Source organism: Aegilops tauschii, chromosome 2 (genome assembly GCF_002575655.3).
Source record: "Aegilops tauschii subsp. strangulata cultivar AL8/78 chromosome 2, Aet v6.0, whole genome shotgun sequence".
Lineage (NCBI taxonomy): Eukaryota > Viridiplantae > Streptophyta > Magnoliopsida > Poales > Poaceae > Aegilops > Aegilops tauschii.
In genome coordinates, this window is record NC_053036.3 from 30,385,783 (window position 1) to 30,457,871 (window position 72,089).

General features: G+C 45.5%; 5 protein-coding genes across 5 annotated transcripts; 3 read left to right on the top strand and 2 right to left on the bottom strand.

Moving 5' to 3' along the window:
• Positions 1-5,527: 5,527 nt before the first annotated feature.
• On the top strand, positions 5,528-7,432 carry LOC141040671 (uncharacterized). Its single transcript, XM_073506788.1, has 3 exons — positions 5,528-5,708; positions 5,850-6,589; positions 7,073-7,432. The coding sequence occupies exons 1-3, from the start codon at positions 5,528-5,530 to the stop codon at positions 7,430-7,432; spliced, it is 1,281 nt and encodes a 426-aa protein (XP_073362889.1).
• A 10,064-nt stretch (positions 7,433-17,496) lies between these two features.
• LOC109745027 (protein FAR1-RELATED SEQUENCE 5-like) lies at positions 17,497-18,699 on the bottom strand. The gene has a single exon (XM_020304165.1). It carries the CDS (start codon positions 18,697-18,699, stop codon positions 17,497-17,499), a length of 1,203 nt encoding a protein of 400 aa, XP_020159754.1.
• Positions 18,700-32,594: 13,895 nt separating this feature from the next.
• LOC141040672 (uncharacterized) lies at positions 32,595-33,372 on the bottom strand. Its single transcript, XM_073506789.1, has 2 exons — positions 32,865-33,372; positions 32,595-32,686 (listed from the first exon to the last, which is right to left on the bottom strand). The coding sequence occupies exons 1-2, from the start codon at positions 33,370-33,372 to the stop codon at positions 32,595-32,597; spliced, it is 600 nt and encodes a 199-aa protein (XP_073362890.1).
• Positions 33,373-50,893: 17,521 nt separating this feature from the next.
• Positions 50,894-51,822, top strand: LOC109745032 (uncharacterized). Its single transcript, XM_020304170.2, has 2 exons — positions 50,894-51,072; positions 51,161-51,822. Exons 1-2 carry the CDS (start codon positions 50,928-50,930, stop codon positions 51,649-51,651), a joined length of 636 nt encoding a protein of 211 aa, XP_020159759.1. The 5' UTR covers positions 50,894-50,927; the 3' UTR covers positions 51,652-51,822.
• Positions 51,823-68,443: 16,621 nt separating this feature from the next.
• LOC109745019 (proline-rich protein 4) lies at positions 68,444-69,482 on the top strand. Its single transcript, XM_020304159.3, has 2 exons — positions 68,444-68,664; positions 68,737-69,482. The coding sequence occupies exons 1-2, from the start codon at positions 68,520-68,522 to the stop codon at positions 69,210-69,212; spliced, it is 621 nt and encodes a 206-aa protein (XP_020159748.1). The 5' UTR covers positions 68,444-68,519; the 3' UTR covers positions 69,213-69,482.
• The last annotated feature ends 2,607 nt before the right edge of the window (positions 69,483-72,089 follow it).

Here is a 72,089-nt window from a genome sequence, read left to right on the forward strand (position 1 = left end):
TTTCGTAGGACATTACGTAGGTGTAGCATTTTTGTATCTTTGGCTACGGAAATTAGTTTTTTCTATGCAGAAAAAAAGGAAATTAGTTTCTTTAGGCTAGGATACGGAAATTAGTACGAGCACGTCGGGTTAGTCGGATGTGGCTCGACCACAAAAAAAAAAGATCGGGCTCTTTTTGCTTTGAGGAAAAAAAAAGATCTGGCTCGACCACGGCCGAATCCTGGGAGCAACTAGTTAACGAGCGCTCCGAAAGCGCTCGTAACGAGCGGTTCGGGAGCACTCCGCGCGTGACAAGTGTCGCGCGCGGAGCGCTCCCGCAAGGGAGAACCAGTTGCGTGGTTGGTTCCCGGTTTTCCCTTTTCGGTTTGTGGTTTGGTGCGTTTTGCAGTTTGACCCTCGAACTATCAGAATTTTTCGTTTTCCCTTTCCGCGCGAAAACACAAAGAAAATACCAGTTCGCGTGGTTGGTTCCCTGTTTCCCTTTCTGGTTTCCCTTTTTGTTCCCATTATATTTCCGTGTAATGGAGATTTATGGGGTACTTACGCGCGGGGACTACCAACACTATCAAATGTGACCTTTCAAGTAAGAAAAAGAGCAACTTTTTAATGTAAAACGGCAGTCTCCAGAATCGTTCAATCGTGTGACTTCTTTATAGGCACAGGTGAACACTAGGAGAGGCACGGGTGTATAACTTTACTAAATGAAGAAAAGCGCCTCCTGCTCGCCTTCAGCTCGTTTAATTTTCATAAACATCTTGAAGGGGGGGGGCATAGGTCGAAGTGTGTGTTGGTCGTGCATCGTGCTGGTTCGTGCGGCGCGTTGTCCCTCGTGGTGTGACACGGCGCCTCCAGCACGAGGGAACCTCCTGCTCGCCTTCGGCTCGTTTAATTTTCATAAACATCTTGAAGGGGGGGCATAGGTCGAAGTGTGTGTTGGTCGTGCAGCGTGGTGGTTCGTGCGGCGCGTTGTCCCTCGTGGTGTGACACGGCGCCTCCGGCGCGAGGGAACCTCCTGCTCGCCTTCGGCTCGTTTAATTTTCATAAACATCTTGAAAGGGGGCATATGTCGAAGTGTGTGTTGGTCGTGCAGCGTGGTGGTTCGTGCGGCGCGTTGTCCCTCGTGGTGTGACACGGCGCCTCCGGCGCGAGGGAACCTCCTGCTCGCCTTCGGCTCATTTAATTTTCATAAACATCTTAAAGGGGGGGCATAGGTCGAAGTGTGTGTTGGTCGTGCAGCGCGTTGTTCCTCGTGGTGTGACACGGCGCCTCCGGCACGAGGGAACCTCCTGCTCGCCTTCGGCTCGTTTAATTTTCATATAGCAGGTCGTGCAAAAGGCAAACTGCTTTGTTTCAAAAGGCACGGGTTTGAAGCATGTGCAGTCACGTCTGCTTAAGAGCTAGGCTTTGTTGAGGATATATAGGTTTGTGCATGCATGCACATGTGTGCATACTACGAAGGCATTGGTATGTTGCCTCCGGAGGCACGGGTTTGAAGCATGTGAAGTCACGTGTGCGTAGGAGCTAGCCGCGGTTGAGGCGCTCTTAGTATGTGTGTGTGTGGATATTGCCCGGAGGCATGGTGACCCAGGTTTTGGTGGCACAAGGCCATGTCGCCTCTGGAGGCACGGGAGGGTGGTTTCCAGAGTCACGCGTAAGGGTATGTGTGTGTGTGTGGATATTGCCCGGAGGCATGGTGACCCTGGCTTTAGTGGCACAAGGCCATGTCGCCTCTGGAGGCACAGGAGGGTGGTGTCCAGAGTCACGCGTAAGGGTACGTGTTTGTGTGGATATTGCCCGGAGGCATGGTGACCCAGGCTTTGGTGGCACAAGGCCATGTTGCCTCTGGAGGCACAGGAGGGTGGTCTCCAGAGTCATGCGTAAGGGTTCGTTTTGGGAGTCACTGCTGTCGTACAAATAAAAAGAGGCATTGTTGTTTATAGTTTACTGGCACTCTCTGATGATGTAAGAGGCACTGTTGTCGAAATAGTTCTCTTTTCAACATGAACACGCAATTTCTAACTACATTACATAGAAACTTGAGTTATTGATAAACTGTTTTAGTCTTCATTTTTGCTGAAGATCTTACTAATCTCGTCACCCATTTCACTAGCTTTGACTTGATTCATCTCGCTACTTAAGAGAATGTACATTGCCTCTGCCCTCCAGTCTTCGACCTCATCCTGTGAAATTTTGCCGAGAAGAGAAGTATATTATTAGGGTTTGTGCATATAAGTTGTTTATAAGTAAATATATATAAACTTACTGTCAAATCTTCCAGGTCTTCGACAAACTTTTCACCATTGTAGAGGAATGCAAGCTTTAAAACAACAAATGTTGATTCTCCCTTTTCTACCACTGGAACATCTTGCACGGTATGAATCTACCATCTTGTACCCTTGGCATTCATTGTTTGTCCTAGTATGATGTTTAAGACTTCTTTAAACCTAGGTACCTGGGAATATTGCATTTTGTAATTAATTGTTTTAATATTGCAACTTGTAAAACTGAAAAAATTGTTATGTATAAATGCTTACAATTGCCGACTTATGAACATGATATTCCTGAAACTGTCTTTCTCTTTCTTTTTTAGCATCTTCATGTTCCTGAAGAACTCGACATGCTTCTTTTGGATCCAATTTATCCATGTCTATCTTTTCTTTCTCAAATTCCTCTGGAGTCGTTTCTCAAGGATCAATAATGTGAACTTTGTGTTTGTATTTGTCCAACACATATAGTACATAGCGGTCATGCTTCTCCATTGGAATGAATATCTGCGTACAAAATACTTGTTGCTTAGATGACAATTTAATATAAAGTAATTTAATAGAACACATATTTTGTGATTTTGTCATGGAGGAAAAGGTTGTTACCATGTTTGCCGTTGAGAGCTTTTTCCGTTGATTTTCCTTGAGATACATGGGAACCAGCTGATTCTTTGTTTTTTGCAATTCATTTTTAAATTTTGTAATACTAGTTTTGTGTTCCTTTAAATCCAATATATGCTACAAACAATAATTACGATGAAAATAACTGTTAGAAAAAAGAGATGTGTAACAATATAAAAAGAGTAGGTGTTGCAATATAGACAATATTTTGCTTCTTAAAAGTTTACCTCTGCAAAGTTTGGGCCCAATATTACTCTGTCGCTCTCTTTTGAATCTTGTCTGCTTTCCCAGGTTTCTGGGATGTCATCGAGCACCCTCTTTTCCATATGATGTGGTATGTTCGTCTGTGCTGGTCTTGGACCAAATACTGCCTTCAGTTGGGCTCCAGTAAGTTGCGTGCTTTCACTATCCCTCCGGATGCGCCTAAATATAGTTTTGCTGCGACAGGGAGATAAAATAATTTTGGAGGTCACGGTCAGTGAGAAACAGATTTTTACATTATTTTTGGCCTCTGTCCAACTATTTTGAGGTGCAATAGAAAACGGCTCACTTTTTGTATTCCTCCTGCCAGCTGTCGCTCATGACTAGATGGAAGAGGTCGGGCGCCTCCTTTGTGTGTTGGAAGCAATGAGAATGTTTTGGTGGACTGGTGCTTCGTCTTTTTTTCCTTTTTGTTTCATCTGTTTCTGTCAGCGGAAGCAGATATGTAATATGTAAGCTCTCGTGATACGAAAGACATTGGTGAACCGTGGGATGGGTAGGTTATTACAAAAAAAGATAAGTATAGATGATTTTCTTACCTTTGTTGGTGGAAAAGAACTTTGAAGTTTCTGTTTTCAATTCTTTGATTCTTCTTTACTTGGTTTGTTTCACCAAATATGGCTGTAAAAAGGAACTCTGGTTTCCACTCGGCATCTACGTTGCTTTGCTGCATGGAGGTCATTGGATATTCTTTTATTTTTCTTTCATGAGATAATTGAAGTATTCAAGTAGTGTTGCTTGTAAAAATTAAAATTGTTGCTCTTGTACTATTCACTTACATCGAAATCCTCATCATCTTTTATGAGATCAATGCCATTCCAGTATTTTGCAAATTGAACCATGAAGTGTCCGCATTGGGTACCCAGCTGTTTTGGCACGCAAACTCTGTTAGGTGTTTCTGCTATCCTCGACCAGTTCGGTTCGCTGTTGGCTCGTAGCTCCGCTTCGCTGTAATGCTTCTTCATGAATGCTTTAATTATTTACGGCACACATTCACTAGAAGAATCTGTTCGATGCCGGAAGCACGGTGGACTCGGTAGGAAAGAGAGGCACACACGTGATGCCCACGAAGGCATGGGCTAGCACTCTCTGCAGCCACGGTTATGTACGTTTGTGACTCTCTGTGTTTCAGTCATTAGGGTCACAGGCACGGGCGTCAAATCCACAAAGGCATCGTTTGGTATTATATAGAGTCATGTTCGGTTGTGTTTGTGTTCCTAATGATTCAGACGACTCGTTCAGACGGAGAGGCACGGACGAGAAGCTCATGGAGGCATACTTTAGTATTAGGCAGGGTCACAATCATGCGTTTATTGCACATGGTCGATTGATTTACATAGAGTCATGCTCGCCTGTGAGACTCGACCAGACAAAGATGCACGGGCGTCTAGCCCACGGAACTGAACCTTTGTCTTACGCACAGCCACGGGCGTTTACTCTGTGAGGCACGGAATTGCCTATATGAGAGACGCTGATTTTAAAAGCTTATTTTCTTGTATCTAAAAGCACAGACGTGAAGTCCATACAGACACGGTTCAGTACCGAGTTGCGTCACGCTTCTTTTTTGATAAAGGCATCGACGTTCGTGGCTATGTGTGTTTCAGTGTCAAGGGTCACAAGCATGGGCATACAGCCCTCAAAGGCATGGCGTGCTATTATATAGAGTCACACACAAATGTTTTCTGATTGTGTTCCGAATGAGTCGGTGGACTCGGTCAAAAGGAGAGGCACGGACGTCCAGCCCACGGAGGCATGGTTTGTTCCTACCCGGAGTCACGTTTGTGCGTTTATTACGGAAAACTAATAGAATCAGGCGACTGTCCTTGTTACAATTGTTTTCGTTGTAAGATTTTTAACTCAAATGCACGAAAGGCGACTTTATATGTTTAGTAGCGTCACGATCCTTTACGCACGAAGACGACTTTTTGTGTGTTAGTGTTTCAGGTCACAGGCACGGTTGTCAAAGTCACAAACGCATGACGTGTAATTATCCAGAGTCACCTTGGTGTCTCTTTGTGTTCCAAATGCATCCGTTGACTATATTACCAGGACAGGCACTGTCGGGATGCCGATGGAGGCATGCTTGTGTTTTACGCGGAGCCACGTTCGTGCGTTGATTGCGGAAACCCAGCGTTCTGACGGGCGTCTCCACGTATTCGGATGTGAACGCCACGTGGCGCCGCTACGGAAACCCAATGGTCCGACGGATGTCTCCTCCGGTGATGCCGGTCTGGCTCGTCGCCCGAGGCCAGGCTCCGGCTATTTAAGGCGGACGGACGGCGTCTCAAAACCCTAGCCACACCCTCTTTCTTGGTTTGTCCAGATCCACGCCACATAAAGCGGCGCTCGCAGGCCGCGTGATCCCAGCACTGGAGACGGAGATGGAGGTCAACTTCGGTGCCCCGAGCACCAAGAGGGCGAGGCTCGCGCCACCCGCGACGCCTTCCTCTGGTGGTTTGGCGGTAGCGACCGGAAGCGGCGAGGGTGCGCCTACTGGATCCGAGGATCAAGAAAAGCAGTCTGGTCCGGACCGCATCAGCGACCTCCCGGACGGTGTCCTCGGTGAGATCATATCCCGTCTGTCCACTAAGGAAGGCGTTCGCACTCAAATCCTCGCACGTCGGTGGCGCCCTGTTTGGCGCGCCGCTCCTCTGAATCTGGACTGCTGTGAGATCCCTGTCCCACGTCTTTTTAACCCTCTAGATCAAGTACATTTCGAGTTGGTCACCGCGAACTCCGCCACACCGGAGGAACTCGTCCGTGAAGATAATTCCTATGATGATTCGTACCTTCCAGAGGCCATCCTCTCCGGGCGTCAGAGTGCAGTTCGCCGCCTCTGCATTCCGGCGTCCTACCTCCACTGCAGGCACTCCACAGTCGACGACTGGCTTCGATCCCCAAGACTGAAAAATCTCCAGGTGCTCGAGTTTTACTACCTGTTCCCACCATGCTTGAGACAACATGACATAGGGCCATTCTCATGCCCTTCGCTCATGCCATCACCACCAGAATTAAACCCTCAAATTTCCTCCTCTCTCCAAACCATCGCCTTTGCTCTTTGCAAGTTACCAGACAACTATGCACGGGTGCTTAAACTACCACTGCTCAGGAAACTCTCGCTCGTAGATGTTGATGTATCAGATGTCTCATTACAAAGCATCATCAGCTCTACTTCTCCTACACTCGAGTCTCTGCTTCTTGTTTGGACAGTAAGGCACCATCGCATCAGAATAAACTCACCTAACCTTATAAGCATCGGCATATCTGGTTACTATGGGAAAATTGTTATAGAAGATGCCTCGTCACTTCAATGGTTGCTTTGTGATGGTGATTGCAAGAAGTTGCGGATAGTTATCACCTCTGCACCTAAACTGCAGGTCATGGGCAAATTATCTAATATTTTTTGTGAATCCGGCGTCACAAATGACCGTATAATTATTCAGGTGCTAACTTTCAACAATACTTTCACCTCCATTCATTGGTACAAACAAGTTCCATGCAATTCAACCTTTACTCTACTAATATTATGTTTTATTCTACATGAAGTGTTTGCCGACAGTCAGCACATCCACAGCGGTTCATTCTATCAAGATGTTGTCTATCAGCATGGATTATGACCTGCACGCAGTCTTTTCCTTGGTGGAACACTTCCGAAGCTTGGAGAACTTGTATATCGAGGTGATGCTTCTCACACAAATTGTAAAACACATACCATGCATGGTGTAGAACTCCATTCAACAAAAAAAAACGTCACTTACATTTGTATGTAATGGACAAAGGTGTATATAGTCATGGACCAGTATTACGACAAAACTAAAAAAGAGCTTTTATCACAACAGAGGTTATAAAATTATTCCTTCACTTGCTCTCCCAGCAGAATCACTCTTTATGGAGCTTAACCATTTTAAATCTTCATGTTTATTCAGGAAATAGCCTCTAATGAAGAAAGTCTTGCGAACGACTGTTCTTGCAAGCACCATCATGACGTTCGTTTGAAGTCACTGACGCTGGAAAGCTATGTTCAATGCGAGAAAAGCATTCGATTTGCGACATTCTCTATTCTCAACGCAGCACGGCTGCAGACTATGAGGATCAAGTTTCTTCTTCAGGAAGACTTCACGGAAGAATTCTACAAACAGCAACAAGACGTGCTTCAGTGGGACAAAAAGGCTTCTAAACATGCTTGCCTTAGGTTGCCGCCAAGTTGCAACCACGGGAACTTGGATCTAAGGCACGCATGCATTGAGCACCTGGATTTAAAGGATCCATTCACTTGTAAGTGCTGAAAACAGTGCTGGAGTGAGATGTTGCCGCCACTTTCCGGTTTGGAATTTACGTAGGTGTGGTGAAACAATGCCTGTACCTTTTTGCTCAATCTGTTACCTTGCCAACAGCGAACTTGGTATTTCGGTCTATGGCTAAACGGTCTTTTGCTCATGCCATACATTTCATTAGCTAAACGGGCTTCAAGTCTCTGCAGCCACGGCTATGTACATTTGTGACTTTCTGTGTTTCAGTGATAAGGGTCACAGGCACGGGCGTCAAATCCGCAAAGGCATCGTGTGGTAATATATAGAGTCATGTTCGCTTGTGCTTGTGTTTGTGTTCCGAATGATTCAGTGAACCACGGTTTGTCAGCAAACACACAGACGATCATGCCTTCGTAGAAAAGTAATTCAGGACGCACTGTTCTACCTGTCACACAGGCACGACAATGGCAAACGCACGGTTTGCCACGAACCACACAACGGCCGTGAAGTGATACGACACGCACTGTTCTACATGCCACACAGGCATGCTCGTGATTCCACGTGCTTCAGTAGCACGTAAAAACGCAATTCTTTCACAGGAAACGCCGTGAACCTACTGCCAGGCACTATATCTATTTGTGAAACAGAAACGCAAACACAACCGTGACCCATTGTGTTTGAAATCTTTGCATCACAGAAGCACTGCGTGAAGGCACATGAAGTACGGTTGGACACGCATCGCAAGCACGGTTATGCACATGAGGTACGGTTAGGCACAGTGCAGGGACATAATTGCAGATGTCACCGCTGTTGCGCGTTTTTTAAAAGCACGGGCTTGCACTCTCTGTGTTTCAGTGTTTCAGTCATTAGGGTCACAGCCACGGGCGTCAAATCCACAAAGGCATCGTGTGGTCTTAAATAGAGTCATGTTCACTTGTGTTTGTGTTCCGAATGATTCAGTCGACTCGTTCAGACGGAGAGGCACGGACGAGCAGCCCATGGAGGCATAGGTTAGTATTATGCAGAGTCACGTTCATTCGTTTATTGTGCAAACCGTACATTTAATTAGCTAAACAGGCTTGAAGTCTCTGCAGCCACGGTTATGTGCGTTTGTGACTTTCTGTATTTCAGTGATAAGGGTCGTAGACACGGGTGTCAAATCCACAAAGGCATCATGTGGTATTATATAGAGTCATGTTCCCTTGTGTCTGTTTTCCGAATGATTCCGTCGATTCGTTTAGACGGAGAGGCACGGATGAGAAGCCCATGGAGGCATACTTGAGTATTAGGCAGAGTCATGTTCGTGCGTTTACTGCAGAAACATAACAGAATTGGATGCAGATGTGAACCCTCACTGTTTACTTTGTGAGGCAATGAATGACCGATCCGAGAGACACAATCCTTAAAAGCACGGGCAAGAACTCTCTACAACCACGGTTCTGTACCAAAGAGCCACTGTCAAACGCATGGAAGTCATGCAACGAGGGCCACACTTTTAGTAGTAGAAAAAGCACTTTATCAACTGGCGTTGCTCCTTTGCTACCTGCACAGTAGGGTGGCTGTGGAAGGCACGTTATTCAAGCAGAGAACGAACATCACGATGCCAGGACAAGGTCAAAAGCATGGTTGTGAGTCTGCAGTGTCACGGCTAGAATCCTCGAGACGCATTTCGGTGTGGCCTGTTGAGTAGAAACTCGGTTGTGCGGTCACCGGAGGCACTACGTAACGTCCCGCAAAACAGGTTTGGTTGACCGTTGTGGTGGCTGTCTATGCTTTCAGCTCTTTTCATCTCTCCTGTGTCGCAGCAGAGAGGCATGGTTGTATTGTTACACCATCCAACTTCATAAAGAAAGGGCTGCAAACATTTACAAACAAACCTATCGCCCTTATAATATTTTCCCAGCTGAGTAATAAAAATACCTAAACAAGCAAAATCTGTTCTGCTTACATTTGCTTTGTTTCTACAACTGCACCAAATAAACTTACAAGCCGTTTTTTATAACCACAGTACGAGGAACAGAAACAGTGCATCGGCTCAAATGCAGCTCCATCAGTGCAAGGCTCAACTGCAGCTCCTCAGTGTGTTTGGCAGGTACATCCGAGAATCACCGCTCTACCTGCAACACAGGCACGGTTGTGCATGCATTGTGTGCATGACAGGTACATATATAAGACAGGCACCGTCGTACATACAACACAGCACGGTTACACATACATCGCACATCTCTCCACTGAAAAATTAAATCTACTTTATGTCTCTTAACCTTGGTGCCACAACATTTTATGGTCCTTCGGCCCGTACAAAGCCGCAAAACCACACATTTCCTTCATGACTGCACGCAACACAAAAACAGACAACCTACACACGGTGCAAAGACTACAACGGTTGTCTGATAAAGTTTACATAAAACCCTAGCTCAAAAGAACGCAACAACAAATAACTCCATACACCTGGACAACTAACACAAGGCCTGATTTCAGCATCCACATGTGAACGGAACCGTCAAATCCAGGTACTCAACACTCCTCTTCCTTAAAAGCGGACGCGCGTGGCTGCAACTTGACGATAATCTAAGACGTGCACGTTTAGAAGCCCTTCTATGCCACTCCAGAACCCTTTGTTGCTTTTCGTAAAATACTCCCGTGAACTCTAAGGGAGGGGAGGTAAACTTAATGGTGATGGTCTCCAGATCCTTTGCACTAAGAACAAAGAACGTCGCAAATTCAGTGTAACTCCCGGAGCGAATATAATCTCCCAGCGATACTGTCCTCAGACAAACGTCGTGATGTTTGAGGAACTGCCGGTGCTTAAGACGCCATTTGTTTTTTTTTTCACCGTGGCAAATCAACGATCCCTAAAATATAAATGATAGGTTGAAAATACTTAGCGTCTATAAAAAAAGATACAGACCATAAAAAACAAAATGAAACAATCAGTTCTACAACCTCTGTAACAAGAAGTTAGACATAGACTTGTCTATATATGGATGTATCCAAACATTAATCATGTGTAGATATGGGTGCATCAATTCCAGTCAAAATTAAGACAAGAATTTTGAAATGGAACGAGTACTACAGTATGCACATTTCTGAAGATCATCACCTCGACAAACAAGTTCTCCAGTTTTGGAAAGCACTGCAGCAATTGAACGACGGTGTCCACCTTATAATCATGTAGATAAGCAAGGTCTTGACAGATTGACGCATTGTTGTTAGACTGACTGCCTTCAAACCCTTGATGAAAATTAACAAAAGATTGATCACAAAACTAATAGCATAAAGGTTGGATGAAATAAAACTTGTTTCCTCACAAATAAAGTTAAGCTGGAAGTATCGTAAAAACTCAATACCTCAAGACACGTCAGACGACATGGATACGGTTCAGACGCAGAGACATCGGTTACCTCCAAGTCCTGACTCTGCATGAAGAATAGAGCATAGACCATCAAATTAATAGAACAAACATCGGAACAAGTACAGCTCTGTTCCAGTATGAACGAAAGTCAGTACCTCAAGACACGTCGAGGGAGACACAAACACGAATTCACCCAACATCTCCAGTTTAGGTGCAGAGACAACGATTATCGAACAGTCATCAACCAGACAATCAACAATCAACCGTCGAACCGAAGGGGCATCCTCAATAATGAGTTCTTCGTGTGGACAACAAATGCCAAGGCTTACAAGGTTAGACGAGTTTATTGTGACGCGACGACCTCCTCTATTGCAAACAAGCAGGAGAGACTCAAGTGCAGGGCAACTAGAGTGGATTATGCTTTGCAGCGAGGCGTCTGATATATCAACCTCCACAAGCGAGAGTCTTTTCACCAGTGGTAGCTTAAGCGTCCCTATGTAATTGTCTGATATTTGGCAAAGAGCAAAGCCGAGGGTGTGGAGAGAGGAGGAAAACCGAAACACGGACTCCGGTGCCGAGGGCGTAGTTGAAGTGCATAGATCTAATAGAGTTACCTCTTGCGTCAGAAATTCTGGGAAGAGGTAGTAGAACTCAAGAACCTGGATATTGTTCAACTTCCAGGATCGGAGCCAGGCATCAACGATGGAGGGCCTGCACTGTAGATAGCACGCCGGAATAGAGATGTGGCTAACCGAGCCAGCATGGCCGGACAGAATGGATTCTGGAAGACTGACAACAGGATTTCGACAGAGCCGCGTTCCGGAATAGCATTTGCGAACGCGCTCCTTGGTGAAGGCGGACAGATGAGATATGGTCTCGATATGAACTTTTTCTCCATCGTTAAAAAGACAAGAGACAGAGATCTCGCGGCAGTCGAGATTCAAAGGAGCGATGGGCCACAAAGGACGCCAGCGACATGCGAGGATTCGAGTATGGATGCCATCCTTGATGGGAAGACGAGAGATGATCTCACCTAGGACGCCGTCGGCGAGATCGCTGATGCGGTCCGCACAACATCCCTTTGCTTCCTCCTCGGATCGAGAGGGAGCATGGTCGCCGCTTCCATCCCCTCCGACGACCAGCACACCTCCAGAAGGCGGCGTCGCGGGTGGCGCCACTCTCGACCTCTTGATGCTACGAGCAGCGCTTTCCATCTCCACCTCCGTTGCTCGGGTGGCGCCGCCCACGACCAGTGCTCACTGAGGTGGATCTGGAGAAATGGATTGCAGCATGTCAATCCACGAAACGACTTAAATACCCACGACGGGGAGCGGAGGGGTCCAGATTAATTACTTCTTCTTTTTTTCTTTTTGACAGGAGGGCCCGGGTTAAGTACTACTCGTAGCAAGTCAATGGTAGATGGGTGCTTGAAACATTAAATAGAACCACGGCTTTCAAGGTACGAAATGCACTATTGCACACGCAGACCAGGCACAGGCGTGCCCCTGAGTGCTTTAATTATTTACGGCACTGAGGCACGGACTCGGTAGGAAAGAGAGGCACGCACGTGACAACCACGAAGGCATGGGCTAGCACTCCTGCAGCCACAGTTATGTACGTTTGTGACTCTCTGTGTTTCAGTCATTAGGGTCACAGGCACAGGCGTCAAATCCACAAAGGCATCGTGTGGTATTATATAGAGTCATGTTCGCTTGTGTTTGTGTTCCGAATGATTCAGACGACTCGTTCAGACGGAGAGGCACGGACGAGAAGCCCATGGACGCATACTTTAGTATTAGGCAGGGTCACAATCATGCTTTATTGCGCATGGTCGATGGTATTACATAGAGTCATGCTCGCCTGTGAGACTCGACCAGACGGAGATGCACTGCCGTCTAGCCCACGGAACTGAACCTTTGTCTTACGCACAGCCACGGGCGTTTACTATGTGAGGCACGGAATTGTCTATATGAAGCTGATTTTAAAAGCTCATTTCCTTGTATTTAAAAGCATAGACGTGAAGTCCATACAGACACGGTTCAGTACCGAGTTGCGTCACGCTTCTTTCTTGATAAAGACGTCGACGTTCGTGGTTATCTGTGTTTCAGTGTCAAGGGTCACAAGCACGGGCATAACCCTCAAAGGTTTTCTAATTACATAGAGTCACGCACAGAGGTTTTCTAATTGTATTCAGAATGAGTCGGTGGAGAGGCATGGTTTATTCTTACCCGGAGTCACGATTGTGCGATTATTACGAAAACCTAATAGAATCGGGCGACTGTCCGTATTACAATTGTTTTCGTTGTGAGATTTTAACTCAAATGCACGAACCGTCAAGTGTGTCAGTGTTTCAGGTCAGAGGTCACCTTCGTGTCTCTTTGTGCTCCAAATGCATCCGTTGATCTATCACCAGGAGTGGCATGGTCAAGATGCTCAGGGAGGCATGCTTGTGTTTTACGTGGAGTCACGTTCGTGCATTAATTGTGGAAACCCAATGTTTCGACGGGTGTCTCCTCGCATCCGGGTGTGAACGCCACGTGGCACCGCTCCAGAAACCCAAGGGTCCGACGGGCGTCTCCTCCAGTGACGCCGCTCTGGCTCGTAGACCGAGGCCAGGCTCCGGCTATTTAAGCAGGACGGTGTCTCGAAACCCTAGCCACACCCTCTTCCCCCCTCTGCCCGCCGCCAGGCTATCCATTCCTCTTGCTGCTCTCCATCCTGACCCTCTCCGCCATGGCTGCGCAGGAGGACACTACTGCAGAACCCCGTGCCCAGACACTGGAGGGGATCAAGGATGGCGAGGGTTCCTCATCTGTAAGTTCACTCTGCTCCCGCTTCTTTCCTTTTTTCTTTCTTTCGGCTACTTGATTTAGTTGTGAAACGTGAATAAGCCAGACGGAATCTCGAAACCCTAGCCACATCCCCTTCATCCTTTTATCCGCCTCCAGGCCATCCACTCCTCTTGCTGTTCTCTACCCTGACACTCTCTACCATGGCTGTGCAGGTTGACACTACTCCAGAGAGCCGTGTCCTGACGCAGGAGGAAATCTCGTCTGGCCAGGCTTCCTCATCTGTAAGTTCACTCTGCTTCCGTTTCATTCGTTTTTTCTTTCTTTCGGCTACCCGGATTAGTTGTGAAACGTGGATCATTGTGGTGAACTTCATCCTAAGTTGATGATAGTGCGTCCTGCCATCAATCTGACACCTTCTCTTTTGTCCAGGTGAAGAACCGGTGGGAGGCTACGGAAGCTCACCTCTTGAAGATCGTGGAGATATCCACGAGGTTGTATGATCTTCTGGATGAGAAGACGAAGGCGAAGCTCAAACTTGAGTACGACAATCTCACACTAGAGACATACGTTATGATAAAAGAGGTCAAGGAACTTCGCGCCCAGCGACCCTGATCGCTGTATCTGAAGCAATTAAGCAGTGGACTAAAAAGTTTCTTATTTTGTCTTGCGTCACCTCGTAGTCAGTAACTTTGATAACAAACGTGTTTTGGTTTCCTGGGTCACGTTTATAGGTACAGATGTGAACATTAACGTAATGGCCAATTCGAGAGGCGCTGTTTTGAAAAGCACGGGCGTGAAGTCTCTGCAGCCAAGGTTGTTTGTACCAACTAGAGTCATGTCTTGTGCACACATGAAGGCGTGGACATTCCTGCCTTTCTTTGTTTAAGTGTTTCGGGTCACAGGCACGAGCATGAAGCGCTCAAAGGCATGGTCGGTGGTATTACATAGTCATGCTAGCCTGTGACTCTATCAGACGGAGACGCACGGGCGTTTAGCCCACAGAGGCACGCAATGGCCTATGTGAGGGACGCTGTTTTTAAAATCTTATTTCCTTGTATTTAAAAGCACGGACGTGAACTCCCTACGGACACGGTTCCCTATTGAGTTGTGCCACACATCTTTCTTGATGTTACGTATATTATTTCGATATAAAAGGCGTGGACGTTCGTGGCTATCTGTATTTCATTGTTTCACAATGAAGCACGGGCACACTTTTAAACAAAGCACAAGCACGTCTCGATTTGCAGAAACAGCACTGTCGTGGTTCTATAGGACGCTATGTTCTAGGCTATGTGCAGCATGTTTCCACCCAAACGTTCACCACAGGGTAACAGACATACACAGAGGAAGTGCCGTGCAGTGATAACAAACGCACAGTCTTACAGATACAAGAGGCACGAGGAGGCATATTAATTAACATCATCAGAAATGAATCAGATTATACATGCGCACACATATAGAGAGATGCATAAAAAGTGGTATTAACTAATAATAGAACTTAACAACATGCATACAACATTAGACTCAAACTTATAGTAGAACACACACAGTAACTAGAAGTCCTGATCATGACAGATCGACTGGGTCACGGAAAACTCAAAAGTAGTAACAAGTCAATGCTAGGTGGTTGCTTGAAGCACCAAATAGAGCCACGGCTTTGATGGTACGAGATGCACTGTTGTACTTGCAGACCAGGCACGGGCGTGCCCCTCCATGATTTAATTATTTACCGCACACATTCACAAAGCGTGCCTGTCTTTGTGAATCTGTTCGACGCAGGAAGCACGGTTGTACAGTCATCTTCCCTCTGCAAGCGGAAATTTTTTCCACGGGCACGTTGACAATTAAGTCAGTAGAAGATTCAAGGCCCTGCCTCTGCTTTGCAGATGATTCTGCTAAAACGCGGACAAAACCAAGTAAGTGAAGTGATGGCAGAAGCACAGCTTTTCAGGAACGAGACACACTGTTCTACATGCCACACATGCACGACCGTGATTCCACGTGCTTTAGTAGCATGTAAAGACGTGATTCTCTCACAGCAAACACCGTGAACCTACTGCCAGGCCCTATATCCATTTGTGAAACAGAAAAACAAACACAACCGTGACCCGTTCTGTTTGAAATCTTTGCATGACAGAAGCACAGCGTGAAGGCACATGAGGCACGGTTGGACACGCATCGCAAGCACGGTTATTTAAATTACTTACAGACATGCATTCATAATAGAAGAACATGCGTAAGAACAGGCGAGGCACCGTTACCACGAAAGCCACGGTTATGCAGCCCCAGAAGCACGACCCAGATTCTGTGCTTAAAAATGTTTTCGTTCCATAACGGCGGGCGTGACCATGCAACCGTGAGAGTCACGGTTGAACACTCACCGGTGGCATGGCCGTGGCTGCCTGTGCCCTTAGGTTATTTTTATCTCTCTGTCACGCAGCAGAGAAGCATGCTTGTATGCTTACAACATCCACGTTCAGAAACCGACGCGGCTGCGGAAAATAACAAGGAAACCTGTGCCTCTGATATTTTTCTCCGCCGAGTAAAAAATACATAAAGAAGCAAAAGGCGTTCTTATTTAAATTTGTTTTGTTTCTGCAGCAAATTAACTTACAAGCCGTTCTTATAACCACAGCACAAGAAAATAAACAATCGACACCCGCCCGCCCTCCCCACCAATTGCTTGCTATTTCATCGCTCCACGTGCGGCCTTGTTTTTGAATGTTCAGCGATCCATTCTTCCTTCTCGACCCTTCTGCAACCCCACCTTTCTGCGTACCTATTCAACCTATTTACCTGTAAAATTAATATTCATACATAAAAACAAAGCGAAAGATTGTGGTCGTCACTGTTTTTTGCTTAAGTCCTGTTTAAGCTGCATTATTGCCTTTTAATTTTTCTATTCGTACTGTTCTCCGGTACCAAAAAGTCTCCACTCAGACCTTTCCTTTCTGAAAATGGACTGCGCAGATTCCGTGCCTTGTCCCGGGCTGCCCTGCACGCATTCTGTGTGCCTAGCTTGTGTGATGTTCGATTTTGGCGTAGATGCAAGACTTTGGTAAATGCTCCCTGCTGTCAGTGGGGTCGTTGGAGTTGCTGGCGTATGACGTCTTCCTCCTGGGCTTGGAGTGCATTGTCCTGAGCCGTTTGATGTCCTCGATGGTGTTGTCGGTGTTGTCGGCCATTTCATTGACCTTGCCCTCTTCTCCTCCTGCGATTTCTTCTTCTCCTCTTCAATCCTCATCCTCTCCTGGACTTCTGGGTTATCCGGGCAGTTTGTTTTCCTATGACCCTTTACTCTACAACGGCCGCACTTGGATGCAGCTTTGTTGCCTTTTCCTTTCTTCTCAGAACCAGCTTTGATTCGATCTCCTTTTTTCGTGCCCTTTGAGCCACTCATGGGAGGGTTCTTGAGAGTTTTGGCAAGAATGCATGTGTCTGGTTCCTCGGCAAGTGCCGCCATGACTTTTATTTTCATATCTACCATACACTCACGAAGCACACTGTATGCCTTCTCTTTTCTACAAGCATTTGAACAGATATCTGACAACTCAGCGTAAGCGAGGCCGAATCTCATAGTTTCATCGTCTTGTGCGGTCATGCTATCACCTTGACTTGTAGACAGAACTTTCAGACTCTCTGATAGATTCCTGGTCCATCTGGGGATGACAAAGGATTTTGGAAGTTGATTGATCATGCCTGTTTGGTCCATCACCTTAAGCACATGGCAGCACTGAATGCCATCCCTACTCATTTTCTTGCAGCTGCAACTGTATATTTCTTTTTGCTCATCCACATCTACCCTGAACTCAGACTTGTCAAATTCCTCGCCCGGATATGGTGTCCTTGTGGTCGACGTAATTCTTCCACATTGAATTCATGCTCTCACCGCGAGTGGTTGTTGACGAGAAAGGATAGAAGCAGTCCTTGAAGTAGGCCGGCACCCAAAAATTTCAGAGTTCCCATAGCGTGTTCAGGTGTTTGTTGCCTTCCGCCTTGTGCATAGAAATGGCTTCTTTCCAGGCATGCTCAAACTCGTCTTGATCTAGTGAGTTTTTGATGATTCGAAATAAATCATCAGACATCCTTGGGTGCTGCGCAAACACTGCTGCATTATTTTCCTTCAGGTTCTTCCTAATATGCCACCAGCAGAACCTGTGCCTCGTTCTCGGAAGAGCTTCCTCTATTGCAGTCTTCATCGCCTGGTCCTGGTCTGTTATTATGTATTTCGGCTCTTTACCTCCCATTGCCTCGACAAACGTGCTTAGGAGCCACTTGAATGACCCTATTTTCTCATCCTTCAAAAGACCTACTCCAAACAAGACGGTCGACCCATGGTTGTCGACACCTATAATTGGTGCAAATGGCAAGCCGTATATATTCGTAGAGAATGTCGTGTCAAAAGACACGAAATCTCCATATAGATCATAATTCATCTTACACAAGGAGTCTGTCCAGAACAGGCTGCGCACTACATTGTTCTCTGTCTCTTCCACATGGTTCATGGTGTATGCGATATCAGTGCCGCGCTCTCCAGCCCTGTCCCGGCATGCAATGTTGCTTATGTCAATCGTGTCGAACATAATTTCTCGCCTCGGTTTCCCCATGGCAGTAAAAATCTGCATAACCTTCCTTGGTTCTAACCTCGCCTTCTGCAACACTTGTATAAAGAATTTCTCCTGAGGTGTAATCTTCTTATAGCATCTCATGAACTTCAACATCCAATCAGATGGGTGAAGCTGGTGGTTGTGCTCTAGACGCACGTTCTTCAGATACCATTTCCTCCTATCTGTATCCCTCTTGGCTGTTATTTGGACTGGGCAGCTTGTCCGGATCAAGCAGTTGCTCCTTCTCTCCTTAACATGTCTCTCAGTTGTTTCATTCTGCCCTTCCTTGGTGCACTGAAACACCTGCTTGTCAAGCTGCTGATCATATGTCGATCTTCTGCTCGTTGATCGCTTGGCAGCAAAGCCAACCTTTCTAGCATATCTGCAGAAATAGAAAATGCACTCATCCAAAGATCCGAATACCATACCACCTTCTGGTTCGACCGCTTCGGTGACCTCCTGAATCGTTGGGTATATGCCTTCTTTAAACATGTCGTCCATTTCTTTCTCTACAATGGTCGGCGGCGCCATGATGATTCTGTCTACCATGTCTTCGTTCGTCTGATCGCATTCACTTCTGACGACATCAGTTTCATCGCCAACCACAGGTCCACTTATAGCTGAGCTGCTGCTGCTCTATTGTTTGTCACACGCAGCAGCGTCGTTTCTGCATGGCACGGTCAAATCCATAAATGAGTCTGCCTCTCCACTGTTGCATTGTGCAATGCTGCTCCCTGTTTCTCCGGCACTCGTGCAACCAAGGGACTGTGCTGCTTCTACCATGCAATCCGTGCTGGCGCTGTACGATACTTGCTGCTGTGAACGTTGCGTTTCCTTCGAAATGGATGGAGAACTATGATATTTCTTTGCCTCATCTGTTATCCCCTCCGCCAAATCCTGAACACATGGCACGAAACAGAATTAGATGTCCAGAGCAGCATATGCATTTTTTTTAATTTCTAAACAAAAGATTTATATGACTCATCAGGGCTCATCTGGTATACCAAAACCAGACCCGTGCCTCTTCACCGAGTATAAGCGGTACACCAGAGGCACTGTTCACATTACACCCAGCAGCACGAATGTGACCGTGCTACACACACATCTGCACAAAGAGGCACGGATGTGCTTTTGTTTACACCATACAACCGGAGAGGCACAACAACATCGTATACAAAAGAACAACTGCACATACAGCCGTCCTCCTGTTTTGCACTTTACCCTGTTCTTCCATAAAACGGTTTGTGTGTTGAATTGAAAAAGCATAGTTCCGACGTCACCTTTGTTTTCCCATGCCTCTCTTGTCCAGCAAATCTTGGCGACAACCTCCGTGCATTGGTGATTTCGCTGACGATTCTGAATGCCATCGGAGATCCTTTGGAAGGACCCCTCGTGTTGAACGCCACAGGTGATCCTTTCAAAGGACCTTGCCTTATGTTTTCATCGATACATGGACTACCATGATACTTGCTTCCTTGTTCGTACACCTGTGTGTGGAAGATACTACAATTTAAATATACCAGAGGAAAACAAAGAAAAAATTGCTCACAAAAAATATACATTTGCTTTAAATGTTGTTGCACGTTCGTATATGCTGTCACCTGTATTGCTTTCTGGTGCTGCTGTATGGTAGAGTTTATTGCTCCTATGTTTGATTTTGTCGTTGGGCTCTTCTTGCTTGTGCAAACCGTACCGAATCCTTGAACACCAATGCTTTTGTTGCCAATGATCCTTCTGCTTGCATCAAAGGAAATTCTGTTACCCTGTACCTCTTCATTATGACCGCCTACAAACGCTGGGCCGTCACAACGCCCACTCTGCGCCTTTGTGGGCATCTGTGTCTTCAAACCAAAAAATAATTAGAGGCACGTGCGAGTAAAACTTCCACGTATGTTAAAACCAGCGTTTCAAGTTTTCGTCGTTACCTGCACAATCTGCTTAGTGGAGTCTCTGCTGCTTAGAATGCTCCTCTTCGCAGGTGTCTGTTGCACACCATGCTCCTGGTTGGGACGTTTGCCAAGAACTTGTATCTCACTCTTGACTCCAATTATTCCAGCCCGCATGGCATGTGCGTGTTTGACATCATCTGCATCCTTGATCTTCTACTCGTTTTGTAGTAATTTTTTTTCTTCCACCTTTTGATACTCAACTGCAGAGTAGATGCGCAGGATAAACAGATATTATAGCAATCATCCAGGATATATAAATCATTTTTGTTGTTGTTAATGATCTACTATTTGGTGTTCTCAGTGGTGGCACCTTGACAGCAAACGTCCTAGAAATAAAAGACCAAACACTAATGTTCAACTGCCTTACTATTACTTGCCTCCCATAATCCTTGCCGATGTCGTTCAAAGACCGACCGTCCCTGTTGTCCTGACCAGATGACGCACTCCTGAACATCTGCCCGAAAAAGAGACGAAATAAATATAAAGGTTATAAACCTGCAGTATTAGTGTTGAAACTTTTCGAAGTCGATCTCAATCTTTCTTACTAACCTTTTACACTTACAACGCAACAGAGATATATTTTTAGTTCTATATAATTGACATATATAAATATATACATATATTGATTTTTAATTAAACTACAACCTCAACCAAAGTGAGATCCTCTGATGCTAATTTGCTTGTGCAACACTTAACACAAAGATAACCATGAAACCTAACAAAAGTCACTTGACCGTCGACGACACTGACAAGTGGGCTCTCAGTTACTAATTCCTCTAAGTCTCTCACTAACTTGTGGGGTCAGCCTTATATGAGTCCTACGAGGAGTACCTCCATTTGGGGTGAGAAAATGTGGTAGGTGGACTTCAAACTCATACTGACATGCGGGCTCTCAAATAGTTCCTCCAAGTATTTGACTAACTTGTGGGGCCGTCCACAGATGAGTTCCAGATCTCTCTCCATCTAGCATCGGTGGCGACAGGCGAGGTATATTCTGGCTCTCCAAAGGAAAGCCAATCCTGATCCCTACGCAGAGTTCGCTCGTTACCGAAAAATTATCGGTCTCCTTCATCTCACTCGCCGTGGATCTCCTGTTCAGGTAATCCATTGCATCCTCACCATGATTATGCCACCGATTCAGCGTTTGAACAAAAAAATTACTGGTGCTAGCAATTCCGCGGGCTGCGTACACACCGCATGTGCGCAACATAGCAGGTGGTGCGCGATTTGAATATCGGTTCCGGATCCAATTATCTTTAGCTGGTCCGTGCTCAAACTGTTGCGCCGTCTTAACAGCAGAAGGGTTATGGATTTAAAATTAGGACTCAGCTGACCTCACTTTAATCATGCCAACTGCATGCTTGCGCCGTGGTTTTGCTAAGTTGAGTTATATCTCCAGACATGCAAAACTTAAGCACTCTCGTGACCACAGATTATATTAGTTGCAGAGCTCAATGAAACTGCAGTCAAAATTCACTATCCTGATCCCTAACATGAGGACACAGGTAAAATTATTTTTATAGATCCGCAATCTATAGCAGAGATCCAAAGGACTTACGTCCGTTTTTGCACAGCAGTTACTAACTCAGAGTTAGAATCCGTCTTAGCTAACCACCCTATTGATGATGGTCTCACATGGACTGCTAACAACTGTCTTACATAGCTGACCTAGTAATGATGACGTCTCATGACCTCTTATGTAGAGTTCGATGAGATGGACTCCACCCCACAGCTGTCGGAGACTCAGTCTCAGTCTATCGATGACATAGAGATTGTCACCCAAGATTTCATGGTTCATGACCAACTAGAGACAGAGAGACTAAGGATCGAGTTAAAACGTGCAGCACACAAAAAGCTTGTTGAGGAGTACAAGACAAAGAAGCAGCTTGCTGCCTAGGTGTTTTTTATCATGCATCTCGCATGTGTCGTTGAAATTTCTTGGGAAATCAATGCCTCTCATTCTAGCTGCATTTTTAATCACGGCTTAAATATTTGTCTCTGTTTTGCTGACTCGGCGTTTATATGTAAGCTTCTGCCAGAAAAGCATGTGGTTCAACAATACATTTGCTAAAGGTCATTTCTTATCTTTGTCCACAGAGCTGTTGCAATGGGTGAATACGAAGAAGAGTTTAGCACAAAACTTAGCTTCCAGAAATTCATTACTGTCTGTGAAAAGCTAACAGAACCACAAAAGCAGCTTGTCAGAGATATTGGTTTTGGATACCTTCTAGATCTGTGCTGTCGCGAGCTTCCAAGGTGTTTCGTTCGCTGGCTTGTCCGCTATTTTGATTGCCCTTCCAGGTGTTTCATACTGCCTAGTGGATACAGATTCCTTATCAACTCATACACCATGCACCGGATCTTAGGAATTCCACTGGGCGGGCAGATTATCCCTAGAAAATGCTCAGAAGCTTTCAAATGTCAGGTTAAGTCTGAAACTCGGTGTGCTGGGCACGCTCCAAACATCAGAGAGTTAACTGATCTCATAACTCCAGAGCTGACAGGAGAAGTGTTTCAAAAGGTTTTCGTGATGTTTGCAACGGCGGTATTTCTATGCCCAACGACATATGATTGCGTTAGCCCTGACTACTTAGCCGCTCTAGAAGGACCAGCAAGTAACATATCATCATATGATTGGTCCAATGCTGTCACAGAGAAACTGGTGACATCGCTCCAGACCTTCAAGGACAAAGGATTCGCACACGCCCTGTGTGGCTGCCTCCTGATTCCAGTGGTTCGTTCACTAAATTGTACACTTCTTTATACCCACAAGCAGCTACAAGAACATGATTAATTTTTACCTCTTCCCCACTTGCAGATAACCTATTTTGAGTACCTGGATACAAAGATTATGGACCGGGAACCTGACACTCCTGCAAGACTTGTCATGTGGGACACAGAGGCCATTAATAATTATGCTAACATAGACAGCCTGTCAACAGAGGACGGAATTTTTGGGAAACACACGGTGAGTCAACTTTTCATCATTTTCCTTTGGCGAAGTTTTCGACTCAATATAATGACTTAGCTGCCATGTATTAATTTGACTTGACTGTAATTGTTTCCTTCCACATGGCAGCTGAAAGACATTAGGCGCATGCCTTTCCAACCATCGCCTGGCTTTCAGGCGCCATTTTTCCAAATGAGTCCCATACTAGAAGCCTACATAGAAGAATTTTTGCCTCAAGAAAAACTTTGTTTCGTAAGTGATTTCCAGCTTCTGCACCTGATTTTATGTTTGAAATGATGTTCCCTAAGTTTTTACGAAACAGATACATGTCCTATTGTGTTCATCCAGACAGTTTCCTATAGTACTCTAGCTGTGCTTTTGTGTTAAACTAGAAGTGCTTCATATAGGACGTTAGCTGTCCTTTCATGGTCATCCAGACAGTCTCCTATAGTACCTTAGCTGTGCTTTTGTGTTAAAACCAGAAGTGCTTCCTATAGGACGTTAGCTGTGCTTTTGTGTTAAAATCATAAGTGCTTCCTATAGTACGTTAGCTGTGCTTCTGTGTTAAAACTAGAAGTGCTTCCTATAGGACGTTATCTGTGCTTTTGTGTTAAAACCAGAAGTGCTTCCTACAGGACGTTAGTTGTGCCTTTGTGTTAAATATAGAAGTGCTTCGAATAGGACGTTAGCTGTGCTTTTGTGTTAAACATGGAAGTGCTTCGTATAGTACGTTAGCTGTGCTTTTGTGTTAAATATAAAAGTGCTTCCTATAGTACGTTAACTGTGCCTTTGTGTTAAATATACAAGTGCCTCCTATAGTACGTTAGATGTGCTTTTGTGTTAAAACTAGAAGTGCTTCATATAATACGTTAGCTGTGCCTTTGCGTTAAAACTAGCAGTGCTTCCTATAGTACGTTAGCTGTGCCTTTGCGTTAAATATAGAAGTGCTTCCTATAGTACGTTAGCTGTGCTTTTGTGTTAAATATAGCACTGCTTCCCTACGGCGGTAGATCAACCATGCTTCGTAAGGTACGTCGGGTGTGCTCTTTCAAGGAATGTGTTCACCATGATTCATGGACTTTGTTAGCCGTGCTTCCCGCAGCACATCATGTGTCCTTCTGCGCACATTATTCCATGCCCTTTCTGCAATTATTGACAGAACGTACAGTAGTTCACAAGATATTTTTCATTTTCGGTATTAATAACTTCTTTTCATTCTCGGTATTAATAATTTCTGATGGTTTTTGTTTCAATTCCAGGCCAAGCAGAAATTCACTTGGTAGGGATCTTAGTGCAAAAGAAACCAAGACCAGAGACCGGGGCATTTATTGTAACTTGCAACATGACAACTCAAATGAAAAAGAAACTTTTTCATCACTCCCTTCAACATGTTCTACGCTTCCAAGTTCTAGCACAACAAGCAGTCAAAGTTCTTCCAGTAGTGGCTCGACCAGTGTCCTTCACGCCACATCATACTCCCTGGAAAATTTAAAGGGTTGCTGCGATACCCCTGACCCAGAATCCCAGAATCCGTACGACAAAGAACAGTCCCAAATTCATCTATCTTCACGCCTAAAATCATCAACCCAGATTAAGTTGCTACTGGAGGTGAACATGATCGACCACAACAAAGAGGACATTGATGAACAAGCCAAGATTCATCTGGACAAAGTGCATAACCATCTGCACAACTGCCTTGATGGCTTGCCGGTTCATGAGCCCTTTGTGTCAACAACTGAGATGCTGGAGAGCGGGGCAATTATAATGACAGGTGAAAATTCATATGAGTGTTCTGTACCGATTGAAACCCAAAATTCTGCTGGAGGATCTGCAGACCACAACTCTTTGACAAGCCCACTGGAAAAACTCTTGGAGGAAACAACAAAACCTACTGCAACGGAAACATCAGCCTCGCACTCTGCGGTTGACAAACAATTACTGACTGATCCAATCTCAACAGATACACTTGGAGCACCTGTTTATCACATCGGGAAAACGTCACCAGCTACTGCATGGTCCAGCCGTTCTGACAGCGCTCACAACAACTCTTCAACCAACACAAAGAGCCTCTGTATCCCAACCTGCACAAAAATCAAACAATGTCACTGGACAACGTTCTTCTTCGCTGCCGGAAGATAAGGTCCATCTTGTTTCAACTTTGAGTGACGAGAAGAACATTGCTGAAACAGAACGCACAAGAGCTACTTCCTCCTTTGCTCCTACAGTGGAAGTCCCCAGTGATTCTGCCAGCGGTTCTGGCTCAGTACTGGACACGGGAAAAGCAATTCCATCCACTAGTGATGCTCCACTGGTTGCTGCAGCATCTGTCGATGCAGAAGACAATAACATTGCAGAAGAACATGAACAATGTACGAAGCAACCACCTATTGATCCCACAGACAGCGTCCCTATTACCACAAGCGCACATCAGCCAGAACTGGAACCACAAATGGCAGCTCACAAGAGGTCCTTACAGCAGTTAGAAGATCCAGGTAACAAGAGTACAACGCCTCCTAAGAAAAGAGTTAGGATACTGGAGACTCCGCATAATTTAACAGAAACTGCAAACAACCATTCTCTACATGCTGACAACCATAGAGGCCTCCTTGATTGTGGATTCGTTGATGATGATCAAATATGGTCTGACCCATCTATCTATGAACAACTTGACAGAGTCATTGAAGAAAAAAAGAAACAACCCTTTCATAACCAAGTAGCATCACAACAATGCCAACCTGATATTGTCTCACACTTGGCCAAGAATTCAAGCTCGTCAGCTAGATCTTCCCTTTCTAACTATCCAGAGCCACCTATACCCAACAGATCAGGATCAATGTCAGGCGGTAGCCACCTCACACAGGCCTTTGATACGTCATACTCTACAGGTTTAACTCAAACTGTCTTGTCCCAAAGTTTACCAGCAACTGCTTTGTCCCAACACTACAACCAACAAGCTCCTAGTATCAAAAACCACTTCTACCGACATCCTGGTGCTCAGAATAACGGCGGTTCAAACAACAGCCAGCGCTCACCATATGCGATGAATGACAAAAGTCACAAGCAGTACCAGCAACAAACCACTGTTCGTGATGCCCACTACCCCCAACACAATGATGCTCAGAATAACAGCACTACACGGTGCCAACAACGCCAGCCTCAAGAGCAGAACAATGAGAAACCACACAGAGGCGAGTCTAATGGGCAAAGTTACAGTGCCTTGCAACAACAGTTCAACAGCATGCAGTATTCCAGCCATCCTCTCCAACATTTTCCAACAGATATTCCTTCAAGCTCAACCGATGATCCAACTGTCAGAACATTAGAACTGCGCATGCAGCACCAACCACAACGCCTAATGTTCCAAAGAAACAACAATTATAATGAGGGTTGTCTGCAACTTAGTAATGGTCAATTGAACTCCGGTGGTCATGTCTTCCAGCCTCATCAACATCATTTTGAGCTAGAACAGACTCGATTCACTGACCAAGGGAATGACCATCAAGATCACTGCCAACTTTTAGAAATAAGAGACTCTACAATGGAGGAGAAAGAAGTGTATGAAACAATCGTCAACAATACGCCAGGTGTCAAGCAAAATGATAGGTAATGAATTTTTTGTTCCTATTACAGTAAAGTTTTGGTCCCTTCGTTTACTAATGCAATATATTCTGCCTGAGGCTATCATATTCAAGTGTTTCGGCTCGATTCTTGTACTATTGTAATTGAATACTAATCATTTCCTCTTATGTTAAAAAAAGAAAATCTTATGATTTAAAATTCATTTGTTTTTTTGACAGCAAGAGGATATTCTTCATCGATCGACGTTGGGCCGATCATCAAACTTTAGGTTTGTCAATGAAGGTATACAGATATATCAACTCATTCGTGGTCGATGCTTACTCAGCGTTGCTGATGAAAGAACAATTCTACGCAACGCCAACGTTTGTGCACAAGCATATAATGTACATTGACGCTTCTGTAAGTTCTTGCTTCTCATAAATAATAATAACAAACCACATTTACTACTACTACCACACTGAGTGACAAAGCTTCAATTTTCTGCAGGATAAATTTAAAGTTCTAGGAGCAGGCACAGAACTACTCAAGGAACACATTGTGGAAAAAACTATTGGGTACAGGCTGCCCAACAAATGTAACATCGTGAGTTCACCCTACTCACTCTATCTGCCCAGTGTTCGTCTTTGATTGTACAAGTTTTTCTTGTTACAATGATATTATTCCCTGTTAATTGTTTTAGATCTTAATACCTGTGAGAAAGGATCCACATTTTATCTACCTCATCATCGCGAATCTTGCAATGCGTCGCTTCGAAATTATATGTCCTTATATCAATTGCGACGGTATAAAGGAACACTCAGAAATTGTCATCGAAAACTTCAAGAGAGCTTACCATTCTGCTTACAGCAACTATCCTCACACCATAGCCTCCTTTCATGTCAAACCTGTGCAGAGTGTATGTAACTCAGACAGAGAGTAAGTTTCTTTTGACTGTAGCTCTGCCTCATTTAAACCATGCATCTTTTTGTTCAACTACACATCCCATATCTACTGTTCACCTTCTATTCACAGACATTAATGCTCTCAATTTTCAGGGATGACAATGCTATTTACACCATGCATTTGATGCCGCTCATTAATTTGAATAATAATTCATTTTTTATCAATAATGTAAGTTCACTCTCATTGACAACACATCAACATATGTTCATCCAAGCCAGCTGAACATTAAGTTTTACAATAAATTTTATTAGTTTGCACAGTTATGTGTTTGCAGATCCATGTGATACCGATGAGAGAACAACTAACTTTCAAAATGATAACATCCAACTACAACACATGCCATGTATTTGAGGCACTGAGCATCGTCCTCGTCAAACACAATATCCGGCGCGAAAGAAGAAGAGTTGGAAGAAGATGACTACTGCTTAAATGTGCCTTCATTTAGCTGGAGCCATCCGAACATTGTTTCAGCCATATCGACTCATATGTAATCACAACAATGTTTCAGCTATTTTTGTGTCCGTCCAAGATATCTGCTATGGATCCCGTTAAACGCAGCTGTGTGTTCAAATGGTCAAGTCTTAAATTCCTGAACAGCAAACATTTACAAATAAGAATCGTATTTTTTCCAAAAGTTCTAAACATGATATTCAAGACATCACTTCCTTGCACTAGAACACCACTCACTTCGAGTAGACATAATAAAAGAAACAATTGGAACATAGAGGAAAAACACTATCGATTCGTAAGCATCTGACGAAGGAGCTAAATGACTCACCTCCAGTAATCTGGGTCACAGAGGCACTGTCGTGCCTCTTATCCACGTAGAACGTGCCTCTCTTACCACGGACAACTAAGCTGGCACACACAAGTGCGCCACCAGTTAACACAGGACCGTCCCCTCTCGATAGTTGGTGCCTCTCCAAGCCAAATGAGTCATGGAAGCACGGCCGTGGCTCAAGTTAACGAAAGAAGAACCATCCTCTGTGATAGACGACTAAACTGAAAAAATACCAAAACAGAAGAATGACCGTGACTTCAACTATAAAAGGTCCGTGACCTCACAAGTTTCAACGACGAGTCTCTCTCAGCAAATAAGTGAAAGCAAACGTTTCGAAAGAAAGGCACGCCCGTGCCTTTGAATAACATCGTAGACGTGCCTCTCCGAGCGAACGTGTAAGAGAAAGCATTTGCGAACAACAGACAGAACTCTGACTCAACATAACATAGGACATGCCTCCACTAACTAGACAGACGTGACTTCACTAGCAGACTAACTAGAAATATTACAGAACATACAACCATGACAGTAACTCATACTGACATAACGCAGTCCCTCTCCGAATTTAATACCCAAAGGAAGGATAACGCCTCTACCAAACATACGACAATGCATGCAATGCCTTCACGGCCATGCCTTTCAAAATCAAAGTACCACCACAATAATTGAAACACAGAAACGCAACCGTCGCTAACACAATACTCCCACAACAAGTATCACACTGGATTACCGAGCCTAAAACAGACAACATATATTGAAACAGACAACACAATGAGAAAATCTGAAGAATCTTAAACACACTCAAGCTCTACATAAAAACATTTCAAACACACAACCACAACCGTATATTCAATATAAAAACAACCGTGCCAACCACAGTACAAACACAAAGCGAAAAATCATAGAGGAAAATATTCTTGAAGGCACCCAATCAAGAAAAACATAATGGAACGAAAATAAACTTAAATTTCCAAACTAGTTAACTCCATCCGGTTCAAAATAAAACCACCACAATTACAAATTCATCAGTCTATGTAATATTACCCCATAAAATAACTATCAAATAACTAATTCATCACACAATCCATCTTGCCAGCACTTCCACCTGGACTACTCCTCAGAAACGTCCTCGCCATCTGAGATCAGGAAGACAGCGACGATGCAGGATGTCCCTCATCGACAGAAACCGGCGGTATAGCTCATAGCTCACATACCCTTCCTAAAGGAAAAGCAAATGAAAACATGAATATACAAAAAAATAAGTATTGTTCTACCAACAAAGGCAGAAACTAATGAAAATGAAATATTCACTTACAGTAGCTCCATATTTCAGGTGATCAAATTAAAGTAAGTGGCTTCCAATCCCAGTAGTGACGAAGAAGTTCTGGAAAAGATGACTCCAGCTTCGAATAAGATTCGTCAATGATGGCTCCTGCTAAGTCCTCCATGGAGTCCCTTTCTTCGCGGCCTTTGATCATAAACTTCTCTTGGATGTCGATGTGGTACCCTTCTGGAATTCTGATGAAATCTTGAAAAAGAGCATCTCTAATATTCCTGACGCCCACATTAGAGAAAGTTATACCTCTATTCTCAAGGAAATCCTTCAGGGCAGGGCACTCCGTCCTGGCCCTGCAGAAGTGATAGACCAAAACAAGATTCCGCATAGCCAGTTCCATGACGGTGACTTTTCTACGCCCGTAACAATCCTTTCGCGTGAACTCCATGCCAAGACCAACAAACTTGTGCTTCTCCTCGCGCAACTAGTCCTCGTACAAGGCAATGATCTCCTCCACCTTGCCAGGCTCGTTCGTGTACCACACGTCGAGCTTCGTGTTACCATCGGCAACTATAGGATGGTACTCGGTGGTGTTCAAAAAGTCATCCATGGCAGCAAGCAGCAAGGTGCCAATGGAGATTCCTGAGACCCTGCGACAAGGTTTGGGAGTGGTGAGGAGGGTGGGAACTGACTGATGTTCTGTGGCTACAATACGACGTGAAGACCTCACAAACACGGCCGGTATTTAACCTTGGCGAGGGACGTTTGAGTTACAATGCGCATTAACGTGTGAACTAGGAACAGCGAATAGACGGTTGTGCTTCTGAAGCTCATGAAACCATGCACTTCGTAAAGTCACGGCTGTGCACATATATTTGATGCCGTGGAGAAATCGAGGAGCCTCTAACTTTATTTTACGGTAACTGACACATGGAATAGTCACATCGAACAGCCGGCACATCGGTCATCAATTCCTCCTTTGAACAAAGACCACCGACGGAAGAATCCAATGAAGCAAACGAACAGCCAGCCGTACACCTTAGATCCGAAGGCCAAAACTCATCTGTGCCTCATCTAGCTAGATTCACAACATCTGTCCCTCTATAGTCAAGGCTGGTTTCACGTGAGGCCCGGGTATGCAGGCACAAGACGCACATACATGTCTATCCCACAGGCACGGGTATGCACGCACATGATGCACATACGTGCCTATTCCACAGGCACGGGTATCACCACAGGCACGTAGAGATACAGGCAGCAACTCGCCGGAAACACGTGAATGCAGGCAACGAAGGCACGGAAACGTAGCCTCTACAGGCACGTGCTTCGGCTTGGCAAGGCACGAATACGGCCTTGCAATTGACGTTCTCGAGCCACGGCTACACACCCTCTACGTACAGACACGGAATTGCAGCTTCTCCGACGCACAAGCACGGTTTTCGAATTGGCATTCTCGAGGCACATGTACAAATCCTCTGGATGCAAAAAACAGAGGTGGCAGAGGCATCGGTAAGAACACTCTGTTCGAGAGGCGCGGTTGCAAACTCTCAAGAGGGACAGCCATGTGACACTGCAGACACATAGAGTCGTGACGTGTATCACGTCAGATACATCAAATACAAACAGCGAATCAACGGGAGAAGGGAAAGAGCCATAGTTTTAAAGTGTCCAGAGGCACGGGCGTGTACAAGCACAGGCACGACGAATCACAGCCACCGCATCCCCTCACGGACGGGCGTCTGGCACCACAGGCACGTAGAGTCACAGCCAGCGTGGTTCCTGAGACAAGCGAATGCAGGTACAGGACGCACAGAACTTAAGCGTATACAGGCACGGAATTGCGGCTTTTGGCGCACATGTACGGCTTTGAAATTGGCGTTCTTGAGGCACGGGTACAAACCACCTGGACGCACAAAAGAGTGGTGGCAGAGGCACGGTTGAGTAGTCTGAAGAGAAACTGCCGTGTGACACCACCACATAGAGACATCGCGTGTGTCACGTGAGGTACACGAATAGCGGAAAAGAAGCCACGGCAGTGAAGCCTCCACAGACACGGATGCCGAGCTTCTAGAGGCACGGTCCCGAAGAACACAAAGACAGGAAACTGAAAATGTTGCCTCGTACGTTACCAGACGTGCCTCTCTTGTGCGGATGTGTAAAACACAACAGTACAAACACAAACAAACGGCGGTGAATATAAGCCAAACAAAAAACACGCTTCTCCCAAACAATACATATGCGTCCCCTCACAGACGGGCATCTGGCACCAGAGGCACGTAGAGTCACAGCCAGCATGACGCCTGAGACACGCAAATGCACGTACAGGAGACACGGAATTAAAGCGTATACAGGCACGGAATTGCGGCTTCTCATAGTTCTCGAGGCACGGGTACAAACCACCTGGATGCACAAAATAGTGGTGGCAAAGGCACGGTTGTGTAGTGTCAAGAGGAACTGCCGTGTGAAACCAGCACGTACAGACATGGCGTGTGTCACGTGAGGTACATGCATAGACGGAAAGAAGCCACGGAAGTGAAGCCTGAACAGACACAGATGTCCGGATTCTCAAGGCACGGTCCTAAAGCACACAAAAACAGGAAACTAAAATGTTGCCTCGTACGTTAGCAGACGTGCCTCTCTTGTGCGAACGTGTAAAAGACAACAATACAAACACAAACAAACGGCACTGAATATAAGCCAAAACAAAGCGTGCTTCTCCCAAACGATACATATGCGCCACTTCAACAGGTTCTCTAAAAGTACATGAACTCGCGCAAACGTCAACAATGAACTTGTATCATGAAAAAACATAAGAAATTATATTCACATAACATGAGACGGTACTCCATAGGTTTGAGCTAAAAGTACTCATTAATTATACAAAAAGAGAAATGAAAGTCTTCCAGGAGTCCATTCTTCTCAGACCACCGTGACCATTCTACTCAGTTGGAGTTCTGCTCAGAAGCATCAACGACATCTGGGGTCGGGAAGACAACGAGGATGCATCATGTCCTTCACAGACAGAACTCGGCGGTAGAGCTCGTAGCTGACATACCCATCTGAAAACAAAAAGCGGATGAGAATGAAGATATATGTAAAGGGGAAAAAGTACTATTGTTGCAATAAAACAAAAATATAAAGATAGAAAATCATAAAAAACGAAATTTTCACTTACAATTGCCGCATATTTCAGGTGTTCAAGGGAAAGCGGCTTCCATTCCCAGTAGTCATGCAGACCTTGTGGAAAAGACGACTTCATACTCAAGTAAGATTTGTTTATGACGGCTCCTGCCAAATCTGCCATGGAATCCCTTAGATTGCGTCCTTTGATAATGAGCTCCTCTTGAAGGTCGATGTGACACTCTCTTGGGAGTTTGAGGTAACTGTTTGCAAGAACATCCCTATCGTTCCTGACGTCGACACTAGCGGAAATTATACCTTTGTTCCGAAGGAAATCCTTCAGAGCAGCGCACTCCGTCCTGGCCTTGCACAAGTGATAGACAAGAACATGCTTGCGCATCGCCAGTTGCATAATGGCGACTTTTCTACTACGATCAAAATAATCCTCTCGTGTGTACTCCAGATCAAGACCAACAAACTTGTACCTGTCCTCACACAGCCATTCCTCATAGAGAGTAAGAATCTCCTCCACCTTGTAGGGCTCGTTGGTGTACAACACCTCGAGCTTGGTATTACCATCGACATCTATAAAGAGATGCTCAGTAGTGTTCCTGAAGTCGTCCATGGAAGCGAGGGTGAGACGACAATGGAGTTTGACTGTGCTTCTCGTACGAGGCGAGGATGACGGGAGCTAACTGCACTTCTCTGCAGAGAATAAGAAGCGATAAACTCCCGCAATAGACCACTACTTAACCTTGGGGAGAGACGACTCGGTTACCATGCGCCCATTAAATTGCATCGGGAACGGTGTGAATGGACGGTTGTGCTTCTGCAGCTTATGAAACCATGCACTTAAAAGTCACGGCTGCCACGTTGTAATCGAGGAGCCTCTAGATTAACTCTAGCACCGTATCTGGCACAATGAATACTAACAATAAATAGCCATCCCATCGGTCACCAGCACATCTTTTGACCGAGAGAACAATGAGAGGAAGCAAACAAGATGACCCCGTCGTACAAATACTACACGGGGACTAAACAAAAATAGAAGCACGGTTCGGCCAGCACAAAAGCCACACGCGTGCCTCCACTTTGCTTAAAGACAAACCTCAGTAATATCAACGGACCTGCATCTCTATGTCTGCATACAACCGAAAACATTGCCAAAACAAAAGCACATCCATGCTTCTCACATACAAATAACTATGGGCTATCATACATATTCCCGCCTGAACCCAACGTACATAAAAACAGTGGCTCCCTGGGTCAACGACTGCTTCAAAAAAAATTGCAATAACAGAGTCACGAACCGTGACTCCATTCCAGATACAAAAGTGCCTCTCATTAGGAACCATCATGCCTCTCCTCAATTTGCCTCCCCGATGTATCGACCATGCCTCTCCTGCTACAACGACCGTGCATCTAATAACATCATCACCGTTCCTCTCCTGAAGACACACCCAAGCATATCTGATTAAACATGTGATTAAAAAAATTAAAACACAGAAGCACGAGTATGCTTTTCAGTATGTATAACCGTGCCTCACAAAAAGTATGTGAGGCAGGATAGGCACGTAAAAGACTCCGCTGGGAGGCAGCACAGCTAGACAACTATAATGGGAGGCAGCTGGACGAGTCAAACATCTTGTGTCGCCACAACACCTCGGAATGCACGCACACCATCTACAACCAGCATTCATTCCATTTCGCAGAATAAAAAATAAAACAAGAAGCACTCATTACTACTCTTGCTCTCTCCCGTCTCCTTTATATTTCAATAAGCTCCGACTCCCTCAGCCACATCACAACTCATTTGCCTTCTCCGTCGCCTGCTTCTAGGGTTCGTGCTTCTAACCCGCACACAATCGATTAATTTCTAAGCCATGCTTCTCTCGTAGATTGCTGGCCGTGGGTGCTTGCCCTAAGCTTCCCATCACAACCCATCTGCCTTACCCGTCCGCCTACTTCTAGGGTTCGTGCTTCTTCCCCGCACACAGTCTCATTTCAAACAAGTTATTGTAGAGTTTTTATTGGGTCTCTTGATTAACTTCTAAGCCGTGCTTCTCTCGTAGATTTGCTAGCAGTGTGTGCTTGCCCTAAGCTTCCCCTACCCCAATCTCCGTTCGTCAACCCTCGTTCTTCTTCTCTCCCAGGTAAAAAGCATATGCGTAAGCAGCATGCTCCGATCCGTATTTACGTTTTACATTTAGGTTTTTCATTTGATAGTTATTGAAGCATCAGATCCGGTACAACGACTTCATTCTCTAAAGGAATATAAATACCATTTGAAAAATTCTAAACAAGTGTTATAAACTCTGTCATACTGCTTTCTGGAAGGAGTAGATGAGAAGATTTCTGGTAAATTTGTAGTTGTTGCCTGCCTTCAATATGGCTAACATAGTTGAAGCTAGTCGTTGTCTACCTTCGACGTTGAAGCTTGTTTTTAAATTGTTATGATATTCTTGTTTTCTTAACATAGTTGTTCTGAATTATTTAGGTATGATTTGCCCTACCTGCCGCCAACCAGGCGGCCCTTGCGAACCACACCCTGAAGTTCTCCAGGAGTTTGAGGTTATTCTTGATGAAAATTGCTGGAGCCGCATGGTTAGTAAGCATCACTAACATATTAGTTGCTTACAACACAGTAGAAATCGTCACTGTCACTCATACCCCGTTGCACCTACACTAGGTTCCCCTGCTACCACTTCTTCGCACCTGCCTTGTGTTTTCATTTTCCATTAGTTTGCCTGCCTATGCCCTGATTAATATAGTCCATTAGTTTTGCCTGCCTATGCCTTGATTACTATAATGCATCTTCAGTTCTAATTAAAATTAGTCAACATATGCCAAAAATCTGCATCCATTAATTTATAATACAATTATGTTGTTATCTGTAATTCTTATCAAAAATTCATATCCAATTTAAGAAAACTTTTAACATTAATAGTACGCGAGTTCAAATTTATACTTACAGGTTGTTATTTGCACTATTTTTTCCAGTATGTACCTTGTAATATCAGAGCTTTTCTCGCTGAATACATTGAAGAGAGGAAGAAAGAAGCAAGAAAATTGCGTAAACAGCAGGTAGAGCCAGCCCTTCTTACACATGAAGGAAGGTCTTACAATGCTTTGTTTAAGCATAGGGCGAACTTCACAAAGTTCTGCGGGCTGAGTGGAACATCTTTGCGGCTGATTATGAACTTCGTGCTGGAGACCGCATAGAATTTGAACTACCAGATGAGGGTCTCAATCTCGAATTACAAACATATCGGGGATGACAAAAGGCTGCTTCCATTACCCCACGTTGGTAGGTATTTTATATTAGAAACTTATCTTCTTTCACTATAATTTTATATGCATGAATCGAACTGAATAATATTAACCCCGTGTTGGATATAACTTTATCTAACTTTAAAATCTTTTTCTTTTTCTAGCTCTCGGTGATCTTTCTTCTGACGATTTCGACCATGTTCACTGCTGTGTCTACTCTAAGGATATTGAGCTTACCTACGATGAGACACGATTCTTTCTACAACGCCTTTTCGGAGATACTTTCATCCGTTGCCGTCCATTTGTCCACGTATTGACTCCCACTAACACCAAAGACTGCGTCATGGTTGGTTACAACTGTGCTTGTTAAAATACCAAACGTATTTTGCTCATATGTAAAATTATAAAGAACCTATTTATTCAAACCTAAAACAACAAAACTTTTGATGTTCTCTTAATATGTTGTTTTATCTGTTTACACACAAACCTGAACATGCCAAGAATTATATTACTTTCAATATGGAATTTCTTAATGTTTGCGCACTCACCGTATTCAGCCATTCTTTTTATTTATTATCCAAGTGACAAATCAACGGTTTTAATTTCTATTTAATTTCGATTTCTTCAAGAAAATTCCGAGGAGCGTTGTCTCGACACTGAAGAGATGGGTGGACATGCCAACCAATGGCAGGGTGACCCTTGAAGCTCCTGATGAACCTACCCATGTCATCACTCCTTCGTCGTACTACATCTCCAAAAACGACGGCAAGATGGTAATAGAAAAGTCTTCTTTCAGAGACTTCATATCAGCTGCATCCTTTGTTGAAAAGAACGTTGTTCTAATCACTTTCAAAGAGCGCCATGACCGTACTGTGTCCATCATCATTCAACGCATTCTGTAGATTCCGTCGGAACCAGCACCTAAAATGGAAGCAAGCAGTGTATCTCCTAGGATGTCAGCGCTCATTTCATGATGATGCCTCTAGCAGCAAAACACTGGTTACTATAAGTTTGCTAGTTAGGATGGTAGAGTAATGTAACTATTATGGACCATGTGCTTGCTTGAACTATCAGAATGATCTTTTGCAACTTATGTAGCTCTTACGGACACTCAACTTGCTGTTTCAACCATCGGAATGATCCTTTGCAACAAATACTATTTGAACAATCGGAATGATCCATGCGAAAAAATCATAATTCAAAAAACAAAAAAACAGAAAGAATCATTTTCAAAAATCAAACGAAACAAGAATCAGTTTTTGATTCAAAACCTATAGCAATACCATGTTATCAAACTTATTCAAACCATCTAGTGAAACATATCTCAATTAAAAACCAAACAGGACTCCGTTTTCAAGTCCAAACTATATTTACTTCAACTTTTCCTAAACACACACTTGTGCACCGAATAACATAACAACAGTGCCTCCCGAACCAAGGAAGATTGTTCATTGAAAAAAATGTTTTCACAACAAAGGCACGACCATGCATCTGCTGAGTGTTCTACCATTTACAGGACTACTTTCACAGCCAAAGATGGAATACGCACATATGGATCACGCATGCAGCACCCAACGAATAAAAAAAAATTCAACGAACAAGATAAGTGAAAATCTTAAAAAAAACAGATAAAACAAATCCATGTTCCCGAAAATCTACGCCTAGAACCACCGGGTGACTAGCAACTACTCTTTGGCGGTTTCCTTTTTTGCACGACAAAACATCCCTTTCCCTTTTCCGACTCCATTTGCATCCTCTTCCTCGAAAGTTTCTCGCCGGCCGCAGTTCACCACCGCAAACCTCCTGCCATGGACGACGAGAAACTAACAACACTCACCGAACACATCTCCACTAAGGATAATTTTGACCGTTGTCCAGTGATCTACTCCTAGATCACTATTGTACTCCCTTGCCAAACTCAGTGGTAGGGTATACAATAGATCTGGTACACAGCATGGCATACTTTGTAGAACCTATGGCATAGGGAATGATTTTCATTCTCTTTCTATCTTCTGCTGTGGTCGGGCTTTGAGTCTTACTCAATTTCACACCTTGTAACACAAGCAAGAACTTTTTCTTTGACTGTTCCATTTTGAACTACTTCAAAATCTTGTTAAGGTATGTACTCATTGAAAAAACTTATCAAGCGTGTTGATCTATCTCTATAGATCTTGATGCTCAATATGTAAGCAGCTTCAGCGAGGTCTTTCTTTGAAAAACTCCTTTCAAACACTCCTTTATGCTTTGCAGAATAATTCTACATTATTTCCGATCAACAATATGTCATTCACATATACTTATCAGAAATGTTGTAGTGCTCCCACTCACTTTCTTGTAAATACAGGCTTCACCGCAAGTCTGTATAAAACTATATCCTTTGATCAACTTATCAAAGCGTATATTCCAACTCCGAGATGCTTGCACCAGTCCATAGATGGATCACTGGAGCTTGCATATTTTGTTAGCAACTTTAGGATTGACAAAACCTTCTGGTTGCATCATATACAACTCTTCTTTAATAAATCCATTAAGGAATGCAGTTTTGTTTATCCATTTTCCAGATTTCATAAAATGCGGCAATTGCTAACATGATTCAGACAGACTTAAGCATAGATACGAGTGAGAAACTCTCATCGTAGTCAACACCTTGAACTTGTCGAAAACCTTTTTGCGACAATTCTAGCTTTGTAGATAGTAACACTACTATCATCGTCTGTCTTCCTCTTGAAGATCCATTTAATATGAATGGCTCGCCGATCATTGGGCAAGTCAATCAAAGTCCATACTTTGTTCTCATACATGGATCTCATCTCAGATTTCATGGCCTCAAGCCATTTCGCGGAATCTAGGCTCATCATCGCTTCCTCATAGTTCGTAGGTTCGTCATGGTCAAGTAACATGACCTCCAAAACAGGATTACCGTACCACTCTGGTGTGGATCTCACTCTGGTTTACCTACGAGGTTTGGTAGTAACTTGATCTGAAGTTACATGATCATCATCATTAGCTTCCTCACTAATTGGTGTAGGAGTCACAGGAACAAATTTCTGTGATGAACTACTTTCCAATAAAGGAGCAGGTACAGTTACCTGATCAAGTTCTACTTTCCTCCCACTCACTTCTTTCAAGAGAAACTCCTTCTCTAGAAAGGATCCATTCTCAGCAATGAATATCTTGCCTTCGGATTTGTGATAGAAGGTGTACCCAATTGTCTCCTTTGGGTATCCTATGAAGACACATTTCTCCGATTTGGGTTTGAGCTTATCAGGATGCAACTTTTTCTTATAAGCATCGCAACCCCAAACTTTAAGAAACGACAACTTTGGTTTCTTGCCAAACCACAGTTCATACGGTGTCGTCTCAAACGGACTTAGATGGTGCCCTTTTTTTAACGTGAATGCAGCTGTCTCTAATGCATAACCCCAAAACTATAGTGGTAAATCGGTAAGAAACATCATAGATTGCACTATATCCAATAAAGTACGGTTATGACGTTCGGACACACCATTATACTGTGGTGTTCCAGGTGGCACGAATTTGTGAAACTATTCCACATTGTTTTAATTGAAGAACAAACTCGTAACTCAAATATTTGTCTCCGCGATCAGATCGTAGAAACCTTATTTTCTTGTCACGATGATTTTCCACTTCACTCTGAAATTCTTTGAACTTTTCAAATGTTTGAGACTTATGTTTCATCAAGTAGATATACCCATATCTGCTCAAATCATCTGTTTAGGTCAGAAAATAACGATACCCGCCGCGAGCCTCAACACTCATCGGATCGCATACATCAGTATGTATTATTTCCAATAAGTCAGTTGCTCGCTCCATTGTTCCGGAGAACGGAGTCTTAGTCATCTTGCCCATGAGGCATGGTTCGCAAGTATCAAGTGATTCATAATCAAGTGATTCCAAAAGTCCATTAGTATGGAGTTTCTTCATGCGCTTTACACCAATATGACCTAAACGGCAGTGCCACAAATAAGTTGCACTATCATTATTAACTTTGCATCTTTTGGCTTCAATATTATGAAAATGTGTATCACCACGATCGAGAAACAACAAACCATTTTCATTGGGTGTATGACCATAGAAGGTTTTATTCATGTAAACAGAACAACAATTATTCTCTAACTTACATGAATAACCGTATTGCAATAAACATGATCCAATCATATTCATGCTCAACGCAAACACTAAATAACATTTATTTTAGGTTCAACACTAATCCCGAAAGTATAGGGAGTGTGCGATGATGATCATATCAACCTTGGAACCACTTCCAATACACATCGTCACTTCACCCTTAACTAGTCTCTTTTCATTCTGCAACTCCCGTTTCGAGTTACTACTCTTAGCAACTGAACCAGTATCAAATACCGAGGGGTTGCTATTAACACTAGTAAAGTACACATCAATAACATGTATATCAAATATAGCTTTGTTCACTTTTCCATCCTTCTTATCCACCAAATACTTGGGGCAGTTCCGCTTCCAGTGACCAGTCCCTTTGCAGTAGAAGCACTTAGTCTCAGGCTTAGGTCCAGACTTGGGCTTCTTCACTTGAGCAGCAACTCGCTTGCCGTTCTACTTGAAGTTCCCCTTCTTCCCTTTGCCCTTTTCTTGAAACTAGTGGTCTTGTCAACCATCAACACTTGATGTTTTTCTTGATGTCTACCTTCGTCGATTTCAGCATCACGAAGAGCTTGGGAATCGTTTCCGTTATCCCTTGCATATTATAGTTCATCACGAAGTTCTAGTAACCTTGTGATAGTGACCAGAGAACTCTGCCAATCACTGTCTTATCTGGAAGATTAACTCCCACTTGATTCAAGTGATTGTAGTACCCAGACAATCTGAGCACATGCTCACTGCTTGAGCTATTCTCCTCCATCTTTTAGCTATAGAACTTGTTGGAGACTTCATATCTCTCAACTCGGGTATTTGCTTGAAATATTAACTTCAACTCCTGGAACATCTCATATGGTCCATGACGTTCAAAACGTCTTTGAAGTCCCGATACTAAGCCGTTAAGCATGGTGCACTAAACTATCAAGTAGTTATCATACCGAGCTTTTGTCAAAACGTTCATAACGTCTGCATCTGCTCCTGCAATAGTTCTGTCACCTAGCGGTGCATCAAGGACATAATACTTCTGTGTAGAAATGAGGTTAATCCTCAGATCATGGACCAAGTCCGCATCATTGCTACTAACATCTTTCAACTTAGTTTTCTCTAGGAACATATCAAAACAAAACAGGGGAGCTAAACACGAGCTATTGATCTACAACATAGATATGCTAATACTAACAGGACTAAGTTCATGATAAATTTAAGTTCAATTAATCATATTACTTAAGAACTCCCACTTAGATAGACATCCCTCTAATCCCCTAAGTGATCATGTGATCCATATAAACTAAACCATGTCCGATCATCACGTGAGATGGAGTAGTTTCAACGGTGAACATCACTATGTTGATCATATCTACTATATGATTCACGCTCGACCTTTCGGTCTCCGTGTTCCGAGGCCATATCTGTTATATGCTAGGCTCGTCAAGCTTAACCTGAGTATTCTGCGTGTGCAACTGTTTTGCACCCGTTGTATTTGAACGTAGAGCCTATCACACCCGATCATCACGTGGTGTCTCATCACGAAGAACTTTCGCAACGGTGCATACTCAGGGAGAACACTTATACTTTGATAATTTAGTGAGGGATCATCTTATAATGCTACCGTCAATCAAAGCAAGATAAGATGCATAAAAGATAAACATCACATGCAATCAATATAAGTGATATGATATGGCCATCATCATCTTGTGCTTGTGATCTCCATCTCCGAAGCACCGTCATGATCACCATCGTCACCGGCGTGACACCTTGATCTCCATCATAGCATCGTTGTCGTCTCGCCAATCTTATGCTTCTACGACTACCCGCTACCGCTTAGTGATAAAGTAAAGCATTACAGGGCGATTGCATTGCATACAATAAAGCGACAACCATATGGCTCCTGCCAGTTGTCGATAACTTGGTTACAAAACATGATCATCTCATACAATAAATTTAGCATCATGCTTTGACCATATCACATCACAACATGCCCTGCAAAAACAAGTTAGACGTCCTCTACTTTGTTGTTGCAAGTTTGACGTGGCTGCTACGGGCTTAGCAAGAACCGTTCTTACCTACGCATCAAAACCACAACGATAGTTTGTCAAGTTGGTGTTGTCTTAACCTTCGCAAGGATCGGGCGTAGCCACACTCGGTTCAACTAAAGTTGGAGAAACTGACACCCGCCAGCCACCTATGTGCAAAGCACGTCGGTAGAACCAGTCTTGCGTAAGCGTACGCGTAATGTCGGTCCGAGCCGCTTCATCCAACAATACCGCCGAACCAAAGTATGACATGCTGGTAAGCAGTATGACTTATATCACCCACAACTCACTTGTGTTCTACTCGTGCATATGACATCTACGCATAAAACCTGGCTCTGATACCACTGTTGGGGAACATAGTAATTTCAAAAAATTTCTACGCACACGCAAGATCATGGTGATGCATAGCAACGAGAGGGGAGAGTGTTGTCCATGTACCCTCGTAGACCGAAAGCGGAAGCGTTAGCACAACGCGGTTGATGTAGTCGTACGTCTTCACGATCCGACCGATCCAAGTACCGAACGTACGGCACCTTCGAGTTCAGCACACGTTCAGCTCAATGACGTCCCTCGAACTCCGATCCAGCCGAGCTTTGAGGGAGAGTTCCGTCAGCACGACGGCATGGTGACGATGATGATGTTCTACCGACGCATGGCTTCACCTAAGCACCGCTACGATATTATTGAGGTGGATTATGGTGGAGGGGGGCACCGCACACGGCTAAGAGATCAAGAGATCAATTGTTGTGTCTTTGGGGTGCCCCCCTACCCCCATATATAAAGGAGCAAGGGGGGAGGCGGCCGGCCTAGGAGGAGGGCGCGCCAAGTGGGGGAGTCCTACTCCCACCGGGAGTAGGACTCCTCCTTTCCTTGTTGGAGTAGGAGAAGGGAAGGGAGAAGGAGAAGGAAGGAAGGGGGCGCCCCGCTCCCTAGTCCAATTCGGACTAGTCCATGGGGAGGGGTGCGGCCACCGTTTGGGGCCTTTCTCTCCTTTCCCGTATGGCCCATTAAGGCCGAATACGAATTCCCGTAACTCTCCGGTACTCCGAAAAATACCCGAATCACTCGGAACCTTTCCGATGTCCGAATATAGTCGTCCAATATATCGATGTTTACGTCTCGACCATTTCGAGAGTCCTCGTCATGTCCCTGATCTCATCCGGGACTCCGGACTCCTTCGGTACATCAAAACACATAAACTCATAATATAACCGTCATCTAACTTTAAGCGTGCGGACCCTACGGGTTCGAGAACTATGTAGACATGACCGAGACATGTCTCCGGTCAATAACCAATAGCGGAACCTGGATGCTCATATTGGCTCCCACATATTCTACGAAGATCTTTATCGGTCAAACCGCATAACAACATAAGTTGTTCCCTTTGTCATCGGTATGTTATTTGCCCGAGATTCGATCGTCGGTATCTCAATACCTAGTTAAATCTCGTTACCGGCAAGTCTCTTTACTCGTTCCGTAATACATCATCCCGCAACTAACTCATTAGTTAGAATGCTTGCAAGGCTTATAGTGATGTGCATTACTGAGTGGGCCCAGAGATACCTCTCCGACAATCGGAGTGACAAATCGTAATCTCGAAATACGCCAACCCCAACAAGTACCTTCGGAGACACCTGTAGAGCACCTTTATAATCACCCAGTTACGTTGTGATGTTTGGTAGCACACAAAGTGTTCCTCCGGTAAACGGGAGTTGCATAATCTCATAGTCATAGGAACATGTATAAGTCATGAAGAAAGCAATAGCAGAATACTAAACGATCGTGTGCTAAGCTAACGGAATGGGTCAAGTCAATCACATCATTCTCCTAATGATATGATCCCGTTAATCAAATGACAACTCATGTCTATGGCTAGGAAACATAACCATCTTTGATCAACGAGCTAGTCAAGTAGAGGCATACTAGTGACACTCTGTTTGTCTATGTATTCACACATGTATCATGTTTCCGGTTAATACAATTCTAGCATGAATAATAAACATTTATCATGATATAAGGAATTAAATAATAACTTTATTATTGCCTCTAGGGCATATTTCCTTCAACATTTCACCCTACCAGATCATTTCACTGATGCAGATGTGCAGAAAGTCAAGGACGCTGCTCTTAGGAAGATGGCAGTTGCATTCAACACCCACAAGAAAACTGTATGGGCCAACTACGTCGCTGCAGAAAGGAAGACTCCAGAATTCAAGGGAACACTGGAGAAGCAAAGAGAACACTGGCCCGCTTTCACGAAATTCAAGGAATCAGAATTATCTAAGGAACGGTCGAGAAAAAACAAGGCCAATGCCGCAAAAAAGACGCAGTTCCATAGGCTGGGGCCAGGTGGCTAAGCGGTGGCAATGCCTAAGTGGGATAAGTCTGAGCAAGAGATGGTGGATGCAGGGGTCACTCCAGTTACTAGGAGCTGGCCCCCCAGGTGCAGAACTTGGTTCTATGCGCATGGGGGGGGGGGCGTTGGACCCGAAGACAGGCCTGGTTTCGAAGAAGGCAAGTCTAAAAGGAGCCGAACAAAAGTTACTTGACGCAATAGAAGATGCTCGAAAGGGGGCGTTCACGCCCAACAGAGAGAACGACGAGCTTACGCGCGCCCTGGGAAATCCTGAACACCCGGGAAGAACACGAGGCAAGGGCGTTATTCCCTGGTATGAGGGCTTTTCGGAATGGAACGACGACTACATGTGTCGTGCAAGAAAGAAGATGGAGGAGGAGAAGAAGAGGAAGCTGGAGGAGGAGCAGAGGAAGTAGGAAGCAGAACGCCTTCAAGGCCTAGAAGCAAGGCACGCGGACTTGGCACTCAAATTCCAGCGGTAGCAGCAGCAGATCGACTCACTTAGCCAGGAAAGGGGGTCTCAGCAGCGGCAGCAGCTAGCGGATGATCCAGCATTGGATAGCACCGTCCCATCCATGCCGAGAAGCAGCGTTGGTTCCGCCCCGGCCGACGCACTGCTGGATAGATACCCTGTGGATGACATCATAGAGAACACTAACTATGAGCTACACTTCAAAATGAAGAACATATCCATGAAGGTGGCGGACGCTGTTGCTTTTACTAATACCCCCGAAGCAACCTTCCATTGCAACCCGATTCCAGCGGGCTATGCTCGTGTCTTGGTTGATGAGGTGGTGGACCAATATTCGGGGCTAGAGCTTGACATTCCTGGAGGTGACGACGAGCACAAACTGGGAGAGGCCATACATTGTATCATCCTATGGAGAAGGGATTGCATCATCTTTCGAAGGCCACCGACACCGCGTCAGCCGGCTCCTCCTCGAAGTCCGCCACCGAGTCAGCAGACTCCTGCTCCTCCAAGTCCACGAACGCGTGAGCCGACTCCTCCTCGAAGTCCGCCACCGTGTCAGTAGACTCCTGCTCCTCCAAGTCCACGAACGCGTGAGCCGACTCCTCCTCGAAGTCCGCCACCGTGTCAGCAGACTCCCGCTCCTCCAAGTCCACCAATGCGTGAGCAGACTCCTGCTCCAACTCAGCCACATCAGCCGTCTCCGCCGCCTCAGCAATTGCAGAAGAGAGCCGCCGCAGCTATGGTGCGTAGCGGTACGAGTCGAGGTAGTACAGGAGGTACAGGCGGAGGCAAGCGATATAAATATGGTCCAAGCCTCACTCCTCTTCCTCAGAGGCCTTACGACATGACCGTGGAGAAAAACGCAGGCATAGTGCAGGCCCAATTGGACGCCCATTTTGGACCGAAACCGGCACCGCCGCCAAGGGAGAAAGTGCCTGAGGAAAAGATTGACCACTTCATTCGTATGGTTAGACCACCAGCTCCCAAGCCCGTTGACTCAGACTATGAGCGCCAAATCAGGAAGGCACATCGAGCACGACTACAGAAGGAAGCGAGCTCGAGTTCGAGCCAACAAACAGCTGGCAAAAAATGCGGGAAAACCGTTCCCCGCTTGTTGTGCCAACAACACATGAGAGTACGCGCGCCCTATATTATTGTGGGCAAACCGTTCCCTGGCTGAACAATCTGGTAATAACCGAGGAGCATAAAGCCAGGCTAAAATGCTCAATATCAGTGTTGGACAACACCTCGAGATCGAGCCCATGTCTCCCCTTAGAGAGGAGGAAATAAAACGGAAATATGTCCGGGGCCAACCTTTGGTCGAGCCCGAGGAGGTCAAGAACCTCCCAACGAGAATGTATGAATTGCATCAGTGGTACATGAACATTACCAAGAGTTCCAATCGAGAGTCCCTCATGGCGAAAGTCAAGGAAGAGCATTACTTCCATAAGCTAGCTCTGTCCGCTGAGTATTCAGAACTATTTCGGTTATTCAATCAAGATGCACTCGGCAAATCTCTCGTCAGTTGCTATTGTCTGTAAGTGATTTATTTCTGTAATTTAAGTCTCAAGCTAACTTTGGTGCTCATTGATCGATCATTACCTATAATTATCCTCACTATATTCTTTTCTGTGGTATTATGCAGGATGAAGATCTATGAAATGAAAAAAGCTGGACGCTATGGCATTGGGTTCATTGACTCAAATACCGTTAATGAATACACATGGAAATTGGAATGGTATAGACAAGATGTAGAGAATAAAATGCTAGAGTTCTTGAACCGCCTCAATACCAATAAAGATATACTACTTCCTTACAACTTCCTGTGAGTCACACTGTCTTGTACTACAAATTCTATTTTTGCTTACTAGCTAGCTAGATGTTAATAATTAAGTGTATAGGGTTTAGGGTAGTTGATTAGTGTTATGCGCATGCCCGCTTAATTAAGACATGCAAACGTGTATGTGCATGCAGTTACCACTGGATCTTGTTAGACATTAAAGTTGAAGAAGGAAAAGTTAAAGTACTGGACTCACTATTTAAAAAAGAAAGTGACTACAACATCTTGAAGGGGATAGTCAACAGGTAATTTCAATCATTATTAACTATATCTCGGCCTATTTAGTTCGTCATTTCCTGATATGAACTATTTAATAACCCCTTTATTAATTTTCTTTGCCGGTGGGCAGGGCTTGGGCAAAGTTCATCAAGGTGACTTTAGGAAAATGGGCAGAAAAGCTGTTTTGGTATCGACCCAAGGTAAGTAATTAAGTAATACTAGCTAGCTAGCTACCATCTCTTTAATTCTTGTTTCAATACCATTAATTAATTGTCATGCTTGATTTAATATTACCTGATTAAATTCAATTCTCGTAAAGGCCCTGAAGCAGGCACCGGGGACTGATGTGTGTGCGTTCTACGTTTGCGAGAACATTCGCATGATGGCGTCCGAAAGGAGCAAATCTGATAGACTGCAATGGGTACGTTTGACAGAACACTATTCACAATTTTTACATGATTATCGATATCTAGTCACACAACTAATACACATGCATGCATATTGATCCCCTTCTTAACAGTTCCAAGACGTGGGGGTGAAGCTCCTACCAACGGAGTGCATACGAGCACTTCAAGAAAAAATAGCGGGATTTTTGCTCGACCAGGTCATAGATCCCAAAGGAGAATACCATTACCCGCTACCGCCCCCATGAACCACTTGTCATCGTGCTCCGAAGGCACCAAGGCAACATGTAGGAGAAATTGTATATATACCTAATTGTATATATATATATATACATGCATGTGTATGTGTGAATAATGGTGGTTGTGAGACATTCGATGATATAACGTGTACAATATGTAGTATCGTAAAATACTAGCAAACAGAAAAATATTAAATCGAAAAAACAAATTAAATGAAAAATAAAAAATAAAACCAAAACCCCCTCAAATATTGTAGTACCGGTTGGTGTTACCAACCGATACTAAAGGGCTACCTGCTCCTGGCGTTGGCTCGTGCCACGTGGGTGCACTTTAGTGCCGGTTCGAGCCGAACCGGTACTAAAGGGGGACCTTTAGTCCTCACTCTTTAGTGCCGGTTGCGGAACCGGCACTAAAGGCCCTTACGAACCGGTGATAAATCCTGGTTTTGCACTAGTGAGGCCGGACCCAAAAATCTGACCTCTACACACTTTTACTTACAACAGTGTGCACTAAGTGATTAGCTCGGAGCCACCAAACGGAATGAAAGTTGTCAAGTATGCATACACTTAGATTTGAAGGAACTGTGCCTAGAAACTCTGAATGGAAGAGGAAACATGGTTCGGGCTAATAGATGGGGTTCGGAGGGACCGACCTGCATGGTTTGAAAGGTTCCAGACAGCACGCAATACACTACTGCAACTACTTCAAAGGTTCCAAATGGAATACACGTAGAGGATCTGAATGTCACAAACAACAATTACTACCTCTCTAGAGTGGAGTCATAGGCTCCGAATGGGAATTGGTTCGAAGGTTTGAACAAGTGAAAACAAAGAGATATAGGCTAGGAAGTAAGGAAGAAATGGTTAGGATGATTTTGGACCGAAAACATTTTCGAATTCGGTGGCATGGTATCGTAAGAGAATTTTGACATCTGAACACAATCCGGTCTGAATCTGAGTCTGTCTAGTACGGTATAGGGTATTACTAATATGCGATGATTTAGCACAATCCTTTTTATCAGGATAATCCAACCTTTTAAATATGGCTATATGATTTATTTGCTAAAGTTTTAAGTATTAACTAGCAATAGTTGTATTTAATGCTGATGACATGAGACATGTGCTTCTACTAGTTTATTTGGACTACTTTAGTACCCTCTAATGCTTTTATGTGTTAAGTGTATAATTTTTAATATTTGCCTGGTGTTTATGTATAATTTTAGTTCAGAACATGTATATATTCCTCATATATGCATGCCGTATATGTCTGTTTCTGATATGTGTCCATTATGTTACTGTAACATATGTCCTAGTCCAACATAATCCCATATTCGAATCTGCATTCATAACACATCTGTCTCGTTTCCGGATCTTAGAAAAAATTGAATAGGGTATTAGTATGAGCATTATCTATCTGAATCCGATCCGGTTTACTCCTACGAGAAATTATGAGACTTCTGACCTTTTCGGAGTCTAATCTTCAAGAACTTTGAAAAAAAAAACCTTTACCTCACGTATCGTAACCCTCTTTTTGTAGTACTGGCATATCTATGGATTCAAAGTGATATTCTATCACTACAAACTATGAAATGGTACCATTTGGGACGTAAGCTAATAACACTTAGAGAAAACATTAGTACCCTTAATGAAGTTATCATATACTCCCTCCATTCCACAATACATGACTTCCATTTGTCAAAATATAGATGTATCTAGACATGTTTCAGTACACAGGTACATTCATTTTTGGACAAATGAAAGTCAAGTATTTTGAAACGGAGGGAGTATCATCGAAACCCACTAGGGGTCAATGGGTACACTTTGAGTTCCCCTTGATGTGTCCACGACTCCATGTCCTCCTGCCACGCAGCGACTCCCATGACAAGATCGATTGGGATAATCTCGTCGAGTCGGCCAATCAGGATGGCGTGGCCATGGCCTAAGGGAGCGGAGGCTCCAGGAGGCGACAGAGCCTTCCACCGTCAAGGCTCACTGTTCGGCCGGATATGAGTGTGTGCTGAAGGACGCGACAGAGCCTTACACCCTTGAGGCCGCCGCCTGGGCCGAGCGGGAGGGGCGGAGGAGGGTTACCCAGACGGCCGCCGCCACCATCATGGGGATGTCTTCCTCCTCCTACGGCGCACGAGCCATGCTATGCCGTCCCATTACGTCCTTTCTAGATATTTATGGTGTGTCTCAGAATCTATCTTTGTCTATGCCACATTCGGAAGCTATCCATGCATGATTATATGTAGTATCTCGCATTTGGACTTGAATTTTGACATTTTAAAATTTATGCATTGCAAATTTTGTGAAATGGTGTGACGCTCAACACCTAGAAGTTTGCGACATATTAATGCCTGGCTGGCGCACGACATATTAATGCCTGGCTGGCGCACCGCACACGCAGAATGGAAAGACGAGAGAATTGGTTACACGCTCCGTTCTGACTTAGACTACCCACAATGGGAGTAACATAGATAGTAACATTACACATATCTCAATAAAATAGATGATGTGGCAAGCAATAAATGAAAAAAAAGAGCAAAGTGGTAACATAACTAATTACTAGTAATATGAGTAACATAACACATATCAAAGCAAGATGAGTCTATAGCATAATAAATAAAATGTTGCATGTTACCCCACATATGTTACTCCCCATTATATAGGTAGTAACATATGCATGTTACTAGTCTACGTTACTGACTAGTAACATATGCATGTTACTAGTCTATGTTACTACCCATTGTGGCTAGTCTTATGTAGGCTCCCTAACGAAGGCCACGTACCCCTAAAAAAATAACAAAGGCCACGTACCCCTAAAAAAACGCCACGTACTTGCGCTGCATGCATGCATAACCATGTACGGCGTGGAACCTACGAACGATGCGATCGGCCACCAGCCAATGCAAACTGGATCACCAACCGAATAACAAATGACGACGACGTGGATCAAATCCGTTGATCGATGCGTGCAGTGGACTCTGGAACCAACCGAGTTTTAAATATAATTCGGCATCTGAAATTTCGGCGAGTTAGCCGGTCTCTCCTTGTCACGCATCACTTCGCCGGCCACCCTGCGAACATGCAGCCAGATCATCGACCGAGCTGGATCGATCAATGCCGAGACCTATATAAGCCATGCCTCGTCTGTTGCATTCATTCATCCATCCATCCATCCATCAGCCACTTCACACCAGAAATTCAGGCATGGCAGCTCCGACGAGAGCACTAGTCCTCGCTGTCCTTCTGGCGATCACTGTCGCCAACGCAGAGGCGGGGTCCGTCGTGGTCGGCCTGGCCAAGTGCGCAGACTGCACCAGGAAGAACATGATGGCCGAGGAAGCTTTCAAAGGTGAGCTAGCTACATGTATATTAGATAGATATGATATCAGCTCAGAGTCACTGATATACTGATGTCCCTGCCACGAACATTTTGTCAGGTCTCCAGGTGGCAATCAAGTGCAAGAACGTCCATGGCGACTATGAGAGCAAGGCAGTGGGCGCCCTCGACGGCACCGGCGCCTTCAGTGTGCCCCTCGCCGCTGACCTTCATGGCGCCGACTGCGTCGCTCAGCTCCACAGCACCACCTCCAACACGCCGTGCTCCGGCCAGAAGCCATCAAAGATCGTGCCGGTTTCGGAAGGCACCACCTTCGGCATCATCGCCGGTGGCCACACCGCCACAGCATCCGCGGTGTCGCCGGAGTGCGCGTCCATGACCCTGTGCGGGCCGATCAAGAAGCACATCATCGAACACTTCCACCACAAGAAGCCCGTGCCACCGAAGCCAGAGCCCAAGCCCCAGCCCCACCCGGACTACGGTCCCGTACCCAAGCCGGAACCGAAGCCGCAGCCCCACCCGGACTACCACCCCGTCCCTCCCACGCCCACCTACGGCGGCAGCGGCGGCGGATACCACGGACATCACTAGTAGAAAAAGGGGCTTTTACCCCGGTTGGTAAGGGCCTTCTGTCCCGGTTTTCGAACCGGGACTAAATGGTCGTTACTAAAGCCCTAACCCTTTAGTCCCGGTTCTTACACGAACCGGGACAGAATGTCCTCCACGTGGCCGCTTCTGCCAGCCCAGGCAGGGGGGCCTTTGGTCCCGGTTGGTGACATCAACCGGGACCAATAGGCAGGGCCTTTTGTCCCGGTTGGTGTCACCAACCGGGACCAATAGGCATCCACGCGTCAGCATTTCAGGGGCTGGGGTTTCTGTTTTTTTTTGAAGGGGGGGGGTTTGGGGGTTTTGGGGGGTTAATTTAGGTGTTTCATATATTGTGTTAGCTAGCTAATTAATAGAGAGAAGTGTCCTCTCTTATCTCCATGCTTGGTCGACGCTACGTACTATATACGTATGGAGAGGACTAGACACGCTAGCTAGTAAGCAAATGAAGGAAATAGAAGATCGTCATGAACATATGCATACAGAGAGAAGTGATATCGACCACCTCTCCTTCTCCGAGAGATTGGTCGAACAACAAGTTCTCGTATATCTATCTGACACTACCGGCTACATATATACAATAATTATCTCTTACAATATAATCTCCTAATTAAATTGTAAGAACACAGGGTCCACATAGTATTCTCCGTTTTCAGCGATCAGGTGGTCAAGGAAGAATTCCGCCAATTCCTCTTGAATTGCTCGCATACGATCTGGTGCTAGGAGTTCATCCCGCATCCGAAACATCTAATTTGAAGAAGGGGGTCAATACATATATATATGAATAAATGAAACTCGACACAAATGATGGTAATAAAATAAAATTGTGAATATTATTGCTTACGCATTTCATATTGTTCGTCAGAGTAGCCCCGCTCACAAGTCGTGTGGCAGATAGACTCGCAAACGTAGTATCCACAGAAATCATTCCCTTGTTCCTGCCACAATCACTTTACAAGAAATAGAGGTCAATCTAACTGATAAGCAAGCATGCTAAATGGTATTGATGAAACTAGCGCTTGAATCACTAGGAGATGTGCGGAACATGCTACTATAGTACTTACTTTCGGGTGTCTAAATTGCAGCTTCTTCGGCAGTCCCGGAGCTTTTGTGGTGAATTTTCTCCAAACCCTGCCAGACAAAGAAAACAATTACTTGATATCAGGAAATGAACAAAGTTGCTGATATGGTGGATAATGATCGATTTAACTTACTTCTCGAGCATTTGAGTCATGTCCGCATAGTCCTGGGGATCTTTTCGTCTCGAGTCTAAGACGGTTACTACTCCCTGCTCAAGCTTAATCTCTAGGAGAATATAGTGGAAGCTGCGCATGCATGCATAAGTCATCAATTACATTACCATAACCTGGACTAATAAGGGAAACCGAATATGCACAAGACAGTAACACTCACTTGAAGTTGTAAGGAAAGAGTATTATATCTTTGTTTTGATTTAATACCAACGATCGTAGCAAGTTGGCCTCGGCTTCTTTGGCATGTTTTTCAACCGTATATGCATCTATGAGATTTGTGTTAATGAACCCAATATCACCGATTTGTCTTTTCTTCAATTCGGCGATCTTCAATCTGCATAATATAGTGAGGATAATTATAAATACATGCAATGAAATAGCTGACCTATATAGAGAGACTTAATGACAGAAGTAGTACTACTTACAGACAGTAGCAAGTGATCGTTGATTTATCGAGGGCCTTTTGATTGAAAAACTGGAAGAACTCCTCAAATGGAACATTCAGCAGTTCAATTCCAACGAGGTCATGCTCCGGTTTAACTCTCAGCGTCAAAGTATTCATCACATCAGACTCTCTGCAGGTTTTCATGTACCAATCATGTAATCTTCGCATCATCGTTGTTAGAGATCTTTCATCTTTGACGAGAGGCTTCCCGTAATGGTATTTGTGTTCGTCCACCTCCATGATTTCATAATGTACATCGTCGGGCAGGTAATCTCCAAGATTGCTATAACTGGGCACAATCCTCGGATCATTAGCGACGATGTCGCTAGACACCTTGAGCGGGGGGCACGATTGGTTCGCTTGTTCGCCGAGCTGGGCAATTATTTTCCCAGCTCGTCGTTCTTTTAACCTTTGATCACTGACAGTACTTCCCGACCGCTCCGCTTCGACAAATGTCTTTGCAATAATGCGCTCATAGTTGCCTTTCGGCGGAGTCTTTGGTGGTTTTGTCAGGGCAGCCAGAGTGCGCTTCGCTTTCACGGGATGTACCTTCTCCTCCGGAGGTGGATGTTTCTTTGCTTTCACCCCTTCAAAGAAGTTTGTCACTTCGGCTCGCATGATCTTCGCGTTCTCCTCCGGGGTCCTCTCGTATGGTAACTTCTCTGGAGTCTTCAGAGAAGGACCGAATCTGTATTGCCTCCCGCCTCTGGCAGCTGTACTGCTAGACGCCGGCAGAGCAGACGGACCGGCTGCGGCTGTCTTCTTTCCTTGCTTACGAGGCGGAGGAGAAGGACTACAACGCGCCAGAGCTGCCGGAGCGGCGGCGGGTCTCTTCCGCCCTTGCTGACGAGGCGGAGAAGGAGGAGGCTGGCTGCTCTGGCACGCCGGCGCAGGCGGAGAAGGAGGCGGAGTGCCGCCACGCGCCAGAGAAGGAGGCTGAGTGCCCTGATCACTCGCCGGAGGAGGAGGCGGAGTGCCGCCACGCGCCGGAGAAGGAGGCTGAGTGCCCTGATCACTCGCCGGAGGAGGAGGCGGCGGAGTGCCCTTACTTGCCGGAGGCGTCTAGTTCGGAAGGTTAATGAGCTCCTTCCGCCATAGGCACGGAGTCTTCAGAGTAGAACCCAGCCGAGTCTCCCCTTCACCAGTAGGGTGGTCAAGCTGGAGGTCTTCAAATCCCTCCGTTATTTCATCCACCATCACCCTAGCATATCCTTCTGGAATCGGCCGGCAGTGGTAGGTTGCGCCGGGTTCAGGACGTAAAACAGAGCCAACAGCCGCCTTGACTTTGAAGTTCTGCCATTGCGCCATAAGGTGGCAATGTTGAGACTCCGTGATAGCATCCATGGGGTAGCTAGCAGGAGCCGTCAAGACATGCTCCGGCTGAAGCAGCTCGGTGGAAGCCACGCTGCTTCTCCGCTGAGATGTTGGGGTAGCTTCGGGGGTAGTTTCGGCATGTCGATTGCCGTCTCGTTCCTCTAGCGCTTGAACCCTTTCGTGCAGCTTCTGAATTTGGGTCTGCTCCACTTTTTTCCTCCTCTCCTGGCTTTTGTAACCGCCTGCTTCCGGAAAACCAGCCTTCCACGAAACGGAGCCTGGCGTGCCTCGTGTCCGTCCAGGGTGCTCAGGATTCCCGAGGGCCATTGTGAGCTCGTCGTTCTCTCTGTCTGGAACGAACGTCCCTTGCTGCGCTGCATCGATATAGTGCTGAAGCCTCTTGACTGGTATTCTCGAAAGCTCGTCCGTCCAAACGCACCTCCCTGATACAGGGTCCAATTTTCCGCCAGCCGCGAAGAACCAATTCCGGCAACGGTCTGGCTAGTTCATTGTCTGTGGTTCGATCCCTTTTTCAAGCAGATCATTCTTAGCCTTGGCCCACTTAGGCCGGGCTTTGAGGTAGCCACCTGACCCCGTGCGATGGTGAAGCTTCTTCTTCGCAGCATTCTTCTTGTTTGTCGCTGACATCTTCTTACTCTTTTCTGATGTCTTGTTGGCCACAAATGCGGGCCAGTGATCTCTGATCTTCTCATACCGGCCGATGAATTCTGGTGTCTCTTCTTTGTCGACAAACGTTTTCAGCTCATTCTTCCACCTCCTGAATAAGTCTGCCATCTTCTTAAGAGCATGAGACTTGATTAATTGCTCTTTAACTGGCTTCTCCGGATCCTCCTCTGGCGGTAGGGTGAAATTTGCCTTCAGCTCAGTCCAAAGATCATCTTTCTGCATATCATTGACATAAGACACCTCAGGGTCTTCCTTCTTAGGCTTATACCATTGGTGGATGCTGATCGGGATCTTGTCCCTAACAAGAACCCCGCACTGAGCAGCAAATGCTTCCTTTGTCCGGACGGGTTCAATCGGTTGGCCGTCGCGCGCGATTGCTGTGATCTCAAACCTTTCATCAGAGCGCAACTTTCTCTTCGGGCCTCGTCTCTTTACCGAAGTTGTGCTTGATCCGGAGGGCTAGAAAAAAGAAGAAAGACAAGAGTTAATTAATATGTGTGCATACCAAAACAATGAATGCATCAATTAGCTAGTCAGCACAGGCTTAACTAATATATTTACCTGGCCGGACTCTGTTCGGTCACCGGAGCCGTCACCACGGGCTCCTTCTTGCACCGGCATTGGGTCACCGGAGCCATCATAATCATGTCTTTCCTCCTCCACTCTTCAATCACCGTAGCCTGCTTCTTCACCCTGTTCTTCCAGACCATCATTGTCGTTAAGATACGACAAGATATCACCTCCGGCTAAGATTATGTCCCCCAACACCTCTTCTGCTTGCTCGTCTCTTCCGTGCTCCATTCTTTCTGCAAATATTACAACATGGCAATTATTACACAAACATGACAGCAGGTGGATATATTAGTGCAAACGTAGACCTAGCTTATTCCGGGTTAGGGGTGGCCTCGGCAACGCTTCAAGGGTAGGGGCGCGGCGGGAGGGGGTAGGAGACCGATATCGTTTTTTTCTAGGGTTTGGGTGTCCTCGAGAGTTTTGGTCGAGCGAGAGGGCCGGGGGGTGCTCCCGTGGTATAAGTTATCACGGTCGAGAGGGGGTATAAATATCGACCGTCCATCATGTCGAAGTTATCTGGGAGGGAGTTATATATATCGACAACGACGACATACATACATGGGAAAATAATGTTATCGGGGAGGGGGTATATCGACAACGACATACCCGATAAAAATGAAGACGAAGAAGAAATAAAAAGAGGAGAAGAAGAAAGGAATAGAGGAGAAGATCGAAGAAAAAAAGAAGAAAAAGAAGAGGAGAAGAAGAAAGGAATATAGGAGAAGAAGAAAATCTATATTTTCTATAGATTTTCTTCTTCTCCTCTATTCCTTTCTTCTTCTCCTCTTCTTTTTCTTCTTTTTTCCTCTTCTTGTTTATTTCTCCTCTTCTTCCTCTCCTCTTCTTCTCCTTTCTTCCTCTTCTTATTTTCTTTTTTCCTATCCTTCTTTTTCTTCTTCTTCCTTTTCTTCCTAGCTAGATATATAAAACTTTTCTAAAAATGTAACTTTTGCATATATATAAAACTTTTCTTCTTCTTCCTTGTTCCTTCTCTTCCTTCTTTTCCTAAATATATAAAACTTTTTTAAAAATGAAACTAACCTAAAATGGACTAAATTAGAGAACATATATAGATAAAACTTTCTAAAAATCTATGTTTTGCATACATGAACATATATATACACAGAGAACATACATACATATATACATTTTAATAAAAATGCAAAAAAAAAATCTGAAAAGAGGACATATAATCAGATATACACACATACATATACTCACACATATACATATAATCTGGAAAAAAACATCATATATATGTGAAAAAATAGGGAGGCAGGGGCGGCGCCGGCCTGACCAAAGGAGAGGTGCGGCGTGGTCGGGGCAGGGGCAGAGGCACGGCGCGCGTCGGGGTAGAGGGCGGCGACGACGGCGTGGTCGGGGCAGGGGCGACGGCGGCGTGGTCGATCAGGGCAGGGCGAGGCAGAGGCACGGCGAGGGCCCGCGGCGTGGTCGGGGCAGCTGGGGCGACGACGGCGTGGTCGGGGCAGGGGCGCGCGGCGTGGTCGGGGCGGGCCGACGGCGGCGTGGTCGGGGCAGGGGCGGCTGCGTCGACGAGGCAGAGGGCGGCGACGGCGTCGACGGGGCGAGCTCGGGCAGCCTGGCGGCGTCGTCGGGGCGGGGCAACTGCAGAGATGAATCTGAAAAACGCTAAGTGTTTTCTTATATACTTAGAGCATTGGTCCCGGTTCGTGGCACCAACCGGGACCAATGCCCCCCTTTAGTCCCGGTTGGTGCCACCAACCGGGACCAAAGGCCTCTTTTCAGTAGCCCAAAGGGCGGGAAGCGGCGGCCTTTGGTCCCGGTTGGTGGCACCAACCGGGACTAAAGGGGGGGCATTGGTCCCGGTTGGTGCCACTAACCGGTACCCATGCCCCCCTTTAGTCCCGGTTGGTGCCACCAACCGGGACCACAGGACATGTGCTGCCCGCGTCGCGGCCAAACTTTAGTCCCACCTCGCTAGTTGAGAGAGCTCGAGAGTGGTTTATAAGCGCTGCTGCGCCCACCCTCTCGAGCTCCTCTCAACTACAGGCTTTCGGGCCTAACCATACACTATGTGCCTGTGGGGCCTACTGGGCCACGTGCGGGCCTGAATCCTGGCCCATGGTTGGGTTTCTAGTCGTATTCAGGCCGTGGTGGCCCAGTAGATGGCACTTTTTTTTCTTTGTTGCTTTATTTATTTTATTTTGTTTCTACTTACAACAAAATACTTACTGTTGCTATTTTTATTTATTTTATTAAAGTTTATTTTTTAATTCTTTTTGCTTTTAGGTCACAAAAATTATAAACTTTCTGTTAGTGCCATTAGTTTTCAAATTTGAATTGTTTAAATTTGAATTCTTTGAAATTTGTGTGAATCGCTAGTTTGTGATTAACTTTACTATAAAAATAGATTTTGGAGTGATTCTTTTTCCTGCTATTTAATATTACTGTGTTTTATGATTCTATTCAAAAACACATTTTGTTATTTTAGTTTCTAACAAAGAAAATCTTTATGATAATGCTTTTTGCTATTAAAGTTTCTAACAAAAATATTCTTTATGAAAATTCCTTTTGCTATTGGAGTTTTATAAAAGCTTTTTAGTTGATTCTTTTGGCTATTGAAGAATATTATAGTTTTGTTTTAGTTGATCATAACAGCATATTTTAATTGATTATTTTTAGTTCATTCTTTTTGCTATTAGTTCATGAGCTATAAATGACCCTGAAATTGAAAAGCACTACAAATGAACTCTGAAAAGGTTGAAAGTTGGCATGGTGTCATCATTTCACCCACATAGCATGTGCTAAAAAGTTGAGAGGGTTACGGTAAAAACTGGATGCACTTCGTGTACAAAATGGACAATCTCTTCCGAAGTATCAGGGTTTCGAACGAAAACTCATCAGTTACAAAGGGATTTCATTTTTTTGAACTTATTTGAACTCCAGACTTTTTGTGTGTTCAAAATGCACCATTCAAAGCCACATCATCAATTTTCAACCCTTTTTGACTTCATTTGTTATTTTTCATGCATTTACTCATTTTCATGAGCTATATGACCGTGAAATTGAAAAGCACTACAAATGAACTCTGAAAAGGTTGAAAGTTGGCATGGTGTCATCATTTCACCCACGTAGCATGTGCTAAAAAGTTGAGAGGATTACGGCAAAAACTGGATGCACTTCGTGTATAAAATGGACAATCTCTTTCGAAGTATCAGGATTTCGGACGAAAACTCATCTGTTACAACAGGCATTTCAAATGAACTACAAAGAGTTTGAAAGTTGGCATGGTATCATCATAATAGTTGTGGAGAGAAAGTCTTCACCTTTTCTTCGCTTGTGTCCTTTGCTTATTGCGCCGTAACCATGGATAATCTTCATCGTTTATCAGGATGCTTGGATCAGCCTTGACTTTGAAGGGAGGAATTTCATGAAACTTTTCATAATCTTCAGACATGTATGTCTTGCCCTCCACTCCCACGATGTCCCTTTTTCCTGAAAGAACTATGTGGGCGCTTTGGCTCATCGTATGATGTATTCGCTTTCTTATCTTTTCTTTTTCTCGGTCTAGTAGACATGTCCTTCACATAGATAACCTGGGCCACATCATTGGCTAGGACGAACGGTTCGTCAGTGTACCCAAGATTGTTCAGATCCACTGTTGTCATTCCGTACTGTGGGTCTACCTGTACCCCGCCTCCTGACAGATTGACCCATTTGCACTTAAACAAAGGGACCTTAAAATCATGTCCGTAGTCAAGTTCCCATATGTCCACTATGTAACCATAATATGTGTCCTTTCCCCTCTCGGTTGCTGCATCAAAGCGGACACCGCTTTTTTGGTTGGTGCTCTTTTGATCTTGGGCGATCGTGTAAAATGTATTCCCATTTATCTCGTATCCTTTGTAAGTCAATACAGTCAAAGATGGTCCCCTGGACAACGAGTACAGCTCATCACAAACAGTGTTGTCACCTCTGAGACGTGTTTCCAACCAACTGCTGAAAGTCCTGATGTGTTCACATGTAATCCAGTCGTCGCACTGCTCCGGGTGTTTGGAGCGCAGACTGTTCTTGTGTTCATCGACATACGGGGTCACCAAGGTAGAGTTCTGTAGAATTGTGTAGTGTGTTTGAGACCAAGAATATCCGTCCCTGCATACTATTGAGTCCCCTCCAAGCGTGCCTTTTCCAGTCAGTCTCCCCTCATACCGCAATTTAGGGAGACCTATCTTCTTAAGGCCAGGAATGAAGTCAACACAAAACCCAATGACATCCTCTGTTTGATGGCCCATGGAGATGCTTCCTTCTGGCCTAGCGCGGTTACGGACATATTTCTTTAGGACTCCCATGAACCTCTCAAAGGGGAACATATTGTGTAGAAATACGGGCCCCAGAATGACAATCTCGTCGACTAGATGAACTAGGACGTGCGTCATGATATTGAAGAAGGATGGTGGGAACACCAGCTTGAAACTGACAAGACATTGCGCCACATCACTCCTTAGCCTTGGTATGATTTCTGGATCGATCACCTTCTGAGAGATTGCATTGAGGAATGCACATAGCTTCACAATGGCTAATCGGACGTTTTTCGGTAGAAGCCCCCTCAATGCAACCGGAAGCAGTTGCGTCATAATCACGTGGCAGTCATGAGACTTTAGGTTCTAGAACTTTTTCTCTGGCATATTTATTATTCCCTTTATATTCGACGAGAAGCCAGTCGGGACCTTCATACTGAGCAGGCATTCAAAGAAGATTTCTTTCTCTTCTTTCGTAAGAGCGTAGCTGGCAGGACCTTCATACTGCTTCGGAGGCTTGCCGTCTTTTTCGTGCAAACGTTGCAGGTCCTCCCATGCCTCAGGTGTATCTTTTGTCTTCCCATACACGTCCAAGAAGCCTAGCAGGTTCACGCAAAGGTTCTTCGTCACGTGCATCACGTCGATTGAAGAGCGGACCTCTAGCTCTTTCCAGTAGGGTAGGTCCCAAAATATAAATTTCTTCTTCCACATGGGTGCGTGTCCCTCAGCGTCATTCGGAACAGCTAGTCCGCCGGGACCCTTTCCAAAGATTACGTGTAAATCATTGACCATAGCAAGTACGTGATCACCGGTACGCATGGCGGGCTTCTTCCGGTGATCTGCCTCGCCTTTGAAATGCTTGCCTTTCTTTCGACATTGATGGTTGGTCGGAAGAAATCGACGATGGCCCAGGTACACATTCTTCCTGCATTTGTCCAGGTATATACTTTCAGTGTCATCTAAACAGTGCGTGCATGCGTGGTATCCCTTGTTTGTCTGTCCTGAAAGGTTACTGAGAGCGGGCCAATCGTTGATGGTTACAAGCAGCAACGCGTGCAGGTTAAATTCCTCCTATTTGTGCTCATCCCACGTACGTACACCGTTTCCATTCCACAGCTGTAAAAGTTCTTCAACTAATGGCCTTAGGTACACATCAATGTCGTTGCCGGGTTGCTTAGGGCCTTGGATGAGAACTGGCATCATAATGAACTTCCGCTTCATGCACTTCCAAGGAGGAAGGTTATACATACATAGAGTCACGGGCCAGGTGCTGTGATTGCTGCTCTGCTCCCCGAAAGGATTAATGCCATCCGCGCTTAAACCAAACCATACGTTCCTTGGGTCAGCTGCAAACTTAGCCCAGTACTTTCTCTCGATTTTTCTCCACTGCGACCCGTCAGCGGGTACTCTCAACTTCCCGTCTTTCTTACGGTCCTCACTGTGCCATCGCATCAACTTGGCATGCTCTTCGTTTCTGAAAAGATGTTTCAACCGTGGTATTATAGGAGCATACCACATCACCTTCGCAGGAACCCTCTTCCTGGGGGGCTCGCCGTCAACATCACCAGGGTCATCTCGTCTGATCTTATACCGCAATGCACCGCATACCGGGCATGCGTTCAGATCCTTGTACCCACCGCGGTAGAGGATACAGTCATTAGGGCATGCATGTATCTTCTGCACCTCCAATCCTAGAGGGCATACGACCTTCTTTGCTGCGTATGTACTGTCGGGCAATTCGTTATCCTTTGGAAGCTTCTCCTTCAATATTTTCAATAGCTTCTCAAATCCTTTGTCAGGCACAGCATTCTCTGCCTTCCACTGCAGCAATTCCAGTACGGTACCGAGCTTTGTATTGCCATCTTCGCAATTCGGGTACAACCCTTTTTTGTGATCCTCTAACATGCGATCGAACTTCAGCTTCTCCTTTTGACTTTCGCATTGCGTCCTTGCATCGACAATGACCCGGCGGAGATCATCATCATCGGGCACTGGTTCCTCTTGATCTTCAGCAGCTTCCCCCCTTGCAGCATCATTGGGCACATCGTCTGGTTCCTCTTGATCTTCAGCAGCTTCCCCCGTTGCAGCATCACCGTATTCAGGGGGCACATAGTTGTCATCGTCCTCTTCTTCTTCGCCGTCTTCCATCATAACCCCTAATTCTCCGTGCCTCGTCCAAACATTATAGTGTGGCATGAAACCCTTGTAAAGCAGGTGGGTGTGAAGGATTTTCCGGTCAGAGTAAGACTTCGTATTCCCACATGTAGGGCATGGACAACACATAAAACCATTCTGCTTGTTTGCCTCAGCCACTTCGAGAAAATCATGCACGCCCTTAATCTACTCGGAGGTGTGTCTGTCACCGTACATCCATTGCCGGTTCATCTGCGTGCATTATATATAATTAAGTGTGTCAAAAACCATTACAGAACATCATGAATAGATAATTAAGTGACCAAATTAATAGAAGTTCATCATCACATTAAAACCAAAGTACATACATAGTTCTCATCTAACAACATATAGCTCTCCAGAGCATCTAATTAATTAAACATACATTGAAACTATGTAAAACATTTCAATGCGAAAACAAATGCGATCATAATCGCAACCAAGGTAACAATTGATCCAACGGCATAATGATACCAAGCCTCGGTATGAATGGCATATTTTCTAATCTTTCTAATCTTCAAGCGCATTGCATCCATCTTGATCTTGTGATCATCGACGACATCCGCAACATGCAACTCCAATATCATCTTCTCCTCCTCAATTTTTTTATTTTTTCCTTCAAGTAATTGTTTTCTTCTTCAACTAAATTTAACCTCTCGACAATAGGGTCGGTTGGAATTTCCGGTTCAACCACCTCCTAGATAAATAAAATCTATGTCACGTTGGTCGGCATATTTGTCATAAACAATAAATGAACCAAATAGTTATAAAAAGATAATATATACCACATCCGAATCATAGACAGGACGAGGGCCGACGGGGGCGGATACCAAAACCATCGCACTATGTAATAAGAAAGAATAATAAAAGTAACAAAATTAGACAAGTATCTATCTAAAGTAAGAATTTTTTTTTCTTTCAGAAAGAAGATAAGAACAAGAGGCTCACCACGGTGGTGCTGGCGACGAGATCGGCGCGGGCGATCGACGGCGGTGAAGACGGGGACGGGACGTGACGGACCGCTAAACTTAGACAAATCTCGGGGAAAATGGAGCTCGGAGGTCGAGTTTCGAGTGGAGAAAGATTAACTAGTGTGGCTCAGACATTTCATCGAACACCTCATGTGCATAGGAGGTGAGCTAGAGCACCCAAATGCCCTCCCCTCGCCGGCCAGAAAAAACAGAGCACTGTGGAGTGCTCTGCTGTGGCGATGGGGTATATATAGGCAACTCATTGGTCCCGGTTCGTGGCACCAACCGGGACTAAAGGGGGGCATTGGTCGTGGTTGGTGCCACGAACCGGTACGCATGCCCCCCTTTAGTCCCGGTTGGTGGCACCAACCGGGACCAAAGGCCTTGTGCTGCCCCGCGTCAAAAGTTTAGTCCCACCTCGCTAGTTGAGAGAGCTCGAGAGTGGTTTATAAGCACTGCTGCGCCCACCCTCTCGAGCTCCTCTCAACTGCAGGCTTTCGGGCCTAACCATTCTCTTTGCCTGTGGGGCCTACTGGGCCTTCTGCGGGCCTGAATCCTGGCCCATGGATGGGTTTCAAGTCGTATTCAGGCCGTGGTGGCCCAGTAGGTGGCATAATTTTTTCCCCTGTTTTTTGTTTTCTCTTTTGCTTTATTTATTTTGTTTTGTTTCTACTTACAACAAAAAACTTATTTATTTTATTCCATTTTGTTTCTAATTACTTATGTATTTTACTTTATTTATTTTATTTTTATTTATTTTACTGCTGCTATTTTTATTTATTTTACTGCTGCTATTTTTATTTATTTTATTAAGGTTTATTTATTTTATTTACTATAAAAAATGAACATAGATGCGCCTATAGAGAAAATTCAACCTAAATTCATAATAAATTTCTATGAAATTCAAAGAAATTTACTCTGAATTTAGGTCAAATTCCCTGTATAAGGGCATCTATTTTCACTTTGAGAGGAGCTCAACAAGGCAGAGAGGGACGGGCTTATAAACCGGTCTGAGCGCCCTTCGGTTGGCAAGGTGGGACCGCAACTAGGACCAAAGGGTGAGCCTCTGGTCCTGGTTCAAGCCACCAACCGGGACCAATGGTGGTGGGCCAGGAGCGAGGCCCATTGGTCCCGGTTTGTCCCCCCAACCCGGACCAAAGGGGACCAATGCCACCACGAGGCCCGGCATGCCCCTGGCCGCACGAACCGGGACCAATGCTCACATTAGTCCCGGTTCGTGACTGAACGGGACTAATGTGAATATTGCCCTGTGACCAAAGCCCAGTTTTCTACTAGTGCATCATTGAGTCCGGTCTACCACCGTCCTATCCAGCGATGAATCTCATCACCGGGTTCAAAGTCAGCGAGTGATCGACCTTGCTATTTATGATCCGTTTGCATGCGCGTGGGTGTATTGTTTGGTGTTCTGCCATTCGCTGCCCCGTTTTAGTATCTGCACTGCAGAGTTGAGAGTTCAGAATAACATTTGTGAGGAACGTGTGTATTGCTTTTTTAAGATTTGTAATTTCGGTGTGTGTTTTGTATAAGAAGTTACTGTGAATCAAGTAATTTAATCAAGTCCATTTGGGTCAATGGAATCACTGAAGCCGTTCGTGTAGATGATGATTGGGTATGACGATGGCAATAGTTTTGCCATGCATTGCGTAGTTGCCTGAGACCATCATTACTTTCAGTCGATTTTCAGATCGGTGGGGTAGAATTCAGGGAAGTGTGCAAATGGATTTGTGATGGACAACTCACGGCATTCACGTCAAATACCAAATGGTAGCTACTGGTCCAGGCTTGAGAGCGGATTAATTTGGAAGCGGCACTGTGGGTGGGTACGATCGAGAGCTATGGCCTGGTCCAGCACAAGTACACAGGCGTTGTCGGGCGCGGACGAAACCCTAGCCACCGGGGGTTCTTCTTCCTTCCCTCCCTCCCTCCGCCGCCGCCGAAGGATGCCGCTAGCCTATAGCCCGAGGGCCGGCGGTGGTGGCGGGGGCCTCCCTCTCTCCTGCGCCATGGGGGATGGTGCGGAGCCCCATGGCATGAGGAGGTGCGGCCGATCTGGCCTTGGCGACGCGGCAGACGTCCCTGCCTTGACCGGCGGTGGCGCGTCGGCCGGCTCAGCCTTGGGCGGCGATGGTTGTAGGAGCGGCGACGAACCTTGCAGCGTTGGCTACGATCGGCAGCGGCGACAGGACATCTGACCTCAGATCAGCGGCGGCGGCTTGGAGGGCCTAGTGGACGGATTGGCGCCATGAGTGGTCTGGCCTCCAGACAGATTTGATCTGGCCGGTGCGGCCTGCTCGCTGCGCGGCGGCTCAGATCGGTGGCGACCCGTGCATACAATGCTTGGTGAAAACCTCTTTCTCGGCTTGTTCCCAAGACCGGCGATGGCATCACTCTTTTGTGTCGTTGCCTTCTTGAAGGCATCGCCGTGGAGAAGCTGCAGACCTCTATCCGCTACCTTCGGGGAAACCCTAGATCAGTAGATCGAATGACGATGGCTCGGGAGACCAGTGGACGTCTTCTTTGGTGGAGCGGTGCTTCATCTTACTCATTGATGGCGGCAGATCTTGGTGGCGTGGCGCAGTGGAGACTTGGCGTCCGATGCGCGGAGATGGACTCGCGCAGGAGGATGACGTTGTCTGGCGTCATGGTGGCATCGATGGCAGAGAGGCTTGGCAAAGTCAGTGCGTTAGTTTCTGTTCTGAAAATGGATTGGTGAAAGACGGCGGCAATGACACATGAGAGTGCGTCAGACCGGTTTGTACCCCAAACCCAATATGTGCCTTGGTTGGGGTCTCCGACTTTAGATGTTAGGTTTTGGTGCGAGTTTTGTTTGCTATTAGACTCAGACTATCGGCACCCCTTTATTAAGTGGATATGAGTAGCGGCAGTTGTTGTTAAGATGGTGGCTTCAGACTATCTGTTGTACTACTTTGTAAGGTCTTTGTGAATAATTAATAAAATGACTGCATCGCTCAGATGCAGATGCCGGGGGTAATCGTCCATTGAATCTCAACATAAGACTTGATCGGTGTTGAATGGAATGGTGGGGTGGATGGGGTATCTATAGGCTAGACCCAAAAATCTGACATCTACAAACTTTTACTTACAACACTGAGCACAAAGTGATTAGCTCGGAGCCACCAAATGGAATGAAAGTTGTCAAGTATGCATACGCTTAGATTTGAAGGAATTGTGCCTAGAAACTCTGAATGGAAGAGGAAACATGGTGCGCGCTAATAGTTGGGTTCGGAGGGGCTGGCCTGCATGGTTTGAAAGGTTCCAGACAGCTCAATACGCTACTGCTACTACTTGAAAGGTTCCAAATGGAATACACGTAGAGGATCCGAATGTCACAAAGAACAATGACTATCTCCCTAGAGTGGAGTCAGAGGCTCCGAATGGGAATTGGTTGGAGGGTCTAAACAAGTGAAAACAAAGAGATATAGGCTAGGATGTAAGGAAGAAGTGGTTAGGATAATTTCGGAACGAAAACATTTTCGAATTTGGTGGCATGATACATTAAGAGATTTTTGACATCAGCCTGAATCTGAGTCTGTCTAGTAAGGCATAGGCTATTACTAATATAAGATGGTTTAGCATAATCCTTTAAGTGTATAATTTTTAATATTTACTTGGTGTTTATGTATAATTTTAGTTCAGAACATGTATATATGCATATAGTATATGTCCATTTCTGACATATGTCCATTCTGTTATCATAAAATATGACTTAATCCAACATAATCCGATATCTGAATTTACATCCATACCACATCTGTCTCGCTTCCGAATCTGAAAAAAATGGAATAGGGTATAGTAGGAGCATTATCCATCCGATTCCAATCCAGTTTCACTCCTACTAGAAATTATGATACTTCTGACCATTTCGAAGTCTAATCTTCAAGAACTTTGCAAAAAAAAATACTTTAACTCACATATCATAATCCTCTTTTGATAGTGTTGGTACATCTATGGATTCGAAGTGATATTGATCACTACAAACTATGAAATGATATCTTTTGGGACATAAGCTAATAAACACTTAGAGAAAAAATTAGTACCCTTAATGAAGTTATCATATACCACCAAAACCCAATAGGGGTCAATCGGTGCACTTTCAGTTCTCCTTGATGTGTTCACGACTCCACGTGGTCTTGCCACCCTACGACTCCCATGACGAGATCGATGGGGATAATCTCGTTGAGTCAGCCAATTAATCAAGATGGCGTGGCCATGGCCTAACGGAGCGGAGGCTCCAAGAGGCGATAGAGGCTTCCACCGCCAAGCCTCACGCTTCGGCTGAACATGAGTACATGCTCAAGGACGCGACATAGCCTTACACCCTTGAGGTTGCCGCCTGAGCCGAGCGGGAGGGGCGGAGGAGGGTTGCCCAGGCGGCCGCCACCACACCAATAGAGACATCTTCCTCTCCTACGGCACACGAGCCATTCTATGTCGTCCCATTACGTCCTTCCTAGATATTTGCTGTCTCGGAACCTTTTTTTTTTTCTCTGTCACGTTTGGAACCATCCATGCATGATTATATGGCATTTGGACTTTAATTTGACATTTTGAAATGTATGTATTGCAAATTTTATTGTGTGACGCTCAACACCTAAAAGTTTGCGACATATTAATGCCCGGCTGGCGCACCACACACGCAGAAAGGAAAGACGGGAGAGTCAGTTACGCTCTGACTTATGTAGGCTCCCTAACAAAGGCCACGTACTTGCACTGCATGTATGCATGCATGCTGCATGCATATCCATGTACGGCGTGGAACCTACGAACGATGCGATCTGCCACCAGCCAATGCAAAAGTCGATCACCAACCCATCGAGTAATGACGACGACGTGGATCAAATCGATGAACGATGCGTGGAGTGGACTCTGGAATCAACCGAGTTTTAATTCGCATCCGAAATTTCGGCGCGCCAAACGCAAATTAGGCTGTCCCGCTTCACTCCTCTGGCCACCCTTCTTCCCTTGCAGCCAGATCAGATGCTGCTGTATCGTATCGATCAATGCAGATGCCTATATAAGCCATGCCTCGCCTGTTCCATTCATCCATCCATCCATCGAGCCGCTAGCTACTTACTTCACACAGGCAAGTAGTGGAGTTCGATTCAGAGGTTCAGGCATGGCGGCTCCGACGAGAGCACTGGTCCTCGCCGTCCTTCTGGCCATCGCCGTCGCCAACACCGACGCGGCGTCGGTCGTGGTCGGCCTGGCCAGGTGCGCCGACTGCACCAGGAAGAACATGAAGGCCGAGGAAGCTTTCAAAGGTAAGCTAGCTATCAATGTACACATACATATTGAAATTAGCTCACTGTTGTTCTGCCATGAATGCACATCAGGTCTTCAGGTGGCGATCAAGTGCAAGAACGTCCACGGCGACTACGAGAGCAAGGCAGTCGGTGCCCTCGACGGCACCGGCGCCTTCAGCGTGCCCCTCGCCGCTGACCTCCATGGCGCCAATTGCGTCGCGCAGCTCCACAGCGCCACCTCCAACGCGCCGTGCCCCGGCCAGGAGCCATCCAAGATCGTCCCGGTGTCCGAGGGCACCAACTACGGAATTGTTGCAGGCGAAAACACCGCCACGCCGTCCGCAGCGTCACCGGAGTGCGCGTCCATGACCCTGTGCGGGCCGATCAAGAAGCACATCATCGAGCACTTCCACCACAAAAAGCCCGTGCCACCAAAGCCGGAGCCCAAGCCCCAGCCCCACCCTGACTATGGCCCTGTGCCCAAGCCGCAGCCCCACCCCGACTACCACCCCGTCCCTCTCACCCCCACCTACGGCGGTGGCGGTGGATACCACGGACACCACTGACTCCGATCTGCCACCCTCCCGCCCAGCACTGAAATCGCCTGGTTTTCGTGTTGTCGGTGAGTGAGTGACCGCTATCTATGATTATCGCATCGCATGAATGGCTGGTTTGGTTTTCTTCAATATCTGGTTCAGTGTGTGTCACTCAAGTGTACGGGTGATAGGTATTTCTGTACTGGTGTTTGAAATATCAGTGTGATTTTGTAACCAAAGTTATTATAAATCAAGTAATATAATCAAGTACAAAGTGATTCATTTTTTTCTTTCCATAAAGAGCGAGTTTCGACCACGACAATATTCGGTACACTACAAGCTCTTCTATGATACCAGTTGTTTCATCGCCGAATCGATCGGTACTTTTAACATCCATGTTATGAAGACCAAGATCCCTCTATTGCAGCATGCTCGTCAACAAGTTTTGTATGAACATTATCGGCATAGCTTTGAGGGCACATCATAGACCTTGTTATTTTCCCCAACATTCTTAGTGGACATTTTACCATCTCAATCAGCTTCATGGGACCTTCTTAGCTTCATGACCTTCGCCCTCCAGTGCTGGTTATGATTGTTCATCTTGATCATCAGGATCATTTTCTTGGACTCGTCTTGTTCTTGATCATCATGTTATGTATCAAAGTAGTGGTAGTTCTGGTTGTATCCATGGTAGTGATATCCTCTATCATGCCTCCTACGTCTTATGCCTTGATGGGGAACACGTTTGAACCTTTTATACGCCGGCACACCATCCACCAAGCTGTAATGGAGTTGTTTCCCTCATAATTTAGATTTTGACATGGCAAAAGGGAATGATCGTGACAAGATCTAACTATTGACTCAAAAAATGCTAGACACACGGACTAAACCAATGGAACTTTACGAAAGCTGACTTGTCCAGTTTTAATTGGGCTAAATAACCTACTCCTAATTAACCGCCCCCTTCCCCTCTGAATTTAACTGGTGGGCTGGGCACCCAGCCTGTAAACCCTCTGTAAATTGCCAATTGTTGTAGCAAAGCTCTTATTGACTTGGTTTGGTTCGGATTCAGGTTCCAAACTGAATTTGGGGCAAAAATCATATTGTGAAGGAAGTTGTATTCCTTACATACAACCTATGCAACATTATTTTATAAAGGCTAAGTTACTTTTATGGTGAATTTAGAGGATCTCTTGCCCTTTCCCCAGACTTTAGCTCCTCAAATTTGAGGGTCAAACCTTCTATGATACTTTCCCTCAAAAAAGAAAAAACCTTCTATGATACCAATTGTTTCATCGTCAAATCGGTACTTTAACATCCATCTTATGAAGGCCAAAATCCCTCTATTGTAGCATGCTCATCAACAAGTTTTGTATGAACATTATCGGCGTAGCTTTGAGGGCACATCATAGAGCTCATTATTTTTCCCAATATTCTTAGTGGAAATTTTACCATCTCGGTCATCTTCATGGAACCTTCTTAGCTTGATGACCTTGGATGAAGGCGACGCTTTTTTTTCAGTTTGTCTTCCGGGCTCCGATCCTACTTGAGTTCGTCCGTCTATATGTAGTCGACAGAGCTTCGGCGTAGATTCATGTCATCTCCTTGGGGCCATAAGGTTGGGGTCTCTTGTCGTGTGGTGAAATTTTTTGCCGGTTGCTTTAGATATATGCAAGGGTTTAACGGCGACGACTGCGGCTTTAGGACGCTGGTCCTTAGGGGCATGTGCACGAAAACTTCCCGGCTGGCATCGACAAGGTCAAGCCGGCTCCTATAGGAGAGTGCGTCAGCGACTCGTTCTGGCGACAGTAGTGGTTTATCGGTGGTCTCAGTGTAAACTTTATTATGTTTGAGATGCTTTATATGAACTTTTACTTTTTTTTTGAAAAAAAGTGTATGAATTAAGCACGACTTTGTTTATATTGACTTTGTTCACCCTGCTCCTTCCTGCCCTCCTCGCCCGGCCGTGTCTCCGAATTCCCCGTGTGGATTCGGCGATGCCGTGGGGAGATCCCGAGCGCGGCTGTACGGACCGTGAGCACCCTCCGGCGATCCCCCCACCCCGTCCGCGGCAGCGTCCCCCGCCGTTCCTGAGAGCCGGGAGGAGCCCCTTCTGGTTCTTGACCCATCTGCGGCAGGTCGGATGCGGGGTGGCCAAGAGGAGGAGGAAGGAGATTCAGAAGCTGAAGTAGCAGCGGCGGCCCGCGGCGAGCCTCCCCGCCGACCTTCTTGCGGAGATGGTCCTGCCGCGGGTGCCGTACAGATCGCTCTTCCGCTTCAGGTGCGTGTCGAGGTCGTGGCGCGCGCTCTGCTCCGACCGCCGCGTCCTCCGCAGGTCGCCGCAGACCCTCTCCGGCTTCTTCTGCCACTCCCGCGACGCGCGCCGCCGCGGCTCCGTCTGCCACAGCCGCGACGGCCATCTCCTCGGCTTTCGCAATCTGTCCGGGAGAGGCCGGCCCCTCATCGACTCATGTCTGCCCTTTCTGCGCCAGCGCGGCTACAGAAGCCTCACGCTCATCCACTGCTGCAATGGCATCCTCCTCTGCTCCGCCCACTGGGAGAGGCCGCCGTCTCCGGCGGAGTACATTGTGTGCAACCCTGCGACTAAGGAGATCTAGGCGGTGCTGCCCGTGCCCGCCTCACATGGCGACCAACGGGATGGCAACATCTGTCTCTGTTTCGATCCTGCAATAGTTCCATCCTACTTTGCGGTGTTTGTGAAACCATCGGAGAGCGGCGGAGTCGAGGTTTACTCGTCAGAAACTGGACGCTGGGCATCCCTGCTGAGCGAGTGTGGTCACCTTGGTTTTGCCGGTGACGATTTAGGGTATGTCTTCTTCAATGGCACTTTGCATTTGAGTGCCTACTACTCTTCTTCGATCGTCACGCTGGACACCAAGCGACAAA

Excerpts from the sequence above, each read along its gene's own strand:
- LOC141040671 (XM_073506788.1), top strand. The coding sequence starts at position 5,528 with ATGGAGGTCAACTTCGGTGCCCCGAGCACCAAGAGGGCGAGGCTCGCG. Across the intron at positions 5,709-5,849 it reads CCTCCCGGACGGTGTCCTCG|ATCAAGTACATTTCGAGTTG; the intron begins GTGAGATCATAT and ends TTAACCCTCTAG. Across the intron at positions 6,590-7,072 it reads ATGACCGTATAATTATTCAG|GAAATAGCCTCTAATGAAGA; the intron begins GTGCTAACTTTC and ends ATGTTTATTCAG.
- LOC109745027 (XM_020304165.1), bottom strand. The coding sequence starts at position 18,699 with ATGGTAGACAGAATCATCATGGCGCCGCCGACCATTGTAGAGAAAGAA.
- LOC141040672 (XM_073506789.1), bottom strand. The coding sequence starts at position 33,372 with ATGGACGACTTCAGGAACACTACTGAGCATCTCTTTATAGATGTCGAT. Across the intron at positions 32,687-32,864 it reads GAAGTCGTCTTTTCCACAAG|ATGGGTATGTCAGCTACGAG; the intron begins GTCTGCATGACT and ends TTTTGTTTTCAG.
- LOC109745032 (XM_020304170.2), top strand. The coding sequence starts at position 50,928 with ATGGCAGCTCCGACGAGAGCACTAGTCCTCGCTGTCCTTCTGGCGATC. Across the intron at positions 51,073-51,160 it reads GGCCGAGGAAGCTTTCAAAG|GTCTCCAGGTGGCAATCAAG; the intron begins GTGAGCTAGCTA and ends ACATTTTGTCAG.
- LOC109745019 (XM_020304159.3), top strand. The coding sequence starts at position 68,520 with ATGGCGGCTCCGACGAGAGCACTGGTCCTCGCCGTCCTTCTGGCCATC. Across the intron at positions 68,665-68,736 it reads GGCCGAGGAAGCTTTCAAAG|GTCTTCAGGTGGCGATCAAG; the intron begins GTAAGCTAGCTA and ends AATGCACATCAG.